Genomic DNA, 72089 nt, shown 5'->3' with positions numbered 1-72089 from the left:
ATGGGCGTTAGATCGTTATTTCCATTGGCCTAAAGACAGGTTGCTTCTTCAGTTCTCTTCCTTTCGTTCTTTTTCCACGTACTACGACGGCTTAAGACACAACTGGGTTTTCCCCTGAAAGACCCAGCCATGCACAATCTAGAATGACTCAGCGGCATTCCGGAAACGCTGTGGACCAACGGTGGTACAAATGCATCGTTCTCTTCAATCCGGTTTTCACCCTCAACGTCGTCGTTGAGACCTATGCACAAACGTGTTGTTTTCGCACAGTACGTTTTTCTCACAGTGAACCTATAATGACGGCGCTTGTTTTTGAATAACCCAATAAGCCATCAGGAATAGAAATAAGATAAAGAGGTTTATATTTGAAACGAGAGAAAATACCTTAAATCTTCAAATTGATCAAGTGCACTCAGCTGGTTATTTCCCTCACAATAGAGAATGGTGTATAAAGCGTGAAGGTAGCTCTGCGGCGGAAACTAGACTATAATTGAGTATATTATGGTACAAAAATATTGCGAGATAGCAAATGGGTCTCTGCTGTGTAGTGTAATACGTTATGCGTATCCCTGTCGTGGTAACAAAACGAGCAGCTTTAGGAAAAAATATGCACAGAAAATAAAGAACTATTATTCTGAATTGTGGGCCAGTAGCGTCGCCTTTCAGCAAATATATACTTGTACCTGCCGATGGGGAACTTACCCAAGCCAGTACGGCACCCGTTTTCTGTTTAAATAATACACCACAGCACTTTGTATCCTCAAATATGTTCCCTAACCTTAGATAGTATTAAATATATAAATTTTATGAAACACACGCCATTAGGCGATTTCAAACGATTGCCTTTTTAATGAATCCACCATTGCCAGCAGTCGAACAGTTGGCATCATACGGCGTAACATGGCAAGCATAAGTTTCGTGTAATTTTTAAGTTTCGTTGTTTTACTACCTTACTTCCTCGGTGGAGACCTTGCCACTCGTTTATCTGCAGGTTACCACTTCAACTGTCGAATTAATATCATTCAGTAAAGCGACGAAATCATGACGATCTCTCCGATTATTAGCCTTTTGCTTTTTTTCGTTACTGTCTAACAGGCTTTATTTCAACTTCGAATCTCCCTGTGGGGCAACTTCTTTGGGATGTTGTCGATTATTTCAGCCTCTCTGGCGCCCTTTCGACGATTTCGTTCTCTCTCGTATTGCCAGCTGTCACCTTGTCGAACGTGAAACCCTATGAGCTAACAGCTGTTAACAAATAAAACGACTTAATTAGCTCAGACGATAATTTCTCTTTTGTAAGAGTTAATGTACTGCATGTGATTTATATGGACAGATAACAAAAGCCTTGAAGATTGCATACAACACCTATAATATGATAACTGAGAAATAAAGCAATAGATTTCAAGCCGGAAATTTCCCTAACTTGATATTATTCGGATCTGCAGGAAATATGGATATTTTCTATTATATGATATTTGCTTCCCGAAATATACTTTGTTTATTAAAGGGGCCTTTGACTTGATAATGAGACATTAGTTGCAATGCACTTTCAGCGTAAGGTCGCGTAAGTAACTCTGTTCTTGGGAACGCTGATGATAAGGCTAAGTACTTATTTGAGAGAAGTTGAAAAAGCTACTCGATATAGAGGTGACACAATGTCGCCATATTTATGCCTGCGCTGCTCTTCCTGCTTTAAGCTGACAGCAACACCGGGACAATCACTTCAAGCCTATTCATTAGCATATCAAAATTCGAAGAAAAGGGAAGTGCTTTTCACCGTCAATTCGAAGTTAGGCCTATCAACGAAGATAGCTACTTGCAACTTTAAAGGAATCCAAAATTATTTCTTAGTATCAGCCGTTTAGAGAATTTTATATTTGACTTTGCATTAATTACTGCAGAATCACGTTACGTTCATCTGTCTCCAATCTGTTTACTTAACTATGGTTAAATTTTTTTTTACACATTAGATGGCCCCCAACTGTAAGTACGGTTGCAAAACTTTTCCTATAAGAAACTGGCTAAAAAACAACATGCTAAGGTAAAGCTGAGCCGCATTTATCCCATTCGACATTATCGAACCATAGTACAAACTAAAGGCTCTGCATTGGTATTACACTGGAAATACAACCCAAAACTATTAGCGCTTATATGGTAGCTGCTTTTAAGGTAGAGTACCCTGTTGAGAAATAAATAAGTTTGGACAGGGCAATAAGTACTGGCTTTTCGTTTATTGATTTATGAAGTAACGAAAGTACCGCGCTCGAACTGCCAATATATGCATGGGTATATAAGGATCCGCGTGCAGGTTATGAGAGCAAAGAAAAAGCTTCTTTACTTTATCGCCTTACTTTGGGTAGGTGAATGCCCCGACTGAAATTTGAAAAAGGGCAAAGGGTGGAGTGAATGAAGGGGTGTGGTGCTGCAGAAGTGAAGCCGTCTGCAACTTTTCAATTGATATTTTGTTCGAGCTGAGCTAATTCATTCTTTCTTATTGACTTTTCTAGAGGAAAAGAAGATAGCTTGTGGTTAGTCTAACCTTGTGGAACCGAAGTTTTCAGGATAAATCGTAATGGCAAGAACATTTTACGGTACCCATTCGATGGTTGGGGCCGCATTTTTTTACGGATTTACCTAAGCGCACTATAGCATATGGGAGTAAATGGGTATCGGGAATTTTGTCTAAGCAAGAACTATACAGGGTGGTGCCTACGGTTGCAATACAGTTTTAGCCTATGTGGGAAACAGTAGAGAAGCCGACAAACCCACTTACTTGCCCAGACAGCGACAAGGAACCACGCAAAGACCTATTGAGAACGAGTTGTGGAAAAGTGCGTGCCGAACTGGAGGACCGGAAGGGAGCGCGAAATAAGAACAAAACCAAGATATGAAAAATAAACACTGCTTGCATGCGCGAGCCCTGCTGATTCACTCAACTGGAGCTAAAAAAAACCGGCGATGACGACGGGGGCGGCGGCGGCGGCGGCGGTGGCGCTGACAAGGTGTAGCGCCTCACAGAACTTCGTGCTGAGAAGAAAACGAAAAAGATCAACGAGTGAGAACGATAACATGGACGGGAGCGCAGTAATAACTTTCGTTGGTACCCATCACGCCCCAACGCAGTCCTGCGAGCGCAACGATACGAGTAATAGTGGCAGCAAAAGCGTGTCCTTTCTTAGAGTTAACACCGCTTGCTCGCCCACCCGCTACATTCGCCTTTGCCTCGACGCCTGCGTCACTGACTCGATTTTCCTTCCATCTTTTCCTCTTGATCTTCTTTCTTTCTGTCAGGGTGAATAATTTTGAGAGATTGTAGAAATATTGTGGGAGAGTGAGTCCTCTCCTCGATTCTCGTCCGTGACTTTCCCCCCCGCCCCCGCCCCCGCCCGGCATGGCCTCCCCGTAATCGATATAGGAATAGTATCTCGTCGACTCCTTTCGCTCTCTTTGTATATTGAAATTTTGAAAATAAAAGGGGCGCTGACGAGAGGAGTAGCTGAAGAAGGCTCAGTGAGTGGGTGGCCGGATGGTTGGCGGAAAGGCCATACGGAGAACCGAACGTTCGATGAGAACGAGAGAGCAAGCGTTATGAGGACCAGCAAAAGCGCTGAACCCGCTAGTTCGATTTGACTTGCATTTTTTTCATTTTTGGTTAGAGCTAGTATCTAATTAAGGCTCGAAAATCGATGGCATTACGTTTAAGGCATTGCGAACAGCTATTAGAAGGTGATGTCATAAGCAGGTAGACGATAATGATGACGTAGATGCGCTGACAGTTGCGCTCCAAGTGATTTCCACCAGAATGATACGCCATTACTGTTAGCCATAACATTATTTATTCATTTGCCCTGCCTCCTTTAAGCATGCTTTAAGTAAAATGCAGCCAGATATTCAAAATTAGTAAACTATCAGGTTAGTGAACTTCGTCCGTTTGGATCCCAATTCCGATAATTATATTATTTCTACTAGCAGTCGTCTTGAATAAAAGCGATTTGTATTGTATTATGTATGTGCGATGACTCTAAGGACCAATCGGTTGCTGGCGTTTAGTGAGCTATATGTGTGTACACTGTCATCTGGTGAATCGACAGGTCGAACTCTATGATAATATTAAATAAATCACGTCCGCCCCACACGAGCACACATTTTTTTTATTGAACCCAGTCATCTATTAGGAAGCTAATTTTTAAACTAATCGTCATGAAACAAACCTTACACTACTAAGTTAACGAAAAAATTATCACTGGCATCAAGAAAAAATTCTGGACCCATCAGTTAGTAACTGTCGACCCACAATCAAGCTACATCACGTCAATTTGTAGTATAATTGTCCTATTCAGATCGATACACATGTACATGTTGGCTCTATGCGTACACCGATCAACTTATCTCTCCACGAACGATCGGTCAAATTAGAGAGCGGATCATTCCCAAGACAAAGATGGTATGTATGTGAACGGAGGCTAGCATTGTTTGTACAAAGCCCGCCCACAAGATGTACGTCACGCTTTTCTACACTCTGCGTACCATTGTCTGTTGTAACACTGTGTCGCGGTAGCTTTTTCTTATCTTCTATATAGCTGCTCAGGAACACTTTGTTCAAGCCCTAGATATTCAACATTGCATTTTTTGTATTCGCTCGTAGTAGGCTAAAGCTTTGCCTCTGAACAACTAAAATAGTTAGCTTCTTTCTTTGTATCTTCCTGTCCGTTCAGATCCACCTCCGCCCTTGAATTTTCTCGCTTAAATCCCTTTCTCAGCTTGTTGGCTAGCGATTTCTACAGTCTTCGCGTTGCGCGTGTGGTGATTCGCAATACTTTCCTCTGCTCGACTTTTCGTTCCTATTCATACTCGTGGCTAGTTGTTTGCCTGCTTGCCTCTCCACTCGACTGGTTAGCCGGTTGGTATCTTTCAGGTCTTCCTTTTCGATCGGGTTTCATTTTGGTCGATTCGGCCTTTTGAGATGCGCGAAGATGACGACATCGTCGAAAGCAACAAGCTTCTGCTGCGTCGTCATCGCCTTTGTCAGCGTGACTTCGTCTGCCTCTCCTATCCTGACTCTGCCGCTGCTTGCGCATCCGCTGTTTCTGCCACAAGATAAGCCAGCGGGCGGATGGATGATTGGGAAGGAACGCGCATCCTGTACAGCAAAGCGAAGATAACAACAGCACAAGTAATAGAAAGAACGACAGAAGAAGAACGTCATCCGTTCCAACGACTCAGTCCAACGCAATACCAAAGCAGTAGCAGCAGCACCAGCAACAACTCGTCAACTGCGAAGACAGAAATAGTAACAACAAGTGGAGAAGCTATGCCACGGCTCGACCGTATCGCTTCTATCAACTCTATCGCTGCCGCTAGAAATGTCCAGACAGCAGAGACACTGCGCGCGGCGCGCTGACGGACCACATAGCGCATGAGCACACACGGAATGAGGAGATAGCGGACAGCGGTGCCAACACGCCTTGGTGCGTGTTATGATACATACATGCACACATACCTAGTAAGTAAGGCTTCGCGACGAGATTTCGGTTACGCCGACAGTCGCTCAGTCGCTAGCCGCACAACCGCTCTATAACGGTTGCTGTGATTACCAGACGACTACAAGCACGAGCGCGACCGAATGCGACGATTTCGAAGTCGTCTCCGGCAGCACAGCCTTCATTACATTCAAAGCAACAGTAGGAGTAATGTAGTAGTAGTTGTAGTAGCAACCGAAGTTTTTGCCGGTTTTTGTCATCTTCTATAGCTCGAAATGTCTGTATGCTTCTCTGTTTTGCACGTAAATTGTAGTGCATGCACGCAGCGATGTGTTTGCGGTATAAGGGTGAAGCCTATATGTGCGCCATTCTACCAGGGCTACCAGCGCCACTAACATCCGTATGACACGTTACTTGATGTAAACAAGACAACAGCCAGGCGGAGACGAGGCAAGGACGAGAGTTAGAAGGGCGAGGACGGGTCCCTTTTCAAAAGCTCCGAATCAACCACCGAAATGTATCAACCGACAACGACAAGTAATAGATGGCTGACGACAAACCTAAAAAGTCAAGAAAGAAAAAACAGAATAAAGAGCACGACCCAACAAAGAAATAAAAGGGGAACAAATTGTATGTGACGGTGCGAATGCGTGTGTAAATGGAAAAGAAATGCCAGATGGTCGCTATTGTGCCCACAAGGGACAAATGTAGAGGCCGCCAGTTTACGATAGTGGGCGTTGTTGAAGTATCACTGGAATTGTCGAATGATGACGTTGGTCGAGCGATTCTGACTGAGTGATCACTGCTACAGACTTTGCGTCTTTACTATGCTGCCACAGTGTAAGCCAATGAGTTAACTGTCGAGGATAATAAAAAACTCCGATATGCGCACCTGTACGACACACGGCATAGCTATGTATGTCATAGGTGATATCGAAACTGGTAAAGTAGATAGTAATAGAGGATGTGGCCTAAAGTTACAGACGTATCCTCTGATGTAACGTTTTTTCAGGACATGTGTCAAAGTAAATTAGAGCATTCTATTTCAGTGCTCACTGTATCACGCGTCATGTCGCATCGGGCTGCTATTCAATAAAAGCTTCGACGATTCTATTAGGATTACGCACAATTAAGAGTAGATTGTATCGTCATTGGTTAACCCACTTTCCGGACAATTATGACCATGAACGATGATAAGGGACAGTTCTAAGGGCACTATGGTCATACAAGTTTCTGTCTGGTCGTGTTGGCTATGGAGGATACTTTTCCATCTAGCTAGCTAGCTAGGCTGTAAATGATCATGAACCATTGTCTTACATCGTTACAGTCCTACCTCTTATGATAAGCATTTTTTCTAGCATCGTTAGATAACGGACCTCTACGCATGAAATTATGAATCATCCATAAGGCCTCACTTCTGGCCCATGTAATTTTATATGTAAAACTCTATTAGCCAATGAAGCGTTGTAGGCATCCTACTCATGCGTCCTACTAGGCCCTTGATGGTCTAACAAGCTGGGTGGCCAGTCGAAACTAAGAAGACTGCTAAATATATGGTTTAGTATATTACGTCTTAGATGCAAGGACAAGCCTAACTTTTCTGTTAATAGCAAGTTCAGGATCGATTATCAGTCTTATCATGCAATATTCGACTTCCTGTGGTGCCTGCTGCCCGCCTCTGAAAATCGTTTAGATTTATTATACAGATCTTTATTAATAGCCTTTGCGGTATACGCATTAAAATAGTTATTCTCGCTCGGCCCACGTCATATAAATACTCCATTGGTTCTATATTTATGCAGTATCGAACACTTTTTGGTTGAATTAGGGTTAGCTCGTACATGTTGCATATACCTATGCATTTGAAAGACTGAACATAACGGACTATTTTGTAAATACGACACGTAAATAGGGAAACTTAGAGATGTTAGTAGCTGCAAAATTTACTCGATCTTTTTACAACTAACTAAAGCCTTGTAGTTATTTTGGGCATCCTATGGGTACATGACGTTCGCTAGGATATAAAATGTTTATACAACAACGCAGATATGGGTCTACGCCGACCGAATACAACAGTGTGCCACTTTCCTGCGTTAAATATATTGTTTTGTTATTTAATACTAAATGTTTCCTCTAACCGGCTCAGTCGTCACGTTTATTATCGCGTGTCTCCGTAATTATTCCGTAATTTTTTTCTATCCAAGCACCATTGTATTATAGTCAACTTTAGCTGTCTTCGAACGCCTTTATCGTGTCTTTTTCTCAAGTTACGCTCAGCAAATTCAACTGACACATTACTATAGAGCAAACGAACTTGTAACGGCACAGAAATCGGATAGCGGCAGCACGAACGATAAAAAGACGACGACGTGATCCCCAGCACCCGCGGCGACAGAAACGCGTTAATGCTAGGAAATTATTGAAAAAGAGGCGCCTGCGAAGGTGGGAGCACACATTGGAGCAAAACTGACCACCGTTGTCGACTATTTAAATGTCCTCTTCGTCGTTAGATCAGATAGGCTAGGTACCTTGTAGGCGTTCCAAAAGGCCATCGGCGAGAGATGACGTTATCTGAAGAGAAACCTCATTACGTTCTGCGATATGGCCGATATTTTTCTCTCTCACAAGCCAACAATTGAAATACAAGAGCAAAATTCTGTTTCCATAAGCAAGCACGTTTCTTCAACGAAATTCGGCCAACCTGCGTGAGTCGGGTATAGTCCATGTAATATGGGTTTAGCGTAACGTTCATAAAACAATTAATTAAAATTATATATATATATATATATATATATATATATATAATTTTAATTAATTGTATGTAACAATTACGCGATAAAAAAGAGTTTAAGCACTCACATTCAGTTTCGTTTTTCGTCATCTCCAATTTTTTTTTAGATATCGAGAATTAATTATTATCAAGCTAGCGACGGCGATCATGGTCGCAGGATCGAAATTTAGGAAATGGGGTATTCAGATTAGAGTATTAGATGACGGGACACGGATACATATTGCGTAGTACAGGTAATGTTCAAACAAAAATAAATAAGTACAAATTATTTATATTATACAATAATAATTTGATTTCTGTTACGTGACCTAATATTCTATCTATTCAAAGAGTGGACATGCACGAATGCGACTGACTTTTGCCGACCGCACCCCTACGAATTTAGTCACTAGTCTTTTAGCTGCCGGTGTGTGACCGTTCGCCAACCCAGTTTGTCATTACAATGCAACGATAACCGTAATTGTAGATGTTGCTGTGTGCAGATCGTTTTCGGTCTTTTGATATCTGTCTTTACTTGAAATTTTTCAAAAATCCTGGATGGAAATGTTGATTGAAATAGAGCAGAGATTATTTCGACAACCGGACATAGAATAAGGAGAAGGGAATCGAAAAATCCGATTTTTTCAGCACCGGTTCATGCTCATTTTTCTTGTAGTTCATAATAAAATCTTAGTAGTCAGTGCTTCGGTTTCTGCTAACGGTCCCGATAGTGCACATATTTAAATAATTATATAACTACAACTTGGGCATATGACGTTTCTGCGATCTCCTAAAACATATAATAAATTTACACAATAGAAAAAATAGAGGGACGATTAGAGCAACGCAACTGGCAAATTTCCGTGCTTTTTTGCTGTGATCGGCGCAAGGGATTCGTCATCACCGTCCATAATTATATATGCTGTAAGAGCTTTTTTAATTGACGAGTTAGAATTCACTGGGCAGATGCTAAAGAAGCCCGTCTCTATGTAGTAGGAAGGAAAACCTCCAAAAAAAAACAATTTTGTGGGATTTCACGGATAATCCAGCAGATTCAAAGGTGTATTTCTGACGACTTTGGTATCTCGCTATGTGTCATCTTCGATTGTTCTCCAACGAAAAACTGCTTTTCAGAGATGCCAAAAAAATCAGCTGTCGTAATTATCGCTGGTTAAAAGATATCTGAATTATACGCAAGACTAAACTTTCAGGCCGTATCTAAGGACCAAGCAAAAAAGACGTCTTGCAGTAGTACGTTTTTCGAGACAAGAGTATAACTGTCAAAGGGGACGAAACCGGAGATAAACATCTTGGCGAATAACAGAAAACACATAATCTAATACAAACGAGTTAATGACTGACCGTGTGAGCGTGTTGTCGGACTTTGTCTTCTGGTGGTTTATCTTATTATTCTATAGCTTATATTTGAATACTTCGGACTTAACAAACGCTATTAAACAAATCTTTCGCCTTCACTCTTATTATCGTTTCTAAAAAAAGTGTACAAAGAAATTTCCATTTACGACCAGAACTAGAGTATTACACTTGTTTACATTGATTACATTAAATAAACACGTCCCTTACAGATGTCCTTGCAGATACATGCTAAACATTTCATCTAAATATCTGCGTTTAGTTAACGTTAGTTAACAAACGACGTCGCATCTTTACTTAGACACATCACCCTATATATAACACTTCAGTCCACATCAGCCCAGAGCTTGTCTGGTCACTTTTTGCCATGCCTCATAACCATCTGCCTAATACCTCTATGCGTGACCTATTGACAGACTGTATGTACGCTTGGCAGTATACGATAGGCCAACAAAAGAAGCTCGTAGTGAACCGCACACTCCTGGCTGTTTTCTCTGCCTCGCCGATACGCATTAGAGTTTCTGATATCATTGAAGGGCAGCAGTGTACGAGCACGTGGTCCGGCCACCATTGACCGTGCTCCTAGTGACACGACAGATTTGAAGGCGCAACTGTTTTGGCTGTCGTTCTTCCGCTTGCATGTTTATTCTGTTTTGTTTAAGATATGGCAGGTGCACCTCTGTTCAGTTAACGTCTAACTAGCGTGTGCGGACCAATGCGGTCGGTTACTGTTGATACCGTCTCTGATGTCTACGAAAAATACCCACGGCTACTGAGCCGTTTGGCCACTGTCCATCGACGTGAGACGATGGCACAATTGAAATGAATCACATCGAAATAATAGAGTCATTATACTATCGCGATTTGCAAGTTGGCTGACTTCGAAGAAAATGTTACCTAGAGGTTAATTATTGCGTCGATAGAGGTCAAAAGACTAAATGATCCTGATAGTACATCAATGCCGTCCAATCAATGCCAAGCGAACGGTAATGTCACTTGCACAATAGACGAACGTTTATGAGCGCGTTGTGTAAATACGTAACAGGTTTTTAGCGTAGGGCAATAGGGATTTTCTTAGGCTCTGGTAAATGATAGTTCGTGGGTGGGTCGCAATGCTTCGAAATCAAAGTTACAATGACGAATGGAATGTGTAGCGCTATGTATCGGATAATGGATCGAGGAGTCTGAACGAGGCTTGTCGAGATTTCTCTCGACGAAGATGATCGAAGTGGGATACCTATTGAACAGTGACACACAGATAACATAAATCAGTTAAACAGCAACGGATATAATTATGCCCATTACTAATTAGAACAATTCTTACAAGTCTTACGTAGCAGATCGAAATGAATTTCACGGTGGCTGCCATCCGAGAATGCTTACCGAACTCCTACTTATTACCGTATTTATCGTTGCTAACTAATATGTGACATGTCGGCCTCTGGCTCAGTAAATGAGTGGATTTTTAGGCCGAAATACGTACGGACGCACCGTGTGGCGTCTTAGAAATTCGCTGCGTTTCACTCTATGTGTATCGATTGGTGTTTATTGAAGGCAGCAGATGCAAAAGACAAACTACGCTCTCATTTAGTCGAAATCTTACGCAACCTCTATAACTGAGAAAAGTCTGGAAAACGGCCACGCGGGCCGCCAGACAATTATTGAACGATATGTGTCTAGAGCTGGACTATGGGGGACAGCTGAGTAGAGCTGTTGGCTGCCAAAGTAACATCATCGTAAAGAGATGGATACAATGTACCACTTTTCGAATCAGCATCGTCAACGATATTGAATGCTTTTGCATTCAACGACGAAATCGAGGGCAGTACTCAACGACCGTAAAGAATAGTACCGCGCGGAAAGTAGGCCCACATAGGCCTCGTAATAATTATTTAGGTGACCTGATAAACGGCATGCATTTCGCAACCGTGAGGCGCGTATTTATGCGTATAACTACTGTTAGACATAGAATAGTCGACTAATAGTGTTTAATGCTCAATAAATGAGTTATTCTTGTTTAAAAACGTTGGCGGCACAACACTTCGATACAACAAAAATCCAAAAGGACACCGCATAGAACATTACTTAATGGTAGCGTATTCAGAGAACAGGTACTGGAATCGATGGCTATTGCCATATTTGTAATACCTATGTAGCTAACGGACCGTAACTGACATGGATAACCGATTGACGTTTCCGTGGTTTGTCTCGTAAAAATGCTCCATTTGTAGTTCTTCATTAAGGTGCGAATTGTGGGTTAGCAACTTCCAGAATTGAGATAATAGTATTATTATTATTATTATTGAACAAATGATTGACTGCGTAATCAGTAAACAGTTTTATCGTTCGTGGAAAGTTACTTGGCTTGTGTGCGGTGCGTTGTCCGGCTCTTGCCTCTCAATGGTCCAGTATTTTACATCCACTCCGCAGACGTTCGATAGAAATAATGCTTGTTTTGTAGGCGTAGCCTTCAATGTTCATAAAGACCAGAGGATCAGAACCCATATCCATATTACAATTAGCGCAACGTTCGTGTTCGTGCCCCTCTCGACCGAATTCGGCCTAGCGAACAAATTTTCTTAACGGCCAAACTATACTGATTCACTTCTTTTTGTCCTAACCATTGCTATTGAAATGGTTTCTTCTTTTATTTGTACACTTGTTATGCTGCTTTTTTTTGTTGTTATGCCTATGAGTTGTACACGCGAATAGATGTGACCTCGTACCTTACCATCTCGAATTGGTCCGCTAGACAGCTCATGGATAGGCGCGCGAGTTTGAACTGGCAAGTTGTCCCAGTGAGTAACATGTTTGAATTTAAAATAAAAACTGTTAAACTTGAGAAATGAGTAATGGCTCAGGTTCGAATCCAAGCGTAGACACGCTTCATTTCGTGCTGGGAGCCGGCCGTTCAGGTTGACAACTGGTTTAGCGATGAGGACGTTAAAAATATGACTAATGTTTCATAATTTAAATGTTTTCTCTGTGTATTAGGTAGGAACCATTAAGGCCCGAGACGAACTAAAAAGGAACGGCGCGACTTAAATTTTCTTTTTCGTCCGAGCTTTAATAGACTGCTGGTTCTCATTAAGCACATCTCACAGAAAGAAGCTAGGAACTTGTAATCAGCAACGAATTAAAGTGGCATCCGCACTCTTTACTGAATAACAATTATGATAATAATATATTCTAGTAGATATTGTGAGCTCTCCTGAAGGTATTATCTGCCTATACCTGACAGAATTCGATAATGAGTAGATCAATACGTTGGGTCGATATCATACGTTCGAGTTAGAATGGTATGAATCAGATGGCTTGACAATTTTAATCAGCTAAACATTGTGATTCGCGGTATGCGTGAATTACGACCGAAAGTCTGAGAGTTTTCTGTCCAGATGCTTGTCAGCCTCTGCGTATTGCAAGCGGAACGTTGCAGGCCAATATTCAGCAAATGGTCCAGAACTGAGACACAAGTAAAATAACTTTGGAATAAGAAATTGGTCAAGTTTAAGTTGTAACGGAAAGAAAGGGATGCTGACGTTTAGATTGAGATTGGCATCATCTCAAATTTCCATGCGCACTACCCCCCCCCCCCCCCCCGAAATATCAAAAACTTGCATTACCTGAGCCTTTCTTACTGATCAAATAACAATCTGGCTATAAATATATCCGCTTAAGATGTACGAAACCTGAGTACAAATAATAATCAATCTTTTTCGCAATGCGGTTGTTCAGAGGAGACTGGTGATCGTCGAATCGTGCCCCTATATGTATACCATTTGAGTGTTTGTCCTTTAATGTTTTGTCTCCAAGACTCTAGTGCAGCTACCAAAAATAACTTACAAACATATACTTTGTAATATCGAATAACCAAGAGATTCAGCATGCTTTAATCTGCAGTATTTGCTGGTTTACGGAATATCTCGATTGCTATATTAGTGTTGTACTTCAAACGTAACAGATGTCTCAAGTGTATCTGAGAGCTAAAAGAAAAGAGAACATATTGGACATATGCGATCTGAGCTTTCTTATCCATTAAACAAACTACCCTCGGATTTTTTGAAACCGGCAAATTTTATCCGCACTTGAATGTGGGGGGGGGGGGGGTAGGTGAGGGATGCACGGTGGATATTACATGTAGACCGCGGAAACTATAATAGTTAGCAAATCTATCTACTGACGCTAATTATCTCGAACGTTAAATGTCGACGCCCTCGCTAATGCAGCAAAAACAAAAGAAAACTAGTTTCGCAATTGTACTTTCCATAGGTGTTGTAAGATTTCGATTTATTTTCGATTCGTACTTATTTCCCTTTCCAGGCGGATGGCACAATAAAGCTAATTAACACTAGATAAAACAGAAGATTTAAATATTGTACGCAGCATCGGTAGTAGGACACGTTCACATTATACAGTGTGACGACACTTTAATGTATTACCCCGTCACTTTGAGAACATAAATACACGTATAAAATAGAGCAGCTTTGTGAGATGTGCTGGTCTCCTGATAACGATAATGGTTCACAGACGTGATCAGGGATCTGCCATTGTACCATGGCTATCTAGGTAGTTTGCTTGATGCAAACTGATAACTACCATTGATTACATAGCGCGAAACGCTAAAGAAGTATCGGAACTGATAATCCCTTATCAATAGGCAGCGAGCCCCAGAATTGTAAATGGACGACCCCACATAGAAACAATAGACTGTCATCTATGCAATATCGCTTCGGACATTACATGGTTGAAGTTTCCATTGATAGACACTCAGACGCTTGGGGCATTGATAGATGACTAATCCTCAAAAATGCTAACTAATTAAAGTCTTTTATTAGACTCACCAATTTTCTGACGGCATAAATGTTTGCTTCCTACCAATGCTTACTATTGACGCTGATAGCCGTGTTGAATGAAACTCTGAAAATAATAAAAACCGTGCTGAACCGCGTACGAGTATTAGGAATTAGTCATCGATTTGTTTGAGTCAATGAGCCTTCTTGAATTCATTGCGTGCGCGTGTTCTTTCGCTTTCTATCCATGCTTCCTCCTGTGTTAATGCGGCATTGTGAGACGTGTTTGAAATCTGAAGTGCTGAGTAGTACACGAGAAACGTGGTCTGTGTAAAAATGCAGACCAGATGAGGGTATGCTGGCAGTAACAAGGTGAGATTCGTCGCTTTTACAAGTACCGCATAGTCCCTAGCCGCTTGATGGCAATCCCGCTGAGTCACTGAGATCCTTGTTGCCAGATCAGTGTTCTATGGGACGTCTCTAACACATTGAAACGAAGGACAGCGGGTGCTGATCACTTGAAACTAAGCAATGGAAGCTGCAGCAAAAAAATAAATACCTATTCTATTACTTTTTATATATTACAGATTTACTTGGGTTATGTTAACCCAGTAGCATTGGAACCATAGCATGGTCGGAAATAATTGCTTTCTTTTTTTTTTTATCTTCCAACACTTATGTATCGAATATGTCGAACGCATGATTTCCCAAAGTCGAAGCCGCACGCCTTACGCGGATAAATACATCTCGAACGATCCCATAAGTTTTTGATGTGTTATTTTAGTTCGAGTCTCTGATATTTAAAACAAGATATTTTCAAAATGTAAGTTTTTCTAGTTTAACTTCATTATATCTCGTCCGCGATCCTAACGGTTAAGGGGGTAGAATTTACACGGCACATAGATAACCATCACTTACTTTGCATGACATTTACACTTATCAAAACACAAACATTGTACAGAGGCCGATTAACCGATTTACTTATTGTTACGCTGGGAAACAGAATAAATTTATTTGTCGTTACTTCCCAGTTGTTTCAAATCTACTGACCTGTCTAGTTGTTCTATTGGACTTTACTGCTACCACTGAACATAAACACATAAATGGTCGGCGAGAGATGTTGGAAATTGTATTTGTTGTGGGGAGGTCATATAAACTTCCTACAGACAGATGCCTTTCAAAAACGAGAATTCAATGAAAAACGTAATATTATTAAGATGCCAATTTACCAACGATATTGTATCATATATATTATTAAAATTTCTATTGGAAATCTATTGGCTGTACATGTGAAAAAGCAGGGTGTTTCCTATTAGTTTTTAGTAAGTTGGCCAAATGGCTGCTTGTGGGCTTTTCCTGCCTTGTCTTTCCCTGAACCCGAGGAATACACTATAAAACCAACTTATATAATAATCTGCTACTAAAATCTAGCATTTGAAACTAGCCGGTCCTTGGTTGGGCAATTAATTACCTTGCCACGACGGAAGTTCAACAGTCAACCGTTGCAATAAAGCACATACTTCCATTTGATTTAGTCTGTTAATACTCTTTGATTTTATTGTATTGTGTAATTATCACTAAAAAATCACTTGAGATTGAAGTTGGGCCTCTTATATTACTCAGTTACAGCTATGTCGTCGGTGTTGCAATACGTGTAACCTATCTCGCACCCACTTTGCCAGTTCCTTCTGCTGTTACTACTGTTCTTGCTTAGCAAAATCAAAGGACCTGCTGCTACCTGTTTTCGCTTTCGGCCTTTGTTGTCCTGCACACTCAGCGTGGTTTTCTGATAGTATGTCATCTGGTGTTCGGGTCTAACGTGGCCCGACCAAAGATCGATGGGTTATTATTGAACCTCGCAGGGCTTCTCTCCAGGCTTATTCTCTCACAGCAGGACTTCTCCAGTTAGCACGACTCCTGAACTTCCTTGCTCCACGCTGCCTTGGCCAGGTGACTGGGCGGATGTCTAGCTTTCCCATCATAGTCGTCGTCTTTGAGCTTGTCTAGGCTTAACAGCGCAGAGGGGCAGCAGGCAAGCTGAGGCTGTCGTTCGTCCAGGCCTAATGCGGCTGCTGCCGCTGTCGCTACCTGATTCAGCGTGATACCATTCGACTCTTTCGAGTATTACTACATGGACCTACGGCTAGTCATTACCTGGCTGCTTCTGATCTTCCCTATCTTCTCTTCGTCGTACTTTGGTATCAGAACGAAAATACATTTCTTCCTTTATGCCTATCCATCGGACTGGATGCGATATCGGTCCGCACTACTGAGCGGAAGTCTGCAAGTGTTACACTTTATGCCTAATGAGGATTGTTCTTGGATCGTAGTAAACGCATGCAAGTGGGCAATCTCTTACTAACCCGTACTCCTCGTACATACGTTAGCGTGTGTTCATCGCCGTTGTACTTTCGCTTCACAGTGCCATGTTCGCATAAGTAAATGCTAACGAATGTGACTAGGAGATCTGAATGCCGTCGACAGGCGACACGAATCAGTCAGCGCCTTCCATAAAGTTAGAGACATCAAGGCGTCAACTGCTAGCTCTAGGTGACTGGTTCGCCTGTGGAGAAGGTGGCACGCGCCACATGACCCGTGTGAGTAACGTTTCTTTCTTTAGTCGATTCGTTAGCGTGGCTAAGGGCGTGCAGTGTTATTGAAGCTTCTTATGAAGGGGGCCTCAGAGGGGCATAATGCAACGAAACAAACACCTCGCAGTATAAGAGAGAGGTGCAGATTAGAGCAGGCGACGAGTGCTATGGGAATTTACCAGAGCGCTGAAAGTTGAATTAGGTTTGGCAAACCATGGACGGAGATACCCACCTACCCTAGCTCCTTACTATAACCAGTCAAATCACTCTTGGATGGTGATGAATAGACTTTCGTACAAGAGAAATATAAGAGGAACAGCATAATTTAGAAAATGGGTAAATCAGCTACACGTCTCCATAACATGTCGCGTGCAAATATTTCCTAGTTTTACGGTAAAAGTCAGGTAGCAGAGGCTGTCCAATTTGGCTAGATTCCAGATATTAAAATTAATTGATTTAGACCTTAATACATCTCAAGTTTTGGAATTGTAAGTTTTAAATTCCACTGATTACTGGTTATAACGAAAGGTTATGATTTTTCGTTTTCGTTTCAAATGACCTTAGTTCTAAATGTCAGTTCATCTGATGCCTTGATTCGCGTTAATATCGTTGCGATCCTCAACCTTCACTAGATTGGTTTTAACCGAGTCAGGACTAACTGGTCTTCGGCGAGGACATTAGCGCAGCGTGCCAATGTAGAAGAGTTATAGAAGTGCAAATTTTAATTTATTAAAGCCGAAGCCTCAGTGAAGGTCGTAATAGATGATTCTCATTTAGAATAAGATCACTATGCCACAAATTGTCCGCATATCTCGAAGCTGACGTTAAATCACTGAAAGGCCACGGACGAGCTTATAAAATACTTTACAGTTATTGATATAAGTCCTTGAACTAATAGTTCAAACAAAATATGTAAAATAGTTTTGTATAGGGCAGAATGGAAAAATTTGCAACGAAGCGGCTGTAACCAGTCCTATGTCTGACACAAATATTCTGCATGGGAAATTAGCTAGCGGCTCTCTGTCTGTTTTCCAATAGCGGGTAGACACCTACTTTCCATCAAGTACGCGTGTCCATTGAATTGGGCCTGTGTTTACGTGTTCTTGAGCCAGCACATCGCTCCATGACATACACGTATAGTAAGCACCCAGAAGATAATCGTTGTGATCCAGCTTTTAGTTCGATAGAAATAATCGTTTTGTTATTTCGACTCAATTACCTTAATGCACAAGATTCGTCCACGCACGAAAAAGACTAAAGAAGCATTGTTATCTTAAGATGTATCAGTTTTCAATGGTTTGTTTCAACAAGGTTAGGTTTCAGTAAGTGTAAGGTCTGTTTCAAATATCATACCTATTTGCTTTAAGGTTGAGGCTTCAAAAACATGCAAGCAAAGCGTTCACAATGAAAAAACGCTGTCAATCAAATGGCATGAAAGATTTTTTTTGTAGTGACTAAAGTGCACCATCACGACGATGCACGACCACACAAGAACGATATTTAACTTAACAGGAAACATTTGCATGGTGTAAACCAATCGCACTGGAAGGCATAGGAACGTATAGGTGCAACAAAGTTGTTATACGAAATACTGCTTGTTTGGCGAGCGCCCAAATTCTGATGTCTCCTGATCCAAGTTGGTATCCTGATATCCGTTAATATGTTTCCTTGTGTATATTTGTCTAGAATATTATGAGTCTGTGTTGAGTAACCACGCTCTTTATTTAGAAGAGCTCTCTGCCTTCGTGAGGGGCAGGGGGGCAATTTATTTCCAATGTTAGTCCTGTTTTCCTGACAGAAAGCGTGTTCAATAAACGAACATGTTATCGTGTAAGAGGATATTTTTTAGTTTTTTAAACCGACTCTACGTTAGGTTTTACGTATCATACAATACCTGTAATGCTTAGCAATATTATTAGTTTCGACTGGACTTGATGAGAATAGAGGATCCTGATAAGGGTTGGTACATCCTCAACAGTAGTTCTAGTGGCAACTGGAAGTCGACTCCACCAGAGAAAAAAAAAGGGCAACAGTAACGCCAATGATTGGCCATATCGATTTGATCTGGAAAGATTCGTGAGCCAGAGTTACTGTATTTGAAAAATATTCCCAGTCAGAGAGCAACGACATTTCAGTGGCCACGATTGACACAGCGTGCGCAAAGATCAACTTTAAAACGACGTTTTGCGTGTATGAAAAATTTTTTTGCGTGCAATGCCCATCTCTTCTAGGAAATCTGGGCGACACTCTTAGGTATCTCTATTTCGTACCTCTGTAAAGAGACATCGATGTTATTTTGACTCGATCGTATCCAATTCAAGTGGACGTTGTCCGATAGGCGCTCTCCTTTACAGTTCGCTCTAAAGAGATTTGATCGCTGCAACCTCATCGATTGTGAAGTTCAGCCGCTGCTCTGAAAGCTCTCGGTTTATCCGCAACCGAATGCTTCTATCCAGATGCAACCGCAAATTTGCCCCGTACAAGGGGCTGTGTTAGCATCGTCAATCAGGAAAAAATGATGGTATGGAGATAAAGTCTCAGCGCATTTCTGTGATGAGAATACTCATGGAGGACAATTCATCGTAATATAACGTTAGTTTTCGTTGGCCGGCCGTTCCATATACAATATGAGTTTAATAAACCAAAACAAGTCTCCATGTATAACAGCCAACTCCGTTCCGCTGACATTACGTATGGCTTTGTCGACTGGAAATTATCAAACCAGAAATGATGACCTAGAGCATATGGTTATATGCAGTGTTTCCGTACTTTGCTATTCAATATGCTTGCCGGATAGATATATGCAGTAATGTTTAGTATGTCATCAGGAGAATGCGATATCTCCAAAAAAGTAAGATGTCAGATACCGTTTTTATAAACATATAATGATTAATAATCACGTTCGTGACTGGGCAAATATTAAGTTCAACAGCTATTTTATCTGGCTTGTTAAGCTGGAACGGCTAGCAAATACCTTTAAAATATGCTGCTACGTTCAAACGTACATACGAGGAATAGGGGGCTGCGTCTGGAGTCCTGAAACAACGTCATAAACGAATATTTCTTCATACTATTTTTCGAGTTGCTCTCAACTGCTTTGGAAATTCTTCTAGGAAGTGGCTACTGGCGATTCATAAGACTTAGCAGTTCTACGAATGGAATCGTTATTTGAGATAAGTTGAATTTTTTAGATTGATCTTCGCATAGATGAAACTGTACACGGATTCATTATCATACCGGAAGAAAATGCTTTTCTTAATTATGCCACGACACTTTTCAAACAGTAAAGCTCTGGGGCTGAACATAAACCGGCACCACAATCGTTTGATTTGGCAATAAAGCGTCTGACAAAAAATAGCGGTCGCAATTCCTTCGGTCGACTTTCCTTTTATCATCACTTGCTGGCGTTCATCGCTCTAGCGCGTGCTCCGTTGTTCTGATAAATTCAGCTATGGAGCTGCCTAAAAATAGATAGCGCCATTTTTGGTAAAATATATGGTAGAATATTCCCATTCCAAAAACATATTGGGTATTCTAAAATAACTGTGCAACTTATAAGCAATAACTTTTACAGGCCTAGTTTCAGTAAGTTACATTATTCTACTTATACAGAGTTTGTAGCTAAGCTCTGGTCTTTCTGTGTCAATGAGTGTATGTATATAAATGTACGACGTCTGAGCTCAACAATTATCATTGATTGCTTTCTGTCGTTATTCCCTTTGTCCGCGTTCATATACAAAGTTATATAAACTTCATGCACTACTACCAACGGTAAATTTCTAACTCTCACATGCAAAACAGACGAACTACGCGATACTTTGCGTTTTTTTTTTCCTTTTTGGCCAAGCGACAATGGCGATACTTACGATTGTATGAAGCCTACAGAAGGCTTTAGCCAATAAAGCTCTTTGAACCACTGACTCAATCACTGCTGGCCTGGCGTACTACGTCTTGCCACCTACATTTTCTCGCAATAAACGTTAAACCAGCTGCTCTTGAAGGAACGGAAAATGTGATAAAAATCTTTCAAATAATCTCCAACGAGTAAAAGCGCTAACATTAACGATAAGCGTTGGTTAGGGCGGCTGACTAAATTGGCTTTATTTTGATTCGCGTTTTTCTTTACCCCACCGATCAAACTTTCCCTCAATTTTTTTCCATTATTTTAAGTTCTTGTTACCAATCGTGCCCGCCTATTTTGGATTGTGCTCCGTCTGTTTGCTGTTTGCGCACGTTTTCGTTGATCGCCTGACAAACTCTTCTGTGACTTTTGTATGCGTCAGCCAGTAGCTGCAGTTGGCATTGCCATAATAGAAGTTGGAGTAAATGATCTATGCGAATTGAATGCTGAAGGATCACATGGCCGATATAAGGACGCATAACAACAGGACTTAGTAAAACCAATGGAATATCTAACAGAAGAGATTACGTTGAAGTCACCGCAGCGTTCATAGCCAGTACGAAGTAGTGACTTTTTGCCTTTGTCGTCATCGTTGATATTCTTGCCGATAGTGGTTCTGAAATCTATTGAGATAACTCCAAATCAAGTGTTTTTTTTTTTCAAATTCTGAGTATTTCTGTCTATATTTCGACCGAAAATGACTGGAGAAATTTCCACACCACGCTAAATGATCCGTGATTCAAGTTCCATAGCACCAATCAACTTGAAAAAATAAATTTGTATTATTTTATATATATACGAATCTATGATCCATGATCCTCGAAAGAATTAAAATTTTTTTTCTTGCTCACTTTTGATTCTAATTGTAAGTAATTACTGCGCATAGAATGGCAAGACCCACTATATCGATAGCGAGATATTTTTGATAATTTATTTTATCGGTAAACAACTATAATAAAGTTTAGTTTGTTTCTATAAATTGTATGTCAGTTAAATACCCAATTATATTGAGTCAGCTGTTGCTCATCTCTCGTTCAATGGTGTACGGCCGAGCAACATTGGAACGAAGTCCCTTTTCGCTGGCTGTCTCTAACTAACCCGATGATTAACAATAACTTATTTCTCTAAGCCCGTTGTTTAATTTTAAGCGAAGCAAAACACTTGATAAGTATCTATAGTATATTTTATCTAAACTTTTATAAGGCTGAAACTGTTTTGATTTTATCTAGTAGTGTCATTTCTATCATAGTGTTACATCTAGTAGTTTCTTTCATTCCAAAAAAAAAGTGCGTGCCGAAATAACTTTCTACACTTTTTGCTGTTTACCCACTAATTTAGAGGATGGTGTGACTTGTGTGGCACAAATTAAGATACGTAGCGTCGATAACCTTATATATTTCCATTTATGCAATCGTTGATGCTTCTGATCGATTAAAACGCATTCGCAGACTACGTTGTGTGATCTCTGAAAATTTAGAAATTATTTTAGCAAACATTCTAAAAAAAAAAACCTCTGAATTCTATTAGCAAATAAAACATATTCATTTTAAACACAGACGTTAGATTGCTTGGTAGTTTACTCAGTAGCTTGTATTGGAGCTTTACAGCGCTTACTACGTAGCATACGGTAACCGTGATCGCTATATTATTCATTTAACATAAGATAAGCAGTCCTTGAAGATTGGATGTATTCGAATTAGACAGAAGCATTTTCATTGTACCCCTCTATAGTTTTCTTGTCAAAAATATAGGGTGCTCATTCCCCAGTGACGCACGAGTAAGGTAAAGATAAGCAATTATCAGGCGTTTAAAACTTCTGTCTGCGCAACGTCGTATCGTCAAGCGCAATGGGTAGAATAATTCCAAAGATGAAATACTGCCCCGAGTTGATTTACCTAACGGGGAGAGACTCTAGTGGATCCACGTATCGATCATCAAAATCACAATTTCCACGTCTCCCCTTTACGCCTAACTTATATTGTGTACGGGTTAATATTATTTTGACAAACGCGTCTATGTCTGCTTAAACAAAACTGGCCAGCAACGCAACAGTGTTTTTCTTAAGTTGAGGTCGCACACGGATCGCTAAAACAGGGCTACAAATAGGATCGCATTCATGCCGCCTGGCTAAAACAGTTGCTTAATGGAGGTCGTTTATATTGAGGTGCCGCTACTCCTGCGGTTGCTGCTGTTCCTTTTCAGTACCATAGAAAACTATTCTTTTGTACAATATTTATTATGCATTGCTTTAGATTGGCTTTCCTCATTCCGTTCACGATACCTCATGACGAAACCACCTTCGACGATTCGATGGTGTCAGCCATTGAATAGATAAACGCACAGACAAATAGACAGACACCGTCTGCAGATAGTAATGGAAAAGTAAACCCCTTTTTCTAGTCAGGTGATATCTTTTTTACGCTTTTTTGTATTATTGTATTTTTTTTACAATAGCACACATTTCCCCTCCGTGCACCCCACCACCCCCCCCGCCCTGATCACGCCAACTCTAGCATCAAACGGCGTGTTCAATGAACACAGGCATATGATATGGGAGGTATATCTCTTAATGGTTTCGCTTGTGCGTAACTTGAAGGTTCGATGTACTATATCGTCGGGTATTTTTACTCGTAGTGCGCTTTGCGGCTGTTATGTATTGGGTACTTGTTGTTGTTGGGTGCTAGGTTTCACTGGTGCTTTCGGTGTGTGTACGATCGATTTGTCGTGAATGAATCGTTTCTCATCTTAGAAAGGCCGTATGTGGGCTAGCACTATCCGATTTGTCAAACGTCAATTTGATAGCGAAGGCAATCAGGATGAACACGCTCATCAGGAGGCCATCGATCCAATTCAATCCATTGACATATTCTCATTCATTGACTGATAATTGTTTGTTATTGCTATTGCTGTGTGTTTAACATGTTAGCGTAACGACTAATAAGAACCATTTCTGCTACGTAATCGAAAAAATCGAGGAGTGATTATTAATGTGTGTAGTAAATGAGATAGCGTACGATTTCATAGTCGCTTAAAGCCAGCTCAAAATTGACGTCATGGTCTCTCGATGGGTGCGTGTTCTTCATATGTATCCCTCTTGCTTTTCCTTCTTCGTTTAATTAAGCTGCAAAGTTCCTTGACAGGATATTGGAAAGCTCGAATATAATGTGCAAGCCCAAAGGAGTAGGTTGATTAAACACACGTAAGTTTTCGTGAGCAAGGCCTCTCTTCTTTTTCCAAGTGCTGTTCGTATTTGTATACGACAACTAACTGCGGCTGACAACTTGCCGCCCAGTATGCCGCAGTAGATCAATTCAGTTACTGAGTTTAGTCAGCAAAGTAGGCAAAACATAGACAAAAGTGTTAGGTCGTCTATTGTAAAGCAAATCAGAAGAACACCAAAGGGGGAGTGAACCCATTGTATTAACTTGTAGTACCGCAAGAAAGCGGAAGACAATTGCAGAAGCTTCACGCTCTGTCAGACGGTGGCCGCCTCCGTTAAGGATTTCAATGTGGTGATGTGTCGTAAGCGAGAACGGCAGCTGGCGTAGCAGCAAAAGCAGCGCGGACACAGTGTCTAGTGAACTATTGCGCTATACCACCGTAGTGCACGCCTCTGACCAGAGAAAGAAATGACTAGCGGTGGGTCATCCTCTGAACACAATAGACAAAGTCAAACTCATTCAAACTAGTCAAAACTTGTATTACTACTGACGAAGACCAGGGGACACGAGGAGACGCAACGGTGATTACGTCCTGCTAGCCGTCGTCGAAGACAGAATTGGCACAGAGCAAGGATATAAAGAGACGGCATAAGTCAACGACAATTCGAACAAAAACGACGCTAGTCGCACAGTCAGAATGACAAACAATTGAAGTCGGAGAACAGAAGTCCGTGGCTAGCCTCACTGATTGATGCATTGACTGATGATGGCTGCTGAGCGGCAGCTGATAACTACAGCAGCCGTACATTGAATCAGTTAGAAAATCGATCAGAAAATAGCTATCATATGACATTCACACTGAAACTGAATATAGATTTGCGAAAAACGTTAGAAAATTAGACGCCATGAAGATTACAATTAGGGTTTCAGTTCCCACATGTTTGTTATATATCGTTGTTGTCACATTTACGACAATATACCATATTCCGAGATAATGATAGAATGCTTTGCTAATACCTTTCATGTTTTTGAAACAGTACCATTTTATTTATAAACCTGGATGAACACTGCATAACTAGATACAGTCAACTATCATAGTACCTGTGCATATTTCGATTGGTCCTAAAGGAAGGAACCTAAAAATCGAAAGGACGTAGTATTCCGATATAGGTTTCGATAAATTATCCAAAGTCAAATTGTCGTAGGTAGAATCATTGGGGAGCTACCCACCAAGAAGATCGGTAGCGCACCGATACATCGACAGCAGTAATCAGCAGAAGCCACTTCAGTTTACCGATGCCCCAATATGCACTGGGTAACGTAACAATGCTAGATTCTAAAGTGCCTTATCGCAAGCTTTGATTTCATATCAAACATATTGTAAGCCATCTACGTCTAAACGAGCTATTACGTGACATGTTGGATTTTTCTAGGATCCATGGAATTAGATTACAAAGATAATACGAAAACAAATCAGTCCAATACAAGTGAACATAATTAGACTAATTATAATCTGAGCAACAAAATGCAGTAAATCGATATAATTTTTGTTATGTGTTAACTTGGCAACATGGCCGTTACATTATGCGACAAAACATCAGTCGTAATATTAAGCTTCAGGGTATATGTGGCTTCGAAATTCTGGTATCATGACTTAGTTCCGTTTTCACTACTTTAAAACAACCGCCGAGGCTGTCACCCATCGCGCTAAAGATTGCGATAGTTTTTTTTTTTTAACTTACTTTCAAATAAGTTATTGCTTGTCTAAAGTTCTGCGGAGTGCGTGTTGCATGTCTTCCCTGTGGTTAAAAATTAGATAATAATAGACGACGCTACGATTCTGAACGTAAGGATTAATAATGTTCTTTTTTATTATTCAAGCGCTTAATTTCATTTTATTCGAATCCCTCAAGAGATTGGAAGATAACACATGTTTAGAATTAGCGGAATGATTTGAATACGCTTAATTTTTGCCATTACTAGGACACCTAGATATATATGTCGGCACAGTTAAGAAAAATGTGTTCTTCTACCAACTTTTTACTTATTTAAACGACAGGGATCAGATCATCAATTATAACTTCAGTAGGGCGCTTGTTTTTTTTTTTTTTTTTACAACAAGCAAGTAGATGTCCAGTTAGAACAATAGGAAACTTTAAGTTGGACAAATTGTAATGATTGTCTATACACTATCAAACTATTAAATAAATGTCCAGGACCTAAAATCCCAAATGAAGCATATTTCGATCTACGACTAGCTTTCCTCATCATGATTTCCGTAAATGTTTTAACTTTTTTCCCGAAAAACGACATCTCTTTGCAGCAGCTCCACTGTGTGCATATCCAGTAGCAAGTCCTTTCCGGGGGTAGTCGTGACAGTGAATAATAATACAGAGGGCATGTAGATGACTCACTTGGCCGGCATGCGCGGGCTACATAAACGCTAGTGCCGTTTTCCAGCTATGAAATGATGTGCGCTGAATGATGCTGATGTGGCTTCGGCCAGGAGCTACAAATAACAAAAAAGCTCAATAGGTGTTTTGTAAAAATAAGCATAGGTGAAATAATGCGCATTTGGTTGCATCCCCCTAAGCAGAACACCCTGTCTGCTGCTACCAAAAGAGTTTCTGCTGACGCAGTATCGCTGGCGGCCTCATCTTCCACATTGCAATACAGAATACCTACGTCATATCGGTTTTAAAAAAACTTGTCGTAAAGGCAATTTTTGACTGCGGCAGCATAAAGCCTTATTGCAAATGTTTTTGCAATCAGGCATTACTTATTTCCAACTCTGAAAACAAAATGATAATTTTAACTTCTTTCTTAGCAACACAATGTGCGGAAGCGCAGCTTTTGTCACTGAAAAGACCGTAGCGAAATGGCCTATTGGCTACTAAGTGAATCACTTAAAAATAGTGCTAGCAAGATTCAGCAAATATAAACCGTGCTACAATTATACTTGTACAACCCAGATGGTCTTCAGGCTCATAGCCAAGGTGCAACCTGAAGATCTTGAACGGCTAAATACCTGTTTGATCGTACCACAACGGTTCGGCGTTTTTTCCGATTACCTTCTCGTCCCTCATAAATTACTTCTCGAAAATGAAGTTGCGTCAAAAGATGCCACACGATGCGCCACACAACTGTGCCCCCTTTCCTCGCAGGGTGGGAAAAGGAATCTCAATGCAATACGATATCCTCTAACAGGACTCCATGAAGCCGGAGCAAGGGCTTGGGAGTTTACGGAACAAGAAAACCGTTCGTCCAGGTAGCGTCTGCAGCGACCACCTCAAATACGTTATCGTTCTGGCGCCGTGTTAGGCAACGCTATACAATAAATGTTTTCATACTAATACACTCCTAGCCCAGTAGAGAGCTGTTTTCCTCTTAGTGATCCTTAAAAGAAGGGGCGATCCAATTGCGCCGTCATCATGGTAAGGGGTAGCGATGAAAAATGTTTGTTATAAGCCGCTCTTCGGCTTGCTGACTGAGAGGTTGGAGAGACAGCTATTTAGAAAGCGCCCTCCCAAAGGAACAAGATGTGTCTCGAAAGGGACGTTTTACAAAAACCGCGCGCAAGATTCTAACGGCCGATGTCAAGAGAGGGCAGGCCATGCTGCACAATCTGCTATACGTAGAGTCTGTGGACTTAAAGCAGCCTCCGACTGGGCGCCTAGGGACAGAATTATGCTCAGGCTAGTCGAAGTGAGTGTCTCTATGAATGTGCTCAGGCTTCTCGCTGTGATTCTACAGTTGAATAGAATAATCATCAACGACGGCGTCGCTGAACTTCCGTCACTCATACAGAGAACCGGCCTGGCTCAGGGAGATAACCTAAGCCCACTCTTATTCTCATCTTGTTGAACGACCTCCTTGATCAAACAAAAGAAGGAAGGAGCTCAGTCGAAGTTATGGGGTTGCTGTTCTCCATGAATGGCAGAAGTTTCATTACGCACGTCACCGAAAGATGCAAGAAAGCATTGTTGGCCACACGGGCGATGAAATCGCCTCATCGTTTATCCCTCATAGCCGCTCGTGGCTTTTTCGATCTCAAAGTAGCTCTAATCGCAACGTATGGGACACGCGTCATTTGGGAGGATTTTACAGTGAAGAACCTCAGACAATTAAATCTCGCCTAAGCTTCCTTCCCCAGAAAAGCACTGGAAGTACATAATAGGGACCTCAAGTATTTTTTTTTACCCGACTCGTCACTGCTGTTCGAGGACCTACGTCGTCGCTCTGAGTTTCCGGCAACGTAAGTCCTCAAAACAAAATTCAACAACTGGAAGCGAAAATTCACGAAAATTTATGGCAAGTTCTCTACTTCAGGTGCGACGAAGGGTAACGAGTGAAAAAAAAGACAAACCGGGTGAACATACATGTCATCACTTTGTGGTGCATGAATTCTACTGTATACTTTGCAAAGCCAGATTTCCACAAGTTTGACATACATGTAAGTACTCCAGGTGCAGGGGAAATTGTGATAGATATCGCGCCGCATCTTTAGGATATCTGGCAAATCTTTCAAATTAATTTTATAACCTTAGCAAAACTCATGTAACTCATATAACGCAAACCGTCTTGAATGGTTTTATAGGTCTTAATATATTTGATATTGGAACTTTGTATTGTTGATTTGTACTTAAGTTTTTGGCTGCTACCAACAAAGGTGAAAGAATAATATTTGATTGATCTGTCTTCAAATGATAAATTTAATTTACTACTTTTGTGTATTGGCGAAACATAGTTTTTTATAATTAAATTTTTGCTCTTAGTCCCTTGCTATATCAATATTGTCCTAAGGCGTGTTTCTATTATTGGGCCTGTAACTGGATCAAAAGCGGCGACAATTTTTCCTATGTGCGATACCTAGAAGATGAAAACGTGCGCAAAGTAAACATCCATAAACGAATAAAAAGGCTAAACTATGCACTCCTATGTCTGGTGTGAGTCAATTGGAAAAGTCCAGAAACACTTATGATTATTTCTCTGCAATGGGTGTTTAAGCAGGCTGTGGGCTATAGGCTTGTGTCACGTGGGTGACCGGTTGCTCACACGAAGTCCTGTTCTTTTAGAGACCGATCCGACATCCAGTGATCAGGTTCAGGGATCTAAGATAATGAAACCTAGTAATTAGGTCGAGAGCTGAGTGTTCCTTCTTGTTATTGGAGATGCCAGGCAGTTTATCTCTTGTTCTATTGTAATGCATATGAAATCGCGCAGGCACTTGCTGATTGCTACCAACAATGTCCCTTCGATGCCCACCCTGTATTGATAATCCGTGGCGGACGTGACATGCACGAGCTAGCGAGACTCCACACGTCGGCTCGGTATTTAAAAATTAATTAAGTAAATTCTATTGACTAATACTGTATAACATGTATTCCGGCGCTACAAACCACGACATAATTATTAACAAATTATACAAAAAAAAAACGCCAAGTCTGTCTTTTTAACTGTTGTTCTTAATCGACTTTACAAGCGGAAGAAACGGTCGAATAGCTTTGGAGCGCTTTTCCTCACACACACAGACACACACACACACACACACGTGTACATGCAGACACACACACGGGGAAAGAGAAGCAGCGTCCTCCGACCGCTTTCTCACGTCAGTTTATAATATATATATAATCGTACTTATAAAAATATTATAAAGCATTATAAAGTTGTCCATTTCCTCCGTCTCTATACACCAAGGCAACATTGATTCGTCATTGGTTATACTGTATCCAACTCAATCCTTCTGCCATTAGTCGATGACTAATTATTACACAGAAGATGAGCAAAAAGCAACCCTAAAAAATAAGTGCAAAATCAAAATTTGGCCATCCAGGCTTTCACTACCTCAGCTAAAGACGTCGAGATACGACGGACAAGAAGCGAAACAACATGACATGACATTTGTGACGTGTATACCCCTTCCCCTTCTTCAGTTCTCGTTCCCCAGATACCCCTGTATTTATGTTTTTCTTTTTGTTTCAGGCGTAACATACGTCTGTTAGCTGTTACGGCCATTGCGTCAAATGCTTACGGCCAAGTCGTTGCGACTGAGCAACGATGTTCAAGATGATAGCGGAAATGATGACGACGTCTTCTTTGAAGTAAACGTAGAAGTTCTATCCCTCGTTGACGTTTTCGATTTTTCTAACGACAAAGCAAACTAAAAATCGAAATCGGAAATTATCGATGGGTGGCTTTCAGATGGACATCGTTCATAACGCCGGCTATTTTCTGTTCTCGGCTAATCGCAAAGGTGACAGCTGCAAAGACCTATACGAATTATAATTGGCCAATGCAAATCAATTCCAGTAAATACTGAGCAAGTGAGCAACGTTCAAAGGTGTACGAAATTTAATGTTACTATTATCAAGCAATAAACCGACAATCTATTCGGGCTACTCGACCCTAGCCAGATAAGTGGCCCGAATAGAGATGTTCACGCTTTGTAAAATAACGTGTGATCTAAGGTTGGTTTCGTTCTTACCTTGGTCGTCGTTTTTTTATTTAGGAAAATACAAAGGCGAAGTTATTAAAGTTACATTATGAGATGAGATGGGGCTTGATTCATTTCGCGAATTGAGCTCAGGTTAGAAGCGGATTCTTGTGCTCTTCGAATGTATTCGTAATGGAGGTTCAAAGTCAATTTTCATCTCCAGAATAGAATCCACACCTGGTAATCGTTGGTTAACGGTTGGTCCATCGACCTGACAAAAAAACTGCCTGCCGTATCTCTATCTGAAATTTTTACCTGAATTATATTATACGGTTGATACCAGTCTATATAGAACGAGACCATTTTAGCATTGGCTTATAGAAGTAAAAGTTGTCCAAAGCAAGGACAACAGATATATACTACTAACTAGGCCCAGATAAGCTAATAATAATATTGTACAAACTATTTTTCCAATATTCCTCACTTAAAATTGTTGCGTAACTCTGTGGAAATGTTTACCTTATATCATATTTAGCTTAATAAAAGCTTTTGTGCTTATCAAGTGCGTGTTACTCTACAACATTCAACAAGCTTAAGCGTCTTATGTACTCGTATAGCTTATCTTCTAGATGCAAAGCCAGATGCAATGGTGAACTACCAAGATTTAAAGTTGGTACTGACGTTCGGTGAGATCGGTGATTTCAGATCACGAGTCGAATAGCTACATCGGAACCAATAAACTGTTTTAACAAACCTCTTTTTACGCTTCAGTGTATGCTAGCACTAACATGTTTGTTCTTTTGGCTCAAGAATTCGATATGTCTTATATGAAACGAAATCTGTATCAAGAAAACATCACCAGGAATAAAAAAAACATGCCCATCTAAAAAATGTTGCCTTGGTGGCAGGCTTGCAAATGTCAAACGAACATTTGATAACTTGCGTGAAATTTACGTTGTTGAAGTTATATTGAAATCATGTAACCATGTAAAAACTTCGACGCTACCCTTATACCGACTCGTTCAAAACACAAGTTGGGTAGAAGATAGCATTTGACAGCGTTTGGAAGTAGCAAGATAGAGGTCACAGTATACATTTACATTGATGTGCATCCATATAGATTATTTAATCAGATACATACTAATGGTCGCCTATGCCTATAGAAACGTACGCCGCAGCCATCCGGTTTACTTACAGGGCTCAAGCACATCATCTGTACGCTCTGCACGTCGCTTCGACGTCAACTCGTTAAATCTGATTCTAATTTATTAAAAGCTATTGCCACTAGAAGAGGCGGCATTGTTTTTGCCATGGCCTGACTTGTCGCACCTGGTATCAGCGGCGCACAGATGTCGATAACGACTATACGGCTACCAACAAGGCTGATCTTTCACTCATCGTCCACAGAGGCGCCAAACATAGTTCAAGCGATAGCAGTGCTTAAGCGTACGGCAGCGACCAATACTTACGAGTCTTACCGTATCCCGTCGCCGTCGGAGTACATGCAAGGGCGCGTGACATCAGACATGCCTTCCATGAAATTCTATGAATCCTCTTGCACGAACTTCCCGGTTTCGTAACTAATAGAGTACCAAAGATACGTTGTCTTTTTTTCGGTTATATTCCATTTCTATATTTAATGCGATTTTTAGGAAAATATAGAAATGACAAAATGCACGGAAGCAGTGTACCAAGGCGTCTACCAAAATGGGCATTGCCTGTAAGAAAATGGACAGACTGTGCTTCGGGGAAGAAGAATCTCACGGTGCTCTTCAAATTTCTGTTATTGGTTTCGATGAATAGTCTATAAGTGGATTCGATATTTCTAAACATTTTGCTTGAGATGGAACTAATTCGCCAAGGATTCCGTAAGATTCAAAGTTTTGCGCATTGATGACATGTCGAAAGCATTAACTGTAATCCACTGGATTTATTCTCACTATTACGCATGCTTCGTTATAGGAACGCAGTTTAAAAAGTATACGTACCTTAGGAAAATGCGTTCAGCAATGCATCTAACAAATATTTGATAACGTAGCAACAATACACCCGTCTGGTACAGAGTTTAGGACGAACAAATCAAGCTGGATGGAGTAACAGGTCTAAACGTGCGGAATCAATCAATCAATCAATGGAAAAAGGAGCGGCGTATGGGTGACCGCCTACTTGAAATGGGAAACGACCGCGCGAGAACAACGAGGCATGCGACGAAGTCCCAGCTTGGACATCACGCATTTTTTTACGTGAAACCAGAGAACAACACTAAGATAACCTAAGAGCGGTAATACAACAGGTCAATCTACCGTGTAGATTGTATAAACGTGACAATATATATATATGATGAAAATTATCATGAAGGACTACTACATTGTAAAAATCTATTATGCGACACAAGCAGAAGACAAGATCCACTTTTGACTATTTCACAATGACACGCGAAGCATAGTGTACGATATAAATGCTCACTATTATCATGCACATCACGGTAAAAATGTTTGACGTTATGATGATAGGATTGCACGTATACACCCATCATAGCGCGTCTTCTACAGGATGGCTAGCCGGACACCCAGATACAGACCAGGTGCGAGCGTACGCCGATCTGAATAATACAACAGATCGGTATCTGTTCACTGCTATTAGAATGGATATCGTGGCGCCTATTAGCAGAGGCTCTAAAAAGTTCATTTGAAAAGCTTCCAGCTTGTGTAATTCTGATATGGATAATAACTGAAAAGGATACTAACTTACACATATACTTTACCATGGAGGAAATACAATGTGTACTTCAGATTGCAGTGAAATAATACCATAACAATATAATCATAAGAATAATAATGCGGCAACACGTTCACTATTATCCAGTATTAGTTAATAGCAACAATCACTTATTACTTTTAGTTTTTCCAACTTGAGTGCTTGATGTTTTTATGAAGGCTGTGGTAAGGAATCCGATGCGATTTTTTTGTAGTGAACACTACAGCCATTTTGAAACGAAGAAGCATCAACACGAGACTATAATTATTTAGACTTGGCACTCGTGAAGTTCCAATGAACGAATACGAAACAGATTTATCATACGTGAATTTAAGCAAATCTGTTAGTTACTCGTCCCTCGATTAATTCGTGCGGTAAACATCGAACATGCTCGTAATGCTACACAATTTATATAACTAAAAAATGCTAAGGAGGTTATAATGTAACGTTCTTTATCGCATATAGTACATGCGGCTTGACGTCAGCCGTGTAAGTTGACATGGGATGACAAATCATTGTCTGAAGCTAGTGGTTAAGAAAATGGAGATGCCGTCGCTTGCTAGAAACTTATGTCGATCTAACTTAATAGTAGGTCGTTATCATTTCACTTAACGTTAGCAAAGTACGTAGATTCATGTCACTTTATCAGCAAATACTTAAAAAATAAATTCTAATCTTCGCTCAGCGTCATTATCCATCGTAAATGTTGTGCTAAACCTATAAATACGTTCCGAGCAACGATATGCATACACTTACTATTGATCATATACGGCCCACTTCAGGACACAGAAGTGACCTACACATTTTTCTATTCAACCATGCCCATTCTCATTTTCGCCGTTCAACCTTATCTTCGATTGGCAAAGTTCCTAATAACGCTGGCGACCACCTGAAATCCACTTTTCTGCATTTATCTTCCCTAGAGTCTATCTCATTCGATATAGCGCAAAGACGTCACGGCGACAGTGAGACGCGCGTACGTCTTCATGCGAACGAACGAACGAACAAAATTGAGGTGGGGAATCGAAATGTACTGAATCTCGATTCGGCTGCAAATGACGATATTCAGTTTTTTTATTTCGGTTCCTTTCTTTCGTTGCGGTATTTTTCTTGGCGGCGCCATTGCCGTTCACTGTCTTTTCTCTCACAGCATTCGTCATTTGTCGCTACTGAATATTCGTATTGGCGTAATGTTGTAGTCGTGATTTCAACGCCGGTTGTGAACTTGGCTTTTCAGTTCATGCCGTTATGGCTTCCACGGTGGCTGTTATTGTTGTTAGTAAAGGTGATCGTGGTTATGGTGACAACAGCGCTATCGACGATAACAATGGCGACGGAAGGAAGGCGGAGAGGCCAGCTGATCATTTTTGACATAAACATTTCCCGTTGTTATTGCAGCGGTCACTTGCGTATGAGATTTCGCCGTTGCCTCTATCGCATAGCTCATGTAGGGCCGCCGTTGCTGAGAGGGCAGCGGGCGTCGGCTACTGTGGATTACGGTCCGCCATCTCATCCGTAATGCAGTAGGCTTGCGACCCAACTCTATCTATATGCTGTCTTTATCACCTACCTTTCAGGTGAAGCTAACGGCGGCGTCGTCACGTCTCCGTTAGCCATGGCGCCACAGTAGACGTGTTTGTTGTTATGTATGCGCATTCAACAGTGAAACGCTGTGAACTCTCTTCGTCCCAGCCCATTTGAGGTGCTCAGATATCTGTTCCTATGTGCTTGTGCCTGTTCGGTATGTGTGTGCGCTGTGTCATTGAGTCATGTGCGTCTCAGCGGCATAACAAAAAGCCAGTAAACAGTGACATCTCCCTTTTCGCAAGCTGTATCTTCTTCCACGACACGCCTGTCTACCTTCGTATCATTATAACTGCTACCACTACTATAGCTACGATGGCGGCATTAAAGAGCAGACGAAATATGACTTTTTCGTCGAAAGAGGAATATTTTGTATGTTGGCACTGGCATCGATGTTGACGCTTCTGCCGTTGCTGACGACGCTAATAATATGGATCTGCTAGCGGTATTTGTTATTATGTATTTCATCTTCTCTGTTTTTTTTCAATGTTCATTCTGTGCTCTAACTTCTGCATTGCACTTTGCTACTATTTGTAGTCATATGATCAACAGCGTCAATGCAGGTGCCAAGACAACGTGCAATAGCACGATACATAAATGACAGCTTGGAAAGCACACGTCAGGTGTTGGAAAAAGTTATGGCACGTCATGCCAAATGGTGGACGAGTGAAGAACGAGAAAGTAAACCGAAATTTTTGCGCTTGGATCATGAAATATTGTTTGAACCGTTAATAAAAATAAAAAAAAAAATAGCACCAGGGATGGCTATAGACATGGGAACGTAGACGGACGATTCTTAGTTAGATATTTTCGCTGTTTATAGACTCTACTCGGCGGTCTCTCCGACTATCCAGTATGAAATTAAATTAGGTACAGGTATCAATTTAACTATAAACAATCCTTACGGCTACGTCAGCATGAAACAACTCGATACGAAGTCCAGAATTGTTTTTAATGAAACGGGTCTTTTTCTTATAATCGGTAGCGATATACATTGCATCATAGCGCGAAATATGATTTTTTAATCGCAGTCTGCTATTAGATCGAATATATTTCGAACTCCATTGAATACATAAGCAAAGTAGAGAAGTTCCAGTTCTACGTTCTGCAGCCAATATCAATTGATGAAGAAAGAGTGAACAAATAGTATTGCATAACTATATATCATGTACTTTTTGATTGTTTGTTTTGTCTTTAGTAATAAAAGTGGCCGAGAATCAGACGCGAGAATTTATTATTTTGGTTTCCTATACAAATGTGAAATTCGGTTTTAAAATAAAATATAAAATAAAAATTCTGAGTTTACAGGCACTAATGGGGTAACTTTCCTTCAGTACGGCCAAAAAAAGCACCCTCAACAAAGGCTTGACTCGGATAGTGTCCGAAAGTTGAATGTATTTGATCTATCGTAAGTTGAGCGAACCTTAAATTCTAAATTAAACTGATCGGAAAGCTATAAAAGCCCTCGACAATCAAACAGTGCCTAGAGAAAATGGGACTAAACTTTTCATCAATCTAACTACATGCATCAGCGTGTCCCGGACGGCGTAAGAACGTGACATACGAACTTCCTAGTTCCACATTGGAGGCTTGTCGCCACAAAAAAGACACTGACATTTGGGATCGGTTTGGGATACGTTAACGGTCGGAATAGCACACCGAGACATGAGTCTATAGAAAACTATCCTTGCAAAGAGATGATCAATTGAATCAAACGGTTTTTACAATGAATCTACTTTGCTATGTCTGTTCTTGAATCAAGATAGATAAGACGTTACTCTCTCTAACACTCAAGGTTATTTGTGTTACTATCAAGTATATTAATACAGGTTAATTCTTACATGATGCTAGCACCATTCTTTCACACTATGTGGCCATTCATGCTGCTATTTGTATTTATTTAGTTATACGCTAATCGTCAAGTACTAGCAGCGCCGAGCAGACCGGAGCACATGGGAGAATACGTGGACGTATTTGATAAGCTCTCAAGTGTACCCTTCACCCATATCTCATTGAAAACCAATAAAAAAAAGGGCCGAATCAGGTACTGGCTATAGCAAACGCGTCCCCCGCATCGTCGTTATGTCGCTATAAATATGAGAGCGTGAAAGGGTATAGGAGGCAACAACATCAGTAGCAGTAATAGCATTACGGGCCACGGTCAATGTCTGGCCGATCCAGGCGTTGCTATCCTATCGAACGTCTCAATGTGTGAGAAAAGGGACTTCTGGTCTACGCGGCACTGAGACCTACCGGATCCGCTGGTTTTCTCCTGACTGACGGTGTTTTTCGGATTAGCGTCGGCTGTACGGACGTTATCTGCAGACGAGAAGCTATCGTCGGAGATTGTCCACTCGTTTATGAGGGCATAATGATAATAAAAACGGTGTCGTCTATTTATTGTCAATTTTTATTATTATGCTGGCCGCTCTGCTGTTGTCGCCGCCGCTCTCGGTGGCATGGAATAGTTCGGATTGCATGTAGTCGAAGGACATTTCGTCGAAGCTCTGAAGTCGATACGTTTATGTACCGTTCTTCGACGAACTGTTATCATTATTATGAGTTGGTGTACCATTAGTGATGCTTTGCTTCGCAACGTGGTGTCGCCTGCTGTGAGTGACGACTCGTATTTAGCTGGAGTTCAAGTGAAGCTGCCATTATTGAACGCACTGATGCTGCTGAATCCTAAATAGAGTTAAATAAGGATGGCGAGATGAACGGCTGCGTTCAATTGTTAAGAGCCGTAAGAGGTCATCGAAATCCCAACCAAGACGTGCTTGTCATAGTATAATATCTGCATTCAAATCAAGCCAGAGACATTTGGAGTTACGGCAAGAAAGGAACACCCTGAACGCCTTAAATGTAGTGAATAAGTCGCTGCTGCTTAATATCTCTTCGTCGAGTTGTTGGGGGTCACTTATAGAGTACGAGATCTGCTAAGCTCAGTTATGAAGTAGCGAACTATTAATTGACACGACCTTAATACTTAAGCTATATATGCATATATAGAGTACGCAAACCAATGAAGTAACCAACCTTCGCCGGTAGTGTTCAATTCATTCAATTTCTCTCTTTTATTTGTCTTCTAAATGCATTTTGTTCATGGACAGTTATTCTTGATTCAGGGCCAAAGGGGACAGAACAAAAAAAAACAAAAGGGAAAGTGTTTCCCAGAGAACGATGTCTACGTAACTTTCCTAAACGTCGTGTCATACGTATGCCGTGGTCCACAACGTTTCTTTGATTTCCTAAGCTAAGTGACGCTAACGCCTGTTTTCTCTAATATTCTCGTCGATTTCAACAGAGAGTTGAAAATTTTGACCCTTTGTTTGGTTCAATAAGTAGGCGGCAAACAGTGTCGAAATGCGCCGACCAATGACTTGGCCGGGTGATCTGCATCCTTCCTCATTAAACGACCCGCTCTTATTCTTGCCTAGTTCCGCGCACGATCGTTTAATACGCTCGTTCCGCTAACGGTCAATTCCAAATGCTCTCCACAAACGAATAACGGTTGCTAGGCGAAAACTCCTTCGAAGGCTCTTTTGAAATCCTAACATCACAGATGATCCAATTATCATTACAGTTTTACCATAACATTTGCTTTCTATATAAACGCTAATGCTCAAATTGGACATCCTAATGCTTTCAATAACGTCGAGCCATGTGTACAGCTAATCGCTGTGTTACTTTTTTATGTCTGGGTTAGTAGACGGATAGCCAAACCTTTTGTGCTTTCTAGTGGATATAGATGGCATAGGCATTAACCAACCGGTCGGCCAAAGGATGGCGCCATCAGCTAACCATGGCACTATTATTCTTTATGAACAACTCTCAGGCGTCAAGGCACAGGCCATGTGCGATAACCTTTACTAATACTTACGAGCAAACGAATTTAATTAGGTGAATTTCCAATGAGTACTTTATATTAAAATATCGCTTAAGGCATCGTAAATGTTTATATACACACTGAATATAGAGTTTGTAGTATAGTAAGTTTTCGGTAACTTCTTTACAGTTCTCTGCAGTGGGCGTTCAGCGTCTATTCAACCGTTCGTCTATTGAACGTTCCGGCGTGCTAGTAAATAGTAGCTCCGAGATAGTGACGCCGCTGCTAAGGAAACGAGAGCCGCGCATCGACATCGATCACTGTCGCCCATTCTAATGATAATAATAAAACCAATAACGAAACTAGTAGAGTTTAGTAAGCTTATTTTGGCGTCAGGAAATGTATATGAATCTAATCGTGCTTCATTTGAAATATACAGGAAACAACAAGGTATAAATCTAGCCTCACGGTCGCCCATCAATTAAAGCAAAACTTAGCTCCCCCTAATGATGTAATCACTACTACTACTACTACTACTACTACTACTACTACTACTACTACTACTACTACTACTACTACTATAATGACTTTTTTGCTCATGTAACATAATAGATATGTAGGCATGGAGCAAGCTGTACATCTAACGCACTCATCATAATTATCCACTATTATATCCATGGCAAACTTGATTGAACTTTGGAAGAGCGGAGTGTCATCTTTCAACTGGTTAACTCTCATAGGCACAAACTGTATAACGAGACACTAAGTTATCTAGGACAAACACAACATGTTTTGCATCCGATGAAATCGGGGTCAGCTTCAAGAATAACTAGGTGCAAAAAATATTGCAACGAATAATGCCAGCGCCACAACGGTCATCATTCGTTCTTAATAGGACACGTTTGCGCATGCAAAGCAACACCATATATCAGGCATCGGTAAATGCCGGAAATCGAAAATAAGCGGTGGCCCGTCACCCGAAGTGGGAAAGAAAGGTAAGTCCGTGGAGCGCCTTTTACAGGGAAGGGGCTTTTCGCTAAATCATCTTTTGACAGTTTGAGCATCTTAATAGGACGGATTAAGCAAAAGTAAATATTGCAGTCTTTGAGAGAGATTGTCTGCTGTTAATTTTACTGCAGAATTATACCGGTTTAACATTATAGTAATGTGTTTTGGGAGTGCAATTTCTTAACCTCTGCTCGTCTTGTTCAAATAATCAATCGATATCTTATTATACTTCTTAGAAATGTCATATATATCTTTGTGTATTTCTCTAACTGAATATTTCCGTTTGTTCCAGATTCGATGCTAACAGGCTTATGGATCAAGCGTAGTCGTCAAAGTCGTTGTAAAGTCTTTCTGTCTAAATAGATACGAATCGTTGTCAAACAGCTCAACGTGTCTTATATAATTTATCGAGCTGCGTAACCTCTTATTTTAGCGGTGATAGAAAAACGTAGCTGTTAGCTATTATGTTTACGGTTCTAGAATTCAGAAGCCCCAGTAACGTCTCATACAAAGAGCGTCAGGTGACAGTCCGCGAATGTTGCCTGAAGCCTACGCCAATTGCCCTCCCCATGTATGAGATTGACTATAAACGTCCAAAAAAAAGCTTTAGAGAAAAGCGAATTAAAAGACGTGAAAACCACGAACCCATCGTTCAAAGTGTTTCCGCTCCATTTTCAAATTCTACATTTAGCGGATTCTACATTTAAGTGTTAACACCTGGCCGCATCCTGCCATTTCTTCTATCTGCCATATCTTCTATCATTTCTTCTCTGGTACATCCTCAAGTAATATTACATTTTTGGTATAAATTGAACATTTTTGTCCCAATCATTTAGCTTGTATAGTTGCAATAGCTATTTTTTGTAGCCATTACGTTCAGACATATGCTAACCCTATGGCGTTATAAAATAATATCATATATTGTGATGTTTATATTTGCAAATGTACTGCAATAACTTTCTGTTACTTGACAAGTGTGAAATGAAGGTTCGTTTACTGTGCAGTGATTTTTGTTTACCCTTTATATGCGTCGTCACATTGAGATCTGCAAAACGTCCACCTGTCTCCATAACAACGGCGACATTAATCCACCCAGAAGGTGGCCAAAACTATCGACGCTTAAACACGTCTGGCTTTAATCTCTACATTGAGCATAGTGGACTGGTGACTACAGTTTGTGCTGTCTAACATGGGTTGAATTAGGGCATGCCATTTCCTCTATGACTATATTGCCATATGTTTGGCCTGAAAGAATACCGAAGCGAGAAATGCTACCGTTCATCCATCTACGCAGCACGGAAACGTCCAGTCAACTTGGTTGGTTGACGCAGCGGACGCGCGATAACGGAACGGCTACGTGGTAAATGGATGATATCGTTGCCACTCCTCGTAGCCGCCAACGTCGAAGGGAGCTCCGTCGGCTAATTAAACAACTCATAATTGAATTTTCTTAAACGTCTCCGCTCGAATACAGTTAAGGGTGGCATTGTAGATAATCGGTGCTACGGGAAACCAACCTTTCTAAACGTTTTTTTCAAATACAAACATATTACAAGGCACCGCACTGCAATCAATAAGCCTAGGATTTAGCCAATAATGACTCTATGATAAAAATTGCGATCTCTTACTAGGCTTTCGGACGCACCTCGCCCTGTGCGGTTCGATGATAAAAGAAATCTTCGCTGGCCATTTACCCCCTTCCCTCATCTGGTTTCAACATGGTCGCGCAATCAGACGAAGCTCGTTCAATCTGATCAAAATACAGATACATTGTGCTTCTTAGACCCTTGAACTCTTGTATAAAAACAAGCACAAGCCCCGGTGAGCTCCACAACATTTTTAGGAAAGCCAAGCGGTTCGAGGTGAAAGTGAAGAGGGACCACCGAATGTAGTCGGACATAGGCAAAGCTGTACAGAATTCAGTTGATCACATTAGTACTTGATAAACTGAATAAGTGTTAGCTAAAACATGACTAATCCGATAGAATAATATGTTGTTTCAAATCAGCTCTCAGATTGATCTTTTGAGAGACATGCTTGGTTAAGGTAAGTAGGTTGCTAGATTTAACTAGACTCTCCAACAGACCCATGGTGCGGCACAGCACGGCACGGCAGCCGTATATTGCCGGCCTTTGGCAATAGCGCTTTCCAAAGTCTTACATGCGGTTACAGTTATCGTTTCGAAAAGACTGCTTTGAGTTATGAGAGATTTCTAATGGCACATCTGATGATCTCACTCATATCTTAGCAGGCGAGTAGTTTAGAGCCGAACGCATCTGATTCCATTGTAGTTTACCGTGTGGATTTCCAGCAATATATTTCGTGCCTCTCTGGCTTTAGTCACGAGTATTGTGGATGACTTGTCGATAAGTTTGTCTCATTCTGACAGCCGTCTTGTCGCTGGTGGGGTCAGCCTGTTTTTTTTTTATCGTATTGTTAGTTTATTGACTAGTATGATGGAGCCAAAATGTCAGCTGAATCAGGACCGTCAGATAAAATACAATCTCCTTGATATAAAACGTTATATGTATTTTACCTGTTCGTACTTTAAATAAGGTACATACACGGTACACATACTCAAACCCGATTTCAGCGAGAGCCCGTGTTCAGCATTTGTTCGCTATTATAGTTAGTGTATACGTCCGAAAGCAACTTCGTTCTTTTGCGCTGGCTGTTGGCCTGGAGGGCTACTCAGACACCCTGTGGTTAATGTTTCACATGTGGATGTGTACGTTTGTTGTCTCAGTCACCGTACTGATGCTGTGTGTTTCGTGCGCGATCGGAAGACAACAATATCTCCTGTCAAGGATGGGGGATATCAGCTCGGCAGCGGCAGCAGCAGCAGCAGCACTACGAATAGATCATAGGACAGAGTCGTGTCGTGACTTGTTGTGGCGCTATTGACTTTTAATGCTTGCCTGATAGCACGGCACCACAAGTACGAGAGCTTCAGTTTCAACCATGAAACTGTTAAAGATCGAAGAAATTTCGGAACGAAATCCGACCTCGCAAAAAGAAAAGAGCACATTTAGTAGACATTTTCAGAAAAGGTAGGTGGCATTGCAGGGCAAAATTGAGCTTGTGGTGGCTTTTCAGTGGCAGTGAGTGCTATACGTTACAACAACAACAACAACAACAACAACAACAACAAGTGAACAATTTTCCCTTCAGATTTGTAGCCAAAGATATGTCGCCCAGGTACACCTATCTCTCCCTATACGCGGTTGTATAAAACCGGCACCAGATAATGTACGACTGTCAAATGTTGGACGGGTGCAGCCGCCGCTGCTGATGAACACCAATGTGATGTTCGCGTGTCCGCGCGTATGAAAACACAATAGCGTCAGACGGCGAAGTCTGGCCTATTCCGTTCGAATTTTTTCCATGTACAAATCATTGTGAGGTAGTTACAATGCTACTACTATTGTTGCACTATATATTGCAAAACAATAGAAGCATCTACATGTACGCATACACTAAATGTCGATCTTTTAATTATCTAATTCAACTAATTTCCATAAATAGCATATACGCAATAGTAGAAATGAATGGACGTATTTACTTACTCATTTGGTAACTTGTGGCAGGTTGTTGCTTTAGTCACAGTACCGCATACTGTTCTTAACTGTGTCTTATTAATTACCTTAATGTTTAGTTAAAGACAGGAGCTAAAATTTGTCTGTTACGTCTATTGGACCCGTTGGATATATTGGAGGGTTTGTTTTGAATCTTTTCAATTCAAGCTGCGCAAGAGATGAAAGCTCTAGCATTAAATAATCTCATTACAGGTAATTAACTGCCCTAGGTATAAGAAAACTGGCTTTAAAAATGGTCGTGTTCATCAATACGGCAGAGGGTTGGGCCTGGTCCGCCCTCAGGCGTACGTGCGTCCCGCAGCTGCGCCACCTCGGAAGACCCTTCTCAAACACTAACATTCATTGCAATACTTGACAACTCTATAGATACATGATTTTTTGCGCTACATTATTATTATTATTATCCGTGTTCAGCTGTATGAAAGACATCCCGCAGCTTTGTTGTGCGGATTCTTTTCTGATAACGTCCGATGACATTTGCTGCCGAGCAGTCTTTGTAAATCCAAACTGGACGATGATGACTAACGGAGGTGGAAGGCATGATACCTTTGCACGAAATCGTGACTTTTACAGGAGTTCAACTTTAGCTTGTTCTGTTAGGCCTCCTTGTAGGATTCTTCGAGTAAGCCATGTTTTGTTGATAACGCAGACGTTGATGAGTATTTTGATGACTAGATTCGTTATCCGCTGCGTTCAAATGACCCGATTGAAGCACGAGCAATGGATTGAACTGGCAGAGTCGTATGGAAAATGGATACTATTCTCTACAAACACCGTAGCCATTATTTCGATTTTTGATAAATGCGTTTTACCCTATATACTTATTTTTCTGTTGTATTAAACCTTTGATCTACGTGAAAGTATATATATTTTACTTTTGTTTTAACTCACTTAGATCTGCTCGCTGCATGATGTCATCGACAACATCTCAGATCAGCTATATCTACCACTAAAAAAGGTTCCATGAAGGCCGTATTAGCGGAAGAATATAAAATGCCTGGTTAAGGGGGCAAAAATTACACAATGATTTTTTTATACCACTGCGTAACTTTGCCGCTCCAAAATTAGTTAATTTCATGTCTGTAATCATTTTCGCAGCAAAATGTGTCTGTCACGCTGACTTCTTATGATAATTCATTTGCTTTATCATATATCATCAGAAGATTAGGTTACTTAATCTAAAGTAAATGTCGGTGAAGAAAACCCCTGCCAATACATTATATTACCATATCTCGCTGTCTGATGCTATGCTAAACGGCAGTCCTGAGATGGAAACTCAAAAGATTTATTTTAACACAATGTATTATTTTTGACCGTTTAAGAACTAACTTATATAGAGAATATTAAAACTATATTGGCGTCTAAAGCTCTGCTGCAAATGGGGATTAGTCTAGACGTTAGTCTAGACGGTTTTTTAATGTTGTGCCAGAATATCTGCACGTTTCTGATTTAGCACCATTTGCATTCTAAGTCTGCTAGTTTACCATCAGTCGAAGCATATCCAACGCCTTGCTGGATCCCAAAAGGAAATGACATTTCAGTTGCCGTATGCTTTATATCCTAGAGGGAGATTTCTCTATTGAGTTTACATAATGCAGGCAATATATGAAAATCTTCTCCAGCGAAGGTCGGGTGGGGGCGTACGAACAAAGGCTTCAGGACAGATGAAGCACGTATAGAAACATTAATCTACAACGAACTGCTATTAACACCCTTAAACATTTACATTGTCTTTAACGGACAATAGGCTGTTTAGAATGTTTTCGCTTATTGTTCAAATCCGAGATGAATACGCGAGAACAAGCAGATAGCTTGCAATCAGTTCTTTCTCGTACAGCCCCCAGATAAATATCCTAGTGTTACGAAAAGCTCCCCACTACCCCGCCAAGCAAGAAAGGAATACCTTCATCTTCGTTTTTCATTGGCAAATCGTCTAGATGGATCATCGTCATGAAATTATAGGCATTATGTAATACCACAGGAAGTTCTTTTTTTTTTTAACCTCAAACCTCGTGAGTTTGAATGAAAGCTTCGTATCGTCCGTTTTTCATGGCCGGCTTGCGTTTTTTGCAAGTTACATTTATAAGAGAAAAGGTGGTTCGTACAGGACACTGTCACTGCTCGTATATGGTGGATGATTCCTGCCTCTGTAGGAAGCAGGATGAATCCTTCTACCAGATGTTCTGCTGTTCGAACTTCTGGTTCATCGTTACTCGTGAAAAATAAGAAAAGCTCATTCTCCTTCCCCGTCATCTCATAATACCCCTATGAAAATTACCGACTCCTGTGTGAATGGATGGATTGTATTTAGCTACATTGTTTCGACTAAACAGAGCAGTCAGCAAGGGGGCAAGCTAGCGCACGTAAACACAAGTGGATACCAGAGCTAACCATTATTGCGCGTCACTGCACTCTTTTCTATTGTAAAACGCTTCTTTCTTACAATCTTCTGTGAGCTCACAGCCACTACTCGTGGGTCTAAAATTCATCAGACAGCTAGGGAAGTGCCTCACGAGTCTTGTCGAATGTGGCTTGGAGGAAGGCCCATGCCACCGGGCACAGTCGCGTACCTAGACGCACGGCCACGGCGAGCCGAAAACAGCCCAGTCGAGGCCGATACTGATGTGAGCAAAATGTGGGTCTAATTTTTGTTTCTTGGCGCTCGTTGCAATTACCGTTGTGTGAGTATCAGTATGATTGTGTCGCTGTGTTAGGCGGGGACGTGTAGATGGCTGTATTTCACTCAACTGGGATATCCACATTTCTGTGGGTTAGTATGTACGACTGTACGTTTAAGCTGGTGTATACTTGTCTACGTATCTGTACATGAAAAGTTGTTCAGACATTTGTTTAAAATTCATATCATTCACCTAACATAAAAATTATCCATGTATAGAACAATTTGGAACTGTGCTGCAATACGCCCACGAACCAAGCTAACTTGCCCGCGTGTATCTTGGTCGAAATCGATTCAATGCCCAAATGAAAAACAGAGGACACGCTGAGAAGTCACACGGGTGCCATTCCGACATTTAGATCTCATCATTGGTATTTATAACGTCTACGCGCGCAATAGACTGCGGGTCTCATTGGCTCTTTCTTTCTATCTCTGTTGTTTCATCCACACTAGTCCCGTTCCTCAAACGGTCGCACCAGCTCTCCGGCCACGACTGGTTTCATCGCCATCAGCGCCATGGCTGCTGCTACCACTAGTACCGGCGGTGCTAGCAAATTTCCCTCGTAACGTGCGCGTCATAACTTTCGCTAACCCCCGTTGGGTGGCAAAGCCAGCGTAGTGCCTTTTTGTTTCGCACACGGTTCGCTTGTAAAACTTTGCCTCCTTGCAGAGCAGAGCTACTTGTAGTAGTAGTAGTAGTGGTAGTGTGGTAATAGGACCACCCGGGCGTCGGATACCCTGCCGCCACGGCAGCCGCGGCGCCGGCACCATAGCTGCCTCTCCCTCTCAATTCATAATGGTTCTCCGTGGTAGTGTACGCTGTTCTGTCCCAGTCCCCAGTAGCGGTCCGTTTCTCGTCGCAACGACCCGGTGCTAACCCCACTTCAACCTGCCATCTTTAACCTGCCGTGCCGTCTTGCTAAGCCTACCTCACGCCCGTTGTGTAGGCTGTTGGCCAGGTCAAGGCTTAGCGTAGCTCTATGTGACCCCTATATCCTTAGTCCTGAGTAGTGGTAGTAGAAGCAGCGGCAACTGTAGGTTAACAGCTAGCCAGCCAACTACTTAGCTCAAAGCTCTATACACCTTACGCAGGTGGTCACCGTGGGCCCTATTCCATATATAGCGTTCGCTAGGTCGCTGGCTCGCCGCCCTACCAGTCATAACCTTCTTTCAAAGGCGCTGTTGGCATTTATCCCTCATCTTGTGAGCGGTGTTTTATCATTTCCGTCCCCTCTGACATCCTCTATGCCCGACTTTTCGTCTTTCGTTCGCGCTATGGCGCTATACAAAGCCTTCGTGCGCGTTCTAGCGGACCATGATCGTCGTAAAATCCTTTTGTCAAAACCCAGATGTGCTAATAGACGATGAGAAGCAAAGTTGTTCGGCCTCTTTTGTCACAAAGGGTCACAAGCATGAGCTACAATGTTATCTGGAGTTGGCAACATATATATACGCGTGTCATATATATATACAGAAGCTGAAGTAAGCGTGCTCACGGCCAGTATAACCGTAAGAAATGACGAAAAACTCTTATATTAAAGTTAGCCAACGCGATATAAAAAAGTTACACCAATAAGTTAAAAGCTAGGAAGTGAAATGGGAATATTTTTTTCGAAAACGATTCGGGAATAACTCGAGTCACCTAAGTATAGGGTAGTGTTGGCGCTGACGTTATGGTCAACATTATTGAGGCGCTACTAACCCGCTGATAAGGTTATTGGGCATACAATTGTATCGCAACATTGACGCCCCCCATGGTAAATCAGCTAATATTTCTTGAGAAATCACGCGAGCGAAAGGAATCGGGATATAAAGAATAGGGAACGGATTAAGTATAATCTGTTCGGCTCATTTGCCTGTCACATGGGCTCGATTAATATTTATACATTATCCATAGTAATAACATTATTTGTGCCTGCAATCTCATTGCACTGATGCCATTTGTTCAGCCTGTAGTGTTCCCATCTCGTACATATGTAGCTACGTATAAATTACGTGAACAGAAAATGTTCTAGACACCCTTATCGTATGAACAGTCCGAAATCATGTAACCCATAAAATACAACTGATAATAATAATGATCGTATAACATTATTTCGATGAGATTCTGTTTCAGATTGCCAATTTACCGACCCAACACACCCTGGTCGATATACTTGTATGGGTACGTGTGTGTCTGTGCGAAGGCTTGCTTCATAAGGTAAAGGTTGCTGCTTTTCGCGTACGTTTCAGGCCTAGGATTTAAGTTAGGTAAATCATTTGTTGTGTGCTATCGTCGTCTATGAAGACAGATGCGACCCAGGAGATTAGAGACTTGAAAAGAGATATATTAACCAATGCAAATAAAATCCTGCGTCGACTGTTCGGACAAAATCGACGCACAGACGTAAACAATCGACACAGATTTGCCCAACGGATATATATACCTATAGTTGACCTCGTTGTTACGCGGTGGCGACACTGGACGTCAACGTCAAATGAAAACGACAAAACAGTGTTTTGGCTCTTTCTATTTGGTTGCGCTTATGATTATATATTACTATATTTTATATTACCGCAACCATTAAAACAATATCGGCAACACGTATTACGCTATGTTACCAAATATGTTAAGATTCACGCTAATGTATCGTTCGTTGCTTAAGTATGGCTACCAGTTTAAGAGACCGACCCAGGCATTTTAAAGTGACCTTGTCAAACGATCCGTTCGTAGTGTCCGTAAGATACCCAAAAGTGGCGACAATGATATGTTAATGCTTTGCGGTTCAATCGTTGCCTTAAAACACAATCCGAATATTATGCTTCACATGAAGATATGGATGCCCAAACTATCGACAGCTAGCCACATGTATCTTGTACCTAGCTTGCCAAAAATTACCGTTTTCAGCAAAACCATCTTTCTTTCTTTTAAATGAGTTTTAAGACATCGCAGCTCGAATCTGTTTTCCCTTTTCTGTAGAGAAGACGATTCATCCTAGTGTACGTTCTATCGAAAGTCAACGTACGTACGCTCGTTCGTTCGTCCGCAGTGGACGTCTTATAAGTACGCCACTGACACAGCGAATGTCTTCATTGTTATAGCACAAGATTGTTCAGGAACGTGTTTACCATGCTACTACCGAAATTGTCGATAACCAAATTGCCGTTGCGCTGTTGTTCCGGCCGTCTACTTAGAGAAAGCCCTTTTTGTATTACGGTGATAGCGGCTACCGTAAGTCTAACGGCAGTACTTGTACGGCCGTTGCCCTGTGTATCGCCAAGAAGACCGATCGACCGAATAAGTTGTTCGTGAGTGTCGCTCATGAGCTTTGACGTCTTCAGCTATCGTCTTGGTCGTTGTCGTGAGAGAGAAGAACACGAAAAATTATACTGAGCTTAGTAAAGTTGCCGACCGGCACGAAACAAGGCTTGCTGAGTGGAGCGGCCCCATAGGCTTGATGCGCATCTTCCCTCTTGGTAACTTCTGTGTGGTCCCCTGAGGTGAAACTGTGAAGAACGAGGACACGTTCGATTGATCACAGTAAGAACGGGAAATCGAACGAACTGTGTACAGCTAGCTGTAGTTTACGTGCAATGCACGCGAAATTCTGTCTATTTGTGCTTTTTAGAAGATAAAAACTCGATACGTTTATAAAAGTAGGTACATTTACGCAGGTTAAATAGCATGTCTGTGCACTGCTCGAAGATGCTTTGTCTGAGCACAATCGATACGACCAGCATCACCATATTATTGGTAATTTGCTTAAGGGGAACCCTTCTCGTTTAAGCCAATAGTTGTGTCTAATAATATACCTTCTCCTATTACATTTACTACAGATGAACCTTATTACTGGGTGTAACCCCCCCCCCCCCCGCCAATGGCATACGCTGTACAGAGGCGTTATGAAATGCGATAGATATGTTCTGTTTTTGAATAAATAAAATTGGTCCCGGCTAAAATTCATATAAAATTTAAACTTGTGGGCAAAATCAACTTAGTTCAAAATTGGAAAATACTTTTTCTATACTGTTATCTTTTGTCGAATCTGTTGGAAAACTTGTGATCTAGTTGCATGGAAGCGAGCTAAAGCTTTACTCGATATAGTATTACTCTAGGCAAAAAGAGCGTTCAATTGGAGTCAAACAACAATAGAAAAGGCTACCTGTTTCGGACCGGACTGAAAATCTATGTTAATGGCAAAGGGAAGTACACCGTTCTGATAACGGGACTTAGACCTGCAAAAAGCAAGGACCAAAATGAGGCCAACATCACTTGCCAGTAACAACAATGAAATATTTCAGCTCAACAGTTCTCTAGAAGGTATGTTGATAAAATTGAAGATGCCGATTTACGCTCCAGCAGAGTATATTATAGAACATATCTTTTCAACAGGTTTAACAATAAACAGGTTGTTTAGACATATCCCGACAAGTAAGAGGGTCGTTCCGTTTGACCTGGGACCTTCAGGCTTCGCTCGCACATCCCTTCTAAGTCTATGCTCCGCAAAATATAAGTCATCGACGCCGTACAATATCTTGCGTTTATTTAATATTTCCCGCAGAGAATAAGTGGTTTCGCCAATTTTGCTAATTTCTAGAAATGTAAGTGCGTATTATTTTTTACTATCCTTATTAATTATTATTATTATTTTTAATTATCTTACAATGTAACTAATATTATTACCCTTAATCGCAGATTTATTGTTGCAAGGTCCACTTAAGTAAACAGTTATGACCCGTGTTATTTAATGCATTTTCAAGTGGCTCTGTTTCACCAAAAAAACCATAAAAACATCGAATAAAAACGCATCCCTATGTATGAACTGTTATACGTCACTTAGTCCACCTAGGTCACTATAGTTTTGCGCTGAGACTGGCTTCTACCGTCCAGTAGTTCTGCGACCGTATCGCGCATAGTGACGGTTTTTGCTGCTTGAGATATTGCAAGACCTGGATGTTTCCCCTACTGGCCGCAGTGATGCTCTGCTACCGTCGCTGCTGCGACAGCTGCTTCTATTGCTGCCCCTTTAGTACAATGCCCCTTACGACGATCCAACTCTTTCTATCTTTCCCCTTCTATTTTTGCCTGTCCGGTAGTAGTGCCTGCCCATCATCCATATCCCGTTCCTTGCACATCCATGCGTCGTACGCTTTCAGTAACCATCCTTCCCGCTGGGTATGGGCGTGTGTATACACAGCCAAGGCACAGGCACGAAACGGATCATCCACAAAACGGCTGAGCGCCTGGATAAGTTCTTACATGGGGTAGTCAGTATGTGTCTGTTTATGGGTTTTGAGAGTATTGGGATCTCGTTGAAGAGTGTTGGTAAGGAACGAGTGAGAGGAGCGGAGTTTTTAGGGGACAGGAAGATCGAAAAGGCAGTGAAGCCCCTGAAAGGAATATGAAAGAAGTTTGCCCAAGGAGAGAGACAGAACCAAAAAGATGGCGCAAAAGGGCTACCACTACTAAGACGGCTGCGTTGTGGGCTGGAAAGCTGGGCCGGCAAGGAAAGATACTTTCAACAGGCAGCTAGTGTCTGTATGCTGCCCATTCTGACGGCCAGTGTCGGAAGCTGCCGCAGCGGCAAGCAGAAGCCGGTTTTCATGGTGTGTGAGATGGCCACAGCGGTGCTGGGTGTAATAGCTGTGGTGAGGTACCGGCCATCATCATCGCTCGAAGAAGCAGACTACAGATATGCATTGGTGTGCTGCGGGTATGTGTGCCTATAGGAACTCGACCCGCGATGGGAGAGGAACTGAAAGAAACAACTCAAGTGTACCACAGCAGCAACAGCTGCTTTGCCTGCCAGTCACCCATCGCCGCCTCGTCGCTGCGCTCCCTGGGGCTATTATGTAATATCGGACAGGATCGCCATCGACTGTACCACCATAGCGCCCCTGCTCACCGCCGCTGCCGTCGTCACGAGTATCTTCAATGTCTGCGTAGGTACCCTTGCGGCATATTGCTCGAGTTCACAGAGACATAACGTACAACGCGTGCAGCTGCACACGCTCTACACACACAGACTTCTCGGACATAGACCGCCTTGCTTTTGCTTGCGCTTTTTTATATTAGTAATTTTTGTTCGGTAAAAAGAATTCACTGATTCAGGCTAGCGGCCAGACGATACGACACGATGAGATAGCAAGTCCGTAGCCATGTAATATCTCCCTCTTGCTCGTCGAGAAGCCTTCAAGCTGAGACTGCGAGTCAGAATTTTCGATCTTATTATTTACGTACTGCTAGTACGTGTGGAAGGTCTTAAAAGCTATGTGTAACTGTGGATAACTAGCTTTGACAAGAAAGCGAAAACACAGTAACGAACGGCTGCGTTTAATTGTGCTATCAGATGTACTTCTCAAACAATATAAAACGCTATATTGTCATCGAAAGTGCCCTTTTTTAACCCGAAATTTTACGAGGATTTGGAAACTAGCATGCCATTTCAAGTATAAACACTGATGTGTAATGAATGTAAACCTGGCCTTTACGGTCTGTCCTAACCATCATCATAAACATTGAAATCGAATAATTTAAAACTTGTTTTATTGACACACATATTGATCGATTAATCTGAACTAGCATTTAACATCGGCAATGGGACAATTTCAATTGTATAATATAGTCAAGACAGTGCACGATCCACAGCTACCTCTGATCTTTCGATTTTACCAGTTCGACTAACAGGGCAATCTTTGAGTAAACAAGAATCAAAAGAAGGCCAACAACGAGCACAAGGCACGATACAAAAATGAATAATATTGACTGCTATTAATCGTATCAACAGAGTCATCATTGCTCACTTGATTATGAGAATAAGCGGCTGTTTTTGATGGCAGGGATTGATGACACGTATACAAGTTTATGGCAAATGTAATCGTGTTTTCCGGACCTCCTTCCGATTTTGTGTGACGATGTGCTTCGCTGAAGGGGGCGAAGAACCGTATAGCAGTCTAAGACATTGAGCTTCGTAACTTCACTAGTTAATGCATGAGGTATACAAGCTCATTAGTGATGAAACATTTATACGTGGAAACACAAAACAACTGTATAAATATTTCAGATAACGTTTTGGACCAATTAGTCAAATTGGAATGAACGTTTCGTCAGTAACAGATATTAGCTTTTTTTTTTTTTTTTTTTTATAGAAGCCTTTAAGTATAAACAGTGTTTGTGTTCCGCGCTAATAGGCACCCAATTTGCGTTACATTCAATGCATTGAGAATCCACGCAATGTTTTTCCTGATAAATAGCTACAGTAAGTAATGCTTCTAGAAGACAGACTTCACGATGGCCATACAATGCAAAAGTTAGTTAATAGTCTTCCCAAATGTTATTGATACAAAAGTTTTAGAAAGAGTCCTTCGTCCAAACTATCGCCAGTTAGGCACAACGCTAATTGGTTCCTACGGTAAATACTTATATGTAGCGATTTGAATACGGAACCATTATTAAAAGGGGAAATGTGACGTAGAAACTGGCCTAGAAAAATTGATAGAGTCGGGACCCGAGAGGTCCAACGTCTGGCTGGGATCTGTATGAGTTCGGCCCACGACAACAATATGATAGTTGAAGCAGGACTCGAAATAGTTACAGTGCCGTGCGAGAGAGAGAGAGAGCACGCTGTAGAGGACCTTTGAATCGAGTATTGGATTATAGATCAATTGGAATCAGGTCGAGAGTAAGGACTAGGAGAAACTAATTATAAAACTTATTATAGGAACGAATTATACAACATGTATAGACCACAATGTTTTCGCTAGTCTTCGAATAGGAGAAGGATATTTCTGCAGGACGTGTTCATTCGCGTCCAAAGGTTTCTGTTTGCATGAAAACGGGTTGATTGACGTGTGCAGTGACAGTGCACCAATCGTGACGGATTACAAAAGAGTAGGCCATAACGGCTCAGTTCGTGCATGGAAGTACATGAGAATGATAATACTTGTAGAAATGACTAATTAATGTAGGTTCTACTGACCTGTCTTTCACACTTAGATTTGGCCTGAATTTGAGACACTGTCTGATCAAACCGGTCGAGTCAGTTGCTAGTACTGCCCACATGGCCTGCTCAATAGGCCTGACGCCTAGCGACGTGCAGGAACGTAGCATTCACGCCCCGCCGATCAGTTCAAATAGCCTAAAGCAACTTCTTTCAGCTAGTCATCATGTTTGTCGAAAAGCTCAAGCTAAATAAGAGTTTTAAGAGAGAGCCGGTTGCAAACACTGTGTTACAGCCTGCTTGCAGTTTTCTTCTCCGAGCAACAGCGAAGAGTTTCGGCTAAAGTGATATTTACCCCTCAATGTGAGTTACTTTCTGTACAAGGCGAGTCTACAGGTCCGATAGAACACCGTGCTGTTCAGTATTTCCTCTAGTCTTCTTGTCAGTAAAGACTCGCTATAATGCAAAGGTCCTCGAATATAATACATTTCGATGAAGACACTCGTCGGCTATTTTCAGAGAGTGAAGTTGGCTCTCGACGAGCGAGCTTAGCTTATTTACTTACTTCCGCTTCATCGGGCATCTGCCTAACACTCACACCCATAGATTCCTCAAGGGACAAATTTACTCCTTGAAAGCTTCCGCGTGCCTCTTGACAGGACTAGTTTGAAATGAAAAAAACGCAGCACCCAGTTTTGTAGTATTGTAATTCTATTGACCGCCTGAAACCATTACGCCGCGCGCTCGCTTCGCTGAGGTTAAAGTAGGCGGTAACTGCTAATGTACCTTTGCCTACTCCAAGTGGAAATTTTAAGCAGAAGAAGACCAAAATTGCGCTTAATGAATTTTTTTCACGGAATATGTCATCTTGATGAGTATATAACATTTGTTTATTTGGGCAGCCCAACTGAAGTTAGCACATGGCACGTTCATATAATACGGTAAATAATATTTGGAAAGAGCGTAGACAGGCTTAGGGTAGTTTATGTTTTTGAGTAAATTAAACTTCAATTCAAAACCTGTTGAAGAATTTACTTTTCGAGGTTATATTCAGTGTTGCCTGCTGGAGTTTAACATTACCTTTCTGCAATAACAGCTCTGTTGTAGCAGACTTTCCAAGCACCTCTACCAATCAACCATTAATCCACAGAACCGTGGTTAAATATTATCGTAATTTTATGATAGATTTTCTCGGATTAGTTTGAGTAAACCAACAGTACGGTCGGCGAATTTCTCATTCAGATGATCGTACTTTGTCTGCGAGGTTTTATCATCGGCGAGTGATGGAATCTAACGAAGTGGAACATAAGGTCAACTTGTGCTCGAATCCCCGCGAGGCCCGCCTTTGCTGATTAAACAAAGGAAACTTTCCTCACGTTTTACTATTGAGCGATTCATCTACACACCCTAACGTACAACTAGCCCCATAAACATGATCTTCGTTCAATTTGTCTTCATTTTCGTGTTCTCGAGTGAGCTTCTGTTAAAAATAGTCGAATAGTTGCATGTGGGGATTCGTAGTAGTCATATTCACAACTGTCTCTGTCTCAATATTTTGAAGCTCACGAACCAGCGCCTGGCGTCTGCTGTCTCCAACTGGAAGGTCAACACATATATATTTGCCTACCATTTAGTGACAGGGTTCTCTGCTACCGAGCGTTTACTAGCGTTACAGGTGGAACTGGCGATCCGGAAAGTCGGTGTGCCGATTTTTATGTTAAATGAATAAAGCATTTTGCCGCCGATAAAAATATACTGGCCACCATCGCCTTTATTTGTGCTTGGCTCGTTGCTGTTGTCGATTGCTTCTGTATATTTCACTATGTTATGATGGTTTGTTATAATGCCGATAAGAAAATGCTCGATGCGAATGAGAGTGGAACTAATAGCTCAAGACACCATGAATATTTGTCCAGAAAAGGTGCAATATAAGGGAAAATATAAAGCGCAAATGAATGAAGAATTAGCTAAGGAAGACTTTTGGGTTATTGCGTGAGGGTGACTAATTAATAGATACGTTCTAAATGGCGCACAGTTTGGATATGGTCATTTGATGCCCTTTCATCGATTTAGGCCAGCCAAGTTCTCAAAAAGGGACTATGTCATCGTGTTCGAAGCCCAGCAAATACTTTGAAGCTAACAAGCAGATAGACAAAGATATGGAAGCTGTAATTGTTAATAGCAATCGTATCCTTTTTTTTATCTTTATATGTTTCCTTATATATGAATAGATGTCATGTGAATCGTTTCTCATATAAGAAGCGATTCTTCTTAGAATGATTGTCTGGTTGTGTAAAAAAGTCCGTTCATTCTTAGCCTGACATATTTTTTCTGTTAAATATTCACTAATATAGGCAGAGAGTGCACAAATTCAAGGCACTATCGTACGACATTCTTGTCGCAAAAAGTTTAACCTGTCGGCCTTTTGAAACTAGGCAAAAACTATACGCAAACACAAACCACAAATCAATGAATCGTACCTTCAGACGTTGAGGCACGTTTGCAGGGAATACTATACCACCAGCAACATATAGAGATCGGCAAGCAGTCTCCCCAAAACGGTCTCTGCCAGTGTTGAGCTACAAACGTGATTATATAAAAGGCTAAATGAGAGTTTTAAAACTAAGCTTGTTCATACAGCTGAACGATAATAACCTAGGTCATTACTGAAGTGAGGCAAACATCTGTTAAGTCGTTCCAAAAGCTAACCGAGACTAATTCGGTGTTTATGCTAAAATTGCTTAAGTGTTTGCATTCTACTAATTTCCCCTTAAACTGTAAGATATTCCCGATTGCTTTCATACTTCTTAGAACAGATTGTTAGCCCATGTACTCATCTAAGCCCCATGTCATCCATGGTATGTGTTATCTAAAATCCAAGGTCGGTATAGAGTGGCAGCATATTCAGTAGTGATCAGCAGCTCGATACCTGAATTTCAGACGCTGTTCTTATTTCCTTTTTTTTTTAAATTTTTTTTTATTAAATATTCTCTCTCAGCTTAGCGCACGTGATTGTGTCCTTACGTATTGAGCTCATGACCTATGCATCCGTCGTTGAGATCCGCTTCTCGCGACATGTCGGCAACGGCGCGCCGATACCGTTTAGATGACGAGTGCGATTCGGTAGTTTTTGTTTGCATTTCAGCAGCGTCGGACAGCTCAAGAAGCCAAATAGAAGCAGCAGCGGCCGAAGAGGACAGCAGATCAAACTGTAAACAGAAACAGCCCGTAGCATCACGCAACCCCCGGCCGATCGTATAGAAACAATAAATTTTCCTCCTTCGCTGACTTCGCGGGCGTCTGCTGCTGCTACTACTCCCGCTGCAGTAAAGAAATATCATCGTAGAGGCGCAACTCGCTTTTAAATCAGGGCGTACAAGCGAGCATCTATTTGTCAGAGGAAGAAAAAGTTCTATATCTTCATGTGTGTATACGTACGTTTATACATATATATACACATCACGCATCCCCTTTTTCTAAGTGTAAATCAGTCGTTTGTGGGTGTTACTGATGCTGGCAAGGTTACGCAAGCAGCTGACGTCAGTTATAGTAAGCCTCGACTTGTTGGTGGCTAAACGGACATACAGGCGACGAGGACGATCTATTTTATTTATTCAGCTGAAAGTCATTACTCAGAGCAAAAGTGTATATGAGTAATCGTATTTGTCACGACGGCATTTTACATCAAATCTTCTAGACTATGTAGAATTAATTCTGTTACATTTTTATGGAAGCTGACATTTTTTTATAGACCGGGGTTTGTAATGTGATTATGTAAGCTCAGAATGAAATCGTAAATGAAATGTTTATTAGACGTATTCCCGATTGAACTGAGAATTGAACGTTCTTTCAAAATTGGGCTTCTCTTACATATCCTGCGGTTACAGTATAAAGAGTGGCGTACTGATTATTAGGGTATTTTCAGCTATGTATTTCAGGTCTCAAGTGGCCATTTTAAACACGAAGGCTTGATGGACATTACATTCGATCGCCTATCACTAGATTTATAAACGTATTATGTGTATACTATGCTTGTATCATTGCTGTATTTTATATATATTCCTTTTGTATTTTCCAAGAAAAACCTACAAACTCATAAACAAAGGTTGCTTCTAATATATTTTTGCCGATCAAGCAGCGATATGCGTACGACTAAAGACACTTCGCTATCGTACATCGCGTTTCAGAATAGAGATTTGTGAAACTCAGTCTATCGTTACTTGCACTTCATGTTGAGTGCAACGACTGGTGTCTAAAATTGAGAATCGTAGCCTTCAACCCCGATGTCCTCGTGTTACGTGTGTGTCATCTTTATTCATGAATATGTTAATCATTAAAGACTGAACCGGGGACAAAGATCGCCTTTACTAGAACTACTCTGGTAAACGGTGAAACCTGCTTGGATAATCAGCCTGCTTGCGTCAGCACGTGCATCTGCACGCAGAAGATCGATGAAGTTGGGCAAACGTAAGATGTGCTTCTCGACAACGCTAGATATTGTCCTGTAACAGTGAACGTAAACAAGGTTGCAGGGCGAAGAGGCACGATATATTCTTATATACGTTAAACATTCCGATAAAGTGCACAAATTATATGGTTCTGGCAATAGATGGCAAATAAGACGGTTAGCTATATTTAAGCTCAACTTTAGAACGGAAATGCTTTTTACTAACATATCCCATAAAATTCTACTGCCACATAAGTTAATTGTTTTAATTTTGTATCGTATTTTTTTGTTTTTTTCCGTATACGTCTTTTAACAACTAGTAGTAGTGTTATTATTTTTATTTCAATATTTCTGGTTGAGTTTTGTACTCTGTTTATTATAGTTTTATAATATTGTTTTGCTATCATGTACCTTCAAAACAGCAACAGGTTGTATATATGTACGTATAGTTGCTCCGATCAACTAGAAAACCGCTTCACTGGTCTCTGTGGTCGTCGCGTGCACGCCCAAGTAGAAAGATCTTCTATAAAAACAAGACAGCTGGGCTGTCTTTTTAAAAAAAAAAAAACTATTTTATCAATTCGGAAAAAAACTGGGCGAAAAACGACCTTTTTGAGCAGTTCTCCCAACAATGACTAGAAATTTTTGAAGCGTAGGTTCAGTCCACGAATGATATTTTCAAAAAACGATTTTTCTTTTTTTCTGTCATAAAGTCAAATATTCTATTGTGGATGATTGATTCCAAGAAATGGTTCAGAACTTTTATAAAGTATGGGTATATCTAGAGAATATATGGACTGCCATCAATATTTGAAAACTTCACTTTCTTACTGTTTTTAATCGCGAAGGGTTGGCAGGTCCTCGGTAGCACAGTAATCATTTAATGACAATGCTATAGGTGCCTAGGATAATTAGAACACAACCGTAAACTATTCTAATTAGAATAGCGAAGTAGCGGAATGAATTGGACGATGTAATGCCTCTCCGAAAACGTGGTAATGGTAAAACTACAAGTAGAAATGCGCAATGGAACAGACACAATCTGGCAGGGTGATAGAAAAATAAATTCAGATTTACGGATCAAGCTCAAACTATGTAGAGCTAAACTAGTTTTATAGTAGATCGAAAAAAAACAAAATGTTTAGAAGCGTACCGTATATGTGCATAGTGTAGACCATACATAAAATAAGGGATGTATATATATATATATACATTTTTGCATTTACTAAAGGCAGTAAACCATCATCCATCGTATAGTTTTTGGGCTAATAACAGGCCTATGCAAGGGCTAAAAGTGACCAAAACATTTGAGCGCTTTTTTTCTGGTACAAAAAGTCAATGATACCGGATGAACGCATGCTTGCCCCGACTTACAACCCACTGAACTCCCAATTTAGGTATATATATACATGTACATATGTATATAATTTCTAACTAACATTCTAACTAAATAACAGCCTTCACAATATATGGTCGACTTATCATTGGCTACCATCTTCTTCAACTAAACACTACTAACCATGCTGCGTACACGCAGCATTCGCATGCTCCCGTGTCGCTACGCCTTTCGCATGACCAGCGGTATTGGGTCCTTCAACGTCCCCCTGCTGGCTACTTCCTTAGCGACTCCGTTGCAGTCCTCCAACAATCCTGACGCTTTCCTCCTCCTCCGTTCTCGTTATAGTAAATACCAGACACCTTTTTACGGTCTGTATCTGGCTGCATGCTCCCCCGTACGGCACATGTTTGCTTTCCCTTGTGAGTCACGCCTCCTTCCGTCAACACTAGTCCCTCGCGGCCGAACTCTTTCTTTCGTTCCTAGCTTCGCGCCGGCAACGACGTGGACCACGATCTGATCCGAGAGGTCTTCCTCCTGCAACGATCTGGCTCCCAACAGGCCTGCCTTTTGCGACAATCTGGTCCCCAACCAGCCTGTTCCTCCAAGGATTTTATCGAGCTCTGATTTTTTTCCTGATGCTGGCCAATTTCCAGGTATCGTGACTTGCTCGCTTCTACAGGTTTAGTCAGGCGCAGACTTCACCGCTGCCATCAACTTGTGAAGGACCAGGCCGTTGATCGGAAACCTACAATATATCAGCCGGCGGCTAGGGGTACGATACTTTTAAGAAAAGTGTTCAGTGTATACATATATCTACTTCATAGGTCTTGTGATATTCGGCTCGTCCTGAGTAGTGCTTATTCATTCGTCGTATTTTAACTGCTTCTTGAATCGGTAGCATTTTTGCATAAGTTTAATGAGGGAAGAACTTTTATTAGATGCGTCATATCATGCCACGACTATCTATTCATATTCAGACAGAAGCCAGGACAATGGGACTAGTGTCTATTACTTCTTTATTTTTTATTTATTGAGTACACACATATTTTTATCAAATATCTACATGGACCAATATCCTAGAATATAATATTCTCGATAAAATATATTCATGTTCTAAATTTATAGGTGAATGGATTAACTCACATGGAAGGACCTCGGTTCGGTAGACGACTGTCAGCAGTGATAGGAGTTATTTCTAACCTATCTGGGCGGTCAGCACTACCTAGCAATAGAGACAAGTAGGCATAACTGAATGGACTAAAAAAGATATTATTACATTAGTAAATTCGAGCCCGTACTATCGTCATAACCTATGTCACTGTGATCCTACTATATTTAGGTTTGTGCAGTAGCTCTCGCTTAATAGGATCACACTCCGTGCCCGAAGTCTAAGTTAAATGAGCATTTCACATAATTTCTTAATGTTTAGCTGACGTGAATGCGTACTATATTTCAACGCCAAGATCAGTAATGCGGATAATTAACAAAGACGTTTAAAATGCATTGGAAAATTATGGGAAATAAGGCTTTATCCACATATGTCAATGGGTGTCCTTTGCGAGCAGCGGAATTACTTGCTGTTGTGGTAGAGCCCGAGGTGAGTTTAGTATAAGCATAGTGATATCTTCGAATACTAGTATCGTAAGGTTTCTTATAGCGGGCTGTCCAAACTCGTCATAAACTTTCTGAAAGGGTTGGATATCTGGGTACTATCAACAGAGAATAATGTTCGCGGGCGACCAATAGAGTCGGCAGAAGCGTAAGCTGCTTGGCAAAAGCAATCCATTTAGGCATCCCATATGAAATGTAGGTCTTATTCGTCCACAACATAGGCACAGCAAGACTTTCTTGAGTCTACATAAACTTAGGACTACCCCATCCTTGATAATTGTCTGTCTAGAACAAAATAAAGTTCCAGTCTCGTAAGTGCACTAAAGTACGTAAAAAAATGACCTAATCGCTAATGACCTCATAGTAATTTCTGTCTGGTATTAGTAGAAAAGACATGCTTGAAACAATGACATTATTGGACTTAGAAGGAGCATCCCTAGTCATAGATAACGCATGCTACGTTCATAAAAATGAACAACCGCGAACTAAAGGTGCTCAGAATGAACTGGCACTTTGAGGTAACTTTTCGCCCCATTCCTTGGGACATTCAGTGGTAGACGTCGGATTAAGTACTGTTGTAGAAAAGCGGCTCGTTTGCATCAAGTGAAAAGGTGTCTGGTTGTCGACGTCACTGATTATCTTGCAAACCGATAGCATTACGAGTGTGCGCTTTAAGTTCGCTGTGCAAGCCGGATATTTGATTTGACTGTATTAGGAAGCTGTTGCGTTCTTCCAGCTGGGAATTGCATATCAGCAGCCTCTGTCAATAGATGGGAAACAATGTACCGGTTTTCTTTCTATCTCACGGTTTGGCTGTTGAAATCACAAACGGCCAAATTTAATTGCTGAGGTCATCGTTAGATAGAGATATTGCTCATTTGCTCAAATTTCGCATTTTTCATTATAATGTATTCAATTGTTAAGATGAGTAACCCACCTGTGAAGTCCAGTTACGATGCCGAGCGTCCATCGTAAACAATTCTGCTTGTTCTATCGTATATATATATAATTTCCTTCGTTCGATGACTCCCTACATAGACGCTTATCTCTGACTCTCATGAGCGTATCGAGCAGGCTCTCTTTGCTGTAAAAAAGCCTAAAGTACGTGCCTAAATTTCAAGCTCTATAGTCGGTTGCAAGCTCTGACCAAATACGATTTAAATTGCCCGCGTTTTACTCGTCATTAAAAACGAATAAGTTGTAATATTATTTTACCAGGCTGACCGCGTACTGCTAAATATTTAGCAGAAACTCCATTTCCAAATGCGATCAACGATTGTCTTCTTTAATATAGTAATTCTTTCGTGGTTTGCCATTAACTGCTCTTGATGGTAGGCGTGCGTGATTGAACGTATATTTCTATGTACAGTTGCAGACGTGAAGGAATCATCTAGCTTTTTCTACGAGTAATAACTGGATTAAGCGACCTCCTTATTTTGAACATATTTTTAGTTCAGATACGTTGCATATAGTATTTGAAATATGACGGCGCGTGAGTATAGATGTGATTATTTTCACCCCTAAAAACTGATGCTGGTGAAGATCAGGTAGAGCGAAAATAGTCTCTAACCATTTTTAGCGCTATATAGATTACGCTTTTCATCATTACTAAAGATGTATATAATGCGTTTTGAAGTAGAAAGTCCCTTCCGTTTTACCCGATCGTATTCATTATGAATGGTACAAGGCACTGGCAGCTGGAACATTGCCTTATTGAAATCCCTTTGTCATAAAATAGATTTTAGTAAGCATTGTGGTTACTCAATATTTAATGGATTTGAGATGGCTGTAATTCGCTATCGACAATTGGTTCTTTAGATGGTCTGCATCCTAGGGATAGATCCAGTTTTCTTGCGGTTAAGAGAAGTATTTTTCAGATCAGTCGCGTTTTTTCCTCTTTATGTCGTGACCAGACCATTGCAGATTTTCGCAAAGACCATCGAGGTTTCATATGAAATCTGAGTTTGTAAGATGTTTTTTCGCCTGGCAAAGTCCTGACCTCTAGTAAGCAACATTTTGATACTCTTTTAGAGACAAAACTCTTTAGTGAATAGTATTAGGAGGTTTCTTTATTGAAATGATAAGCAGCTGGGTTCTAAAAAACGGACATAAAAAAATAAGAGTATTCTGGTTATGCTTGGGGAAAGATCCCAAGGCGTCTGAATGGTGAGTTAAATAATCTATAACACAATTAGCTGTAATATCGATTGACACAATTAGGCTACCACAAAGTTTGACAATTTCATATAAATTGAAGCCATACTAAAGAAAACTGACAGTGCCAACAAAATCAGTGCAAGAGATTATGGAAGCACATCGCAGTAACTACTAAGCCTTGAGCCTTTTGAAAGATTAGCTCGTAAACCCCATCAGAGCGTCAATACGAAGTAGATCTAGTATTTCCTAAGGTGAACGCCTTAATCTGATCTACTTTATGATACTGACTAATTGGGGTTACTTAGCGTTGACGGCTTTTCCAGAAATGCCCATCTTGCTTGCAATGTTGAATTGTGGCTATTTTACATGGCGCGATGAGTTACGCAAAATATAATCCAGTGTAAAAAACATGTTATCTTTTAGTCTAGGTTAACATTTAGCTAAAAATAGATGCTGTTCCTTCTTTTGTTTTTTTTTGATAGGCACTTCTGCTAGGGTTCGGACAAATTGAGCGCGGGTTGTGATGTGAGCCAGAGAACCTCTAACAGGGCTCACAAGGCGCTGTCCTCGACTTCAAAGGAACGAGCAGGAGCGGATGTGCCTACACTAAGAAAGGCGAAAAGAAAGGTCTATTGCAGTATAGTGTAACGCTACAAGGCGCCTGATGTAGGGGCAGCCTGGTGGGGCCTGCGATTGCCCTAAAGTGTTGGGGTCTTACCCCCTGGTACGGTTAGTAAGTGGGGCGGGGCTGTTTCGTGCTGACGGTTGCATCAGTGTGATCCGACCAGGCCATGCGTGCCTTCTTCTGCCATAAATAGAGAGATTTCACTGGCTCGATCAACTAGCTACCCTATCCTGTGACCTACCAAATGAAATAAACAGGTACGACTTTTTTGCGGGCCGACGTCAAACCTAACTTCAACGCATGTTTTCCTTAACGTATCGATAATTTCGTGATCCTTCCTTTCTATTATATTACGATGTTTCCTGGTAGACTTCATCTGGGCGAATAATAAACTTAGTTGTCTAGTTCTTTCTCGTTGGGCCTTCTCGAAGCAATCGCGCTACGAACGACGACCCATCCAACATCCCCCAAGCTACCTCCCCGACCTGCGTAACCCCAGAGCCCTTCTCGGCTGAAGCACCGCCGTGATGCAGTTGTTAGAGCGGGAAAGAGGAAGTCTCGTTCTTGTAGTACTGCTGGTACCGCGACTGCTACCAATCGTATACTGCTGAATGGGTCGGTCACCAGTTTGCCCCGACCAACCAAGCCGGCTCAGTTCACCTTAGGGCAGATAGGCCTTTTGGTTGATCGTGCTTGTGTGTGTGTCCCCTGGATGGAGAACCTACTATGAGAAGAAGCAGGAGCCTAATCCTGGACCCGCAACACACGCTCGGCTCACTTTTCCTTGCCTTAGGTGGGGTGGTTTGCTATCAGAGTTGAGTTCTTTTTCGATAGCAGTAACGTTAGGCGGCATCGGCGCATTGTAAGAACGTTAGCGTAAGGCGAATGTTTAGAAATATGCTGATAAGGCGGAAAATAAGTCTGTCATTTAATTTTCTGGCAAGTTTTCATTAGGACAAAGCGTCTATATATTGAACTCGTGCAAGCGTTCAGAAACTCAGCAAGGCACAATGCAGTTTAGGCTCGTTATACTTCTTCTTTTGTGCGAATTGAATCTGTTAAGGGTGCCTTTAGGAAGGCGTGCTGTGGTTATCCAGATTAGCCCTTTTGTTTATCACCTAATTTACCCAATAATTGTCTACTAGCTTCGTATAATTAAGTGTAGGCTAAATTGCTATCATGTCCACGGAAAGTTATTTTTGTTTACCGAAATTTACTTGTAACAACTTTAATCACATGACTACAGTGTACTAATAGGAGTATACTCTGCATACATAAATGTTCACTATTAATTTTCTTAGAAAACCATATATTCACGCAAAAACTAAACAAAGCAACGTTAAAAGAATATCAAATCAATGAAATGCATCAATTAGAAATCGGTTCGTATAGAGCAGCAACTTGAGTAATTCAAACTGCTGCTGTATACATGATTGGTAAGTTAATGGATTTATCATTAAGTATGAACCGGTATTCTTTCAAAATATTTCTGCCCAATTCATTTCAGCGTCTTTGGCGACGCATCGTTTTGCCCTCATGTGGGAGTGTTGTAAAAGTCCAGAAACGTTCCAATTCCTTCTTCAACAAGGAAATGGCTCCACAAGGTACAAACTAAAGCTGTACACTATTCAATGCCGAGTCGATGCAACAAGAAGCACTAAAAAATGTGTTTTGTCCGTCTGTGAAGGATACAGAAGCACTGATACATCCTGACGGTATTTGCCCACCTTTCATTCAGTGGGACATCTGCGATACGGATCACAGTTTGCGCCTGGGCGATTCCCGGCTAAGGAATCGGCTAAGTTGAAGAAGTCGAAAATATCTGCTTTTTTTCGCGCAACCTGAGCTACTATAGAAGCAGTCTCATCACCATCCTCTCTAGATATTTGTTGACGTCTGTGTTTCTATTGACACAGAAGGCGTGATTTATTTCTCTTCTAGTCGTAAGGACTGCTGACGATTTTTGCTGGGAGCAATGGCAGCAAAAGTCCTCTGTGGTGGAGCGTATCCTCAGAAGAGAGCAAAACACCTTCATAATGAGGTATCCACTTCCAATCCGAGGAGTTTAAACGAATTGGAGAATTCGTAGTTGAGAGCTATATAACCGTTTTAATGAAGCGTTAATACGTTCGTCTCTGAGGAGAACATTTGTAGCTCAAGCGAACAAAAAAGGAGAGGGAAAAAAGTAAGCTTCTTCAGACAGTAGTAAAACATGCCGCGTACATGGTTTGCGACGACCTACATTATGAATATAGATTATTTATATTACTATATAGGCTATTATTGGACCTCCACAAAAGACCTTGCAATAAAATACGCAAATAAACTGCAATCATGTTAGCATGGCGAAGACATGTAACAGATCGCAGCGTTTTGGTGATGTTTGACGCATGCTGATTCGTGCTAACACTACAAGCTCAATGAAACCAATCTAGACCACAGTGCAACCTGTCCTATCTATAGGTAGAAAATAAAATAGTAATTAACTAAATTAATAGTAAATCGATTGCTTTTAAGCGGAAGGTTTTCAGTTGTAGATATTATCTACCTGTTCTTATTACTTGCTACGTCTTGATCTAATCATTTCGACTGGTGCTTTGGCATAGCCATTGTACACTATACACATTTAATTATCAACACTATCACTGCTTCGTTAGTTAGCTTAAGGGAACTTTTTCATTCTATGGCCTTGCTCAACTAGAATATGGCCGCAGCTAGATAGAGCTAGATAGAGAGCTTTTCATTCGCTTCGCTTCAAAAAGACAATGCCTTTTCGAGTGGTATACTTTCTGTCCATACGAGCAAAGGTCGTGCTCGCCCATTTTAAAAATGGTTCGCTTGAAAAGTAAGACAGTAAATGATTATGGAAGCAGGCTAACTTATTTGTATATCTACCAAGCTACTATATTATTTTACGTGTTCGCGCAGAAGCTTCCGAACGACCTGTGAAATCACACGAATGGCATGTATAGCTTGAAAATTGTTTTTGACAAAAATCTTCACCAGAACACGACAATCGTTGTACGCTAAACAGTGAGTCATTTGCGCAAATTGTGTATGAATTCTCAACTTTTTACGGATCTTTACCTGCGACGTAGTCCGATGAAGTAAGAGCTTAACACTGAATTTTACTCGGCAACGGTAAGGTCGTTTATCTATAGCTTAAAATCGTTTATTAGAGCAGGAGAAATGGCCATATGGTCAGAACAACTAATCCACCTACATAGTTAATCATAAGAAACCAGGCTATTTTTCTGTTCTACTCGTTTTTGAACAGTATTTGTACGCGTTTTCAGAAGGCCATTGTGGTGCCAACAACAATTAATAGAGAATTTTTTATGAAGAAAAAAGGTATCACGTTATCAGTATATATTCTTGCCAATGCAATCAGCTAAACTGTGTAAGCGGGCACTTTTCAAATCCACTTAATTCCTAGCACCTTAATGTAGCATCTTTAATTTTCTAATTCATCTAAAATGAATGTTCGAATAGCTGCCGAAACTACGATTTTCCATGTCGTGTGCACGCGTCGATTTCGACGCCATTTTAACGTGCATTCAAGCTCAACCAAGATATATTAGGTCTACTCTGTTGCTGTGATGCTACTGCTTTAGTTTCCCTTTTTTGTCTTTGTTTCCTTTATAATAACATAAAATTCTACTGTTAAAAGCAAGAGGCAGACGGATAGATATAGCGGAAAAGGTTAATCACAACGGCTGGTAAAAGACATACGCTACTTGGTGGTAACGCCAACTTGATTGACTGGACATATCTACATCTAGATTCTATACAACTAATGCGGACGGGTATCATACTAAAAAGTATGATATTCTGTAGCGTACGTTCATATCTATTGGTTTTTGCATTGCATTGTTGTCTTAGAATCTGTAGAAGAACAAATACGAATTTAACCGGCATATCTAGATAATTATTTTTTTGCATTGTACTACCATATCATAAGATAGCGACCCTCGGCCTTCAACGAGACGACATACGTATGGTCCTACGCGTTCAGTTAGAGGATTGCGTTGACCTGATGTCAGTTAACACCTCTTTAAATCACCAGCGTCGATCACTTCATCTGCGCTTAATAGATTGTTATATACAACTAATTTCATGTCTTGCTCTTCGTACGTTGCGTATACTGCAAAAGTCACTCGTGCAATAGAATTTCTGACGTAAATATTGCCAGTTTATTGTTGGTTTAAGTGGTCGAGCTGAATATTGAGGATGTGTGGCCACGTGTGAATATAGTAACGGTGCTGCCAGAAGATATCAGGGAATAACGTTAACAAACTTCAGTCCATACGTGTGTCGTCTCTCTTTTTTCTATCTAATATTTTACGAGGTTTGCGTAGAAGGAACACGCAATCGTTATTTGCAGCATTGATATAAAGTAGCAGTATTTGACTAAAATTATTCAGCCCGGAACTACCGATGTTGTATAGTTAACTCTGTCAGTTGTTTAAAGCAATGATATAGATGGCTACATTTAAGCCGTATTTCCCAATGGAACTGACCCAAGTCGGATAATAACTAACCCAGTTTTGGTTACGCCTTACGCCGTCGATATGATTTACGATACGAGATACAATGGCTCAGTTGATGGTCGTTTGATGACTACCAATTAGTCAGGATCAGGTTGATGCTGTTTCTTTAGAATGTAATGGTACTTCACACGTCAAATACAAACGTATGTGCCTAGTCGGAATGATTAGGTGACACATTCTCGAAATAGACACAAAAAAAAGTAATACCCTCATCGTCAAACGCGTTAGTACAGCATTTTTGTGCTGACATGTCCCAATGATCTGTTTTAGATGTGTATTCAGATACGTAACCCGTGTCAAATTGCTAGGTTCCATTACGTTCTACTCTAAAAACTTTTGTACTACGTTAGTTGAATTTACTAGAGATTGCTGATGTTTGCGCACATGCTCAACGGCAATACGCATCAATCCAACACTTTTCTATAGCGCTTATATAAGGAGGCTTTATTTTTATGTCAGATATATGTTTTCATTTAGTAGTAAGTTGGAATGGTGCACGGGGGCATAATGGAAAGACTGCAAGCGGACTTGACACATTGTCGGGATTTTCTTCTAAGGAAGATAGATCCACCCTGTACTCGACTTTCATTTATCGTTTAGGATCACTACTGGGTTGAATAGCATCGTTGCCGTAGGTCGAGCTTTACAAAATCGCTAAAATATATGCCACACATCTTTTAGAGATACCGGCGTCGTACAGCTATCAACGCGTATGCTTCTTATAAAACCACTGTTATAATTGTAAAGGCAATTCTGCTTAAGCTTTATTTACTTCACAATATGACGCCCATAGGTTAGCCATTAACGTCTTTTACTATATTATGACAATACAATATTACGAGTTATCACTTGTACATATAACTAGATCCAGTCTAGAAAGAAAAGGTGGCGCTAAAACTATTAGTGTAATTTGCACTTTCGCGGTTTATAAATTGTTCCAACAACATGGTGTGGTGTTAGGCAGTATTCCTAGTTTAGGAGGGGCTAACTTTTATGTAGCTCTCACTTACCTAACGTGGAACACTTCAGCTAAATGAAGTTGAACGAAACTTCCTTTTTGCAAATGCAGTAGAAATAGTGCGAAGTACACCTCTTTAGTTTTGAATCAAAAAGAAGCAGCCTGATAGATCATGAATATTTTTGGTGTCTAGTTATGGCTCATAGATTGTCGAAGTCTTGAAGGCTACAGCCGTATACGGTCGATCGGCAGCTTTTTCGATAATTGGTTGCCTTAGAAAAGCTTACCGTAAAACGGGGATTGATACGTACGTCGTATTAAACTTTGAGTGACAAAAACTTTGGCGATTTATGCGAAATACCCATTCCCGGTTGTTCGACGCAATGGTACAATACATTTCTTTAATTCCAAACGCGGTTAGATAAATGCCTTGCTAAGCTGGTGAAGCATTTAATCGTGCACGTCGTGCGTGCTAGCGTAACTAGCATGCACCAGTCTCTTAAGTTTGCTAACCGAAGAGCGTTGTGGTTAGTTGCATGGAAACCTGAAAAGGTACTTATATACATCTAAAACAACAAAATAATCCTTACTATTTCTACTGTTTACAAGCCGAGGATGAATTGTCGTGGCATACGCTAGCATATAGTTTCCAATTCGATGCTTTCTTCTAAAGTGGCCAAGCAGGAACGCCTGCTTTTGAAAAAATCCATGTTTACAGGCAATAAGTCTATGCTCATATAGTTTGTTGTTTATACTCGATAATGGTATATGATGAAATTACTTGATGCCGTTTGCGCTGTTGGTGTACAACGGAATAATTGCATACAAAAATATGCAAAATTGATATGTAACTACTGTGTTTCGTTGCCTTATATCACGGACAGCTCAATTAAAATTAGAACATAGTTTTCCTCAAACAGGTAACTGCAGAATATATGTATAATAGATCCATAACTGATCTCTATTAGGTGACGTTTATAAGGTAAGTTGTTCTCAACGAGTTAAAATTGATTTGAGGAATGGCCGTTCCCATACTTTACCGTGAAAAAACTAAAGCTGAGACAAAACTGAAATCGAGTGCGCTTCTTGTAGTTATTAAGCTATGGTGTCTCCTTTAGGGCATACAGGTTCTCATAGCCTATTTGTTCAAGTAAGGTTAAAAGTTTATATGTTAAGCATAAATATGAAAGGTCCGTTCAAACGATATAAAACTCAGTACAGGCGTTACGTTGTAGGAATCCCGTCTGATCGTCCATAAAAGCCAAAACTGCAAAAATTAAATGCATTTTTAGAAGCCGCTTTTACTTTGGTTGTGCAGGGTTATGAACGAACAATGCAGGAAGCCATGCACAATGCCAGTAGCGCTTTCATTCATGCATTTATTTGCCTAAGCGATTCAGCGCGCGAAAGTTTAAAATTTAGAAGGCAACATTCAAAGCGACAGAGTTTATCATGAGGCGCTGATGAATTTGAATGAACACCTCTGCTGTATACAAGAAGAATATGTTTGGCAAACCAGTTGGCTCGAGCTAACTTCGTACGGATGTACCACATTTGTATTAAAAGAACCTAAATATCTCTAAATATAAAAACGGCTATTTTCGGCCGCGTATGAATCTGTTATCTTGTATATTTTTTTGTGTAAAGGAGATGTTTTTTTTTCGAAAATCGACCAATAGAAACACTCGTCAATGTAGGCAAAACGAAAATGCTTGACCTAGCCTATATTTAACCCAGATAGTGCATTTATCCCCGAAAATTTTTTGTACGTCATTCTTCTTCACATGACTGATTGATAACTGTTATCGAATATAAATTATGAGTCCTTATAAGTTCTACACAACCCTTAGTTATGACCCATTAGTATGTTCGTGATCGCAAGAACTCAGTGTTCCCTCGCCGCTGGCGCGCATTCACACCTTGTTCCTATCCGCCTTCCTTAATGTGCCCATATTTTCGTCCGTCCACCCACCAATACACAGCCGCGCTCGGAACATCGTGGTGAGAGCGAATTTCTTTTGCTTGTTGTTCACTGGGTTGAAATTTATACGTCCATACCCACCCGTGGTCTTACTGTACGCATCGCCTAAATACCCTCCAGAGCTCCTCCAACGAGTAATAAAGATTGATGCAATTGCGTTGTCCGGCAACACACGCACACTGAGCCTAGTATAACATGGGCCGACATCGCTTATAATATGTAAATATCTTGTCGTTAGTCGTTCGGAGTGCGATAAGGATGTAGACGATCGGAACTATGTGAGGCTAGCTTAAGATCGAATCCAATTCCAACAAGCTCTGTAACGTCATTTGGTTGTATCTGTATTATTAAGAAATGCAATTGCCAATTGTGATTGATTTTTTGATTCATCATATTACAAATATATAGATCGGTAATTAATTACTCTGGAAGTGTTATTAGGTGCCTCGGCCATATTAGTTAATATCGACAGCGAGTACAGCCGATATCTCTCCATAGCATTGAACTATATTACCTACTACTCGTACCGACGATGAGGTGTGACATGCTGA

General features: G+C 40.9%; 1 protein-coding gene and 2 long non-coding RNA genes across 15 annotated transcripts in view; 2 read left to right on the top strand and 1 right to left on the bottom strand.

Annotated features, from left to right (window-relative positions):
• The first annotated feature begins 27927 nt into the window (after positions 1–27927).
• Positions 27928–31067, top strand: LOC147756686 (uncharacterized). The gene is made up of 3 exons (XR_015323542.1): positions 27928–28520; positions 29291–29397; positions 30053–31067. It is a non-coding gene; the product is annotated as an uncharacterized LOC147756686 (long non-coding RNA).
• A 2701-nt stretch (positions 31068–33768) lies between these two features.
• LOC111247943 (uncharacterized) lies at positions 33769–64340 on the top strand. 12 transcript variants are annotated; one of them, XR_015323536.1, is made up of 8 exons: positions 33769–35289; positions 38860–39665; positions 39971–40451; positions 48068–48151; positions 50047–50251; positions 60310–60428; positions 60782–60894; positions 63907–64340. XR_015323536.1 is itself a non-coding variant. In XM_086983407.1 (5 exons), exons 1-4 carry the CDS (start codon positions 42640–42642, stop codon positions 60820–60822), a joined length of 345 nt encoding a protein of 114 aa, XP_086839533.1. In that variant the 5' UTR covers positions 41742–42639; the 3' UTR covers positions 60823–60894; positions 63907–64340. The 12 variants fall into 12 exon arrangements, 4 of the variants coding, with proteins under 4 accessions (XP_086839533.1, XP_086839535.1, XP_086839534.1 ...); XR_015323535.1 differs by having other exon boundaries at positions 50036–50251; XR_015323538.1 differs by lacking the exons at positions 33769–35289; positions 38860–39665; positions 39971–40451 and adding an exon at positions 40529–41724 and having other exon boundaries at positions 48911–50251.
• A 4767-nt stretch (positions 64341–69107) lies between these two features.
• LOC147756685 (uncharacterized) overlaps positions 69108–72089 on the bottom strand; it is a 4341-nt gene continuing 1359 nt past the window's right edge. The window contains exons 2-3 of one of the 2 annotated variants that reach the window (XR_015323544.1): positions 72066–72089; positions 69108–71855 (exon numbers count right to left, since the gene is read on the bottom strand). The exon at positions 72066–72089 is cut by the window's right edge and continues 595 nt beyond it. This is a non-coding gene — a long non-coding RNA (uncharacterized LOC147756685). Of the gene's footprint in view, positions 71856–71898 lie in introns of those variants that run through there. The other variant, XR_015323543.1, reaches the window with a different exon arrangement.

This window comes from Varroa destructor, unplaced genomic scaffold, assembly GCF_002443255.2.
Source record: "Varroa destructor unplaced genomic scaffold, Vdes_3.0 BEIS01000003.1, whole genome shotgun sequence".
NCBI classification, from domain to species: Eukaryota; Metazoa; Arthropoda; class Arachnida; order Mesostigmata; family Varroidae; genus Varroa; species Varroa destructor.
The sequence above is the reverse complement of the archived record's forward strand: the minus strand, read 5'-3'. Positions and strand labels throughout refer to the sequence as shown.

Coding starts and splice junctions, on each gene's coding strand:
- LOC111247943 (XM_086983407.1), top strand. CDS start 42,640: ATGAAACTGTTAAAGATCGAAGAAATTTCGGAACGAAATCCGACCTCG. Junction 42,729..48,055: donor AGTAGACATTTTCAGAAAAG/GTAGGTGGCATT, acceptor TATTTCGATGAG/ATTCTGTTTCAGATTGCCAA. Junction 60,429..60,781: donor ATATCAGCCGGCGGCTAGGG/GTACGATACTTT, acceptor CTAAATTTATAG/GTGAATGGATTAACTCACAT.